The sequence below is a fragment of the Rhipicephalus sanguineus genome, chromosome 9 (assembly GCF_013339695.2).
Source record: "Rhipicephalus sanguineus isolate Rsan-2018 chromosome 9, BIME_Rsan_1.4, whole genome shotgun sequence".
Taxonomy (NCBI): Eukaryota; Metazoa; Arthropoda; class Arachnida; order Ixodida; family Ixodidae; genus Rhipicephalus; species Rhipicephalus sanguineus.
In genome coordinates, this window is record NC_051184.2 from 76,415,876 (window position 1) to 76,487,964 (window position 72,089).

General features: G+C 46.5%; 1 long non-coding RNA gene across 1 annotated transcript; it reads left to right on the top strand.

The window, feature by feature from the left end:
- Positions 1 to 39,270: 39,270 nt before the first annotated feature.
- LOC119405648 (uncharacterized) lies at positions 39,271 to 46,792 on the top strand. The gene is made up of 3 exons (XR_007417548.1): positions 39,271 to 39,392; positions 42,904 to 43,011; positions 46,684 to 46,792. It is a non-coding gene; the product is annotated as an uncharacterized LOC119405648 (long non-coding RNA).
- The last annotated feature ends 25,297 nt before the right edge of the window (positions 46,793 to 72,089 follow it).

Here is a 72,089-nt window from a genome sequence, read left to right on the forward strand (position 1 = left end):
AAGCGAAGTGCCCGAACCACTGCTTATGCGTTTCGTTGACCCGATGAAAACATTTCTTCGTTATTTTCTTGCTACTTCTTTTTCTTTCTCTTCCTATCCTATTCGACCGTGCGAGGGACGCGTAGGTTTCTGGACGTGCAGCCCCATCCCAACACCACTTAGGAGCGGAATACCCAACTCCACTCCATTGCAGGGCAGCTGAGGCAATCATGCGGGCAGGCCAGCATAGGGACGTTGAGCACAGAATGAAGAGCAGGGCTGGAGAGAACAAGAGTGAAGGAAGGAAGCACGCGAGCAAGGAAAAGAAGGCTAGAGACCCGACCTCGGCCATCCTGCCCCTTTCTCACTTGCCCTCTCTCGCCACCGCTGTCTCTATGAAACCATAGCACGCCTAGCTCATTGCTCGCTGGGGCAGCTTCACTTTGCCAAGGGTCATGGGCCACACGCGTAATCTCTCGTATTTAGGCCCGGAAAGCCATTACGCTAATGGCCCGAATGTGATAGGAATGGCGAGAGCGTAGCGCTGAAATGGGAAAGGGCGACGTTGCCTCTGCAACGGTTGGAGTAAAGAGGGAGGAGGAGGAAAAGCGAAGGGCGCGGAAGGATGAAACACAGGGATTAGTTGGCGAACGAGACGAAGGCAGGAGGGAAACGAGGCTGCGCCGCCGCTAGGTGGCTACACTAAGCGAGAGAGAGAAAGCTCTTTAATGAAAAACAGATAATTCTAGGTGCGTTAGATGCACCACAGATGCGGTGATTGTGCAAAAGTTACAGGATCTTCCATGCGTTCCCCTAGAACGACTAGAACAACCCCTTTCCCATATACCGAAGCTTTCTGCACATCACGAGGGGCTGCCCTTCGTCCGTGATCACCACGACAACTTTTATCCAGCGACGATGTCATGTGATGACGTCGTCATGTGCCGCCATGTTATGTGACGTCGCAGTTGCCGCGTGATGACGCAACATTTGCGTCGTTTGTATTGACGCCGACTGTCACTTTTCGCGTTCGATGAGGCATCTAATGCTTCCGCTTTAAAAGGCGGTCGAAAAGCAGAAGCGGCACATAATGTGAGATTCGCTGAAGGTATATTTGTCGTTGTACTAGTGATTGATCCGTTCATCTCAGCCGTCTGACGTAGCCGGCGTCTTCCGCGTTTTATTCCACCCGTATAGGTAGGTACAGGTCCAATGTAAAAATGTTATCACAATTGCAACGAAATCGCCACTAGCATATAAAATTTCATCGTTCGGATAGGCTACCTTCTGCTTTAGTAGGATGTTCTTTCGGGCTATTTGGTTCATACTTTTTGTTAGGCTTAAAGTGCGCAAAAAAATTTCTTCTGTAGGTCTTGGTGTAGCTTTAAATCCTGCGCCTAATGCATCTCCACTACCGTAAATCCTGAGAAAGTGCGTAGCATGAGCAACCCAGCGATTTCCTTGGGGCACCGAGCCGCCAGCCTCGGAGATCGCTCGCTTGCCGAGGCGGTGACGCCCTGTATTACACGACGCGGGCATCAAGCTGATGTTTCAGAAGCGTTTTTCGTAATTTTCTATAAACTTTCGCGATTGGTTCTTGGTTTTTTCTGAAGTTCGTATTATTTTAGACCTTGTTAGTTTATTCTGCGCTTGTTTTGAGCATTGGCAGCTTTGTTTTAGGCCTGCATTGACCACTGCGTGATCATGCGACATGAGACGGTGGACGACGACTTGGGCACCTATAGAGTGCTACCCACTTAGAAAGGAGTACAGGCGCAAGGCGTGGTGTCTTGCTGGTTCTTTCCACCTGCCCTCGTTTCTTTTGCGCAGTTTTAATCTTACGTTCAGCTGAACCCTTGATTCAAAACAAAGTGTGCATGACTCTTTTCATAGGCATGTTAGGTCAAGACAGGGCTGGGTGTCATAATTTCGCTGTTTACTTCATTTGTAACTTGCACTAATATTACTTCGCTGTAGTTTCGCATAATACCAGAAGTGCTAACCAATACGACATGAAGTCAACCGAAGGTTAAGCGAGAAAAATACGAGGAGATGGGACGTTTGGAGTTCAGAAGTAAAATAAGTTGAAATAAATTCCGACCAAGAACACTATGGGATGTGAACCCACACTTTTCTCATTCCGCATGCACTGGCTTTGGTTGTGTCTTCCCGACGGCCATCCTTCTTTTGAAGCTTTTACTGCGCATGCGTGCAAGTTTAGCCATGGAAGTGTTGGGCCGTGGGACTCAGAAGCATGGCAGTGAATTTAGACTTATACCCCTGTCACACAGCACACGTATTGTCATTCGCTGCGAATGACATTCAAAACGAATGTCATTGCGATCTTGCGTTCCGGGTCTACACTGCCATATGAAATGACGTTCGCAATTAATGTGAATGTCTATCGGCAGGCTGCTGTGATAATAAAAAGTTACAAATCGTGCTTTTAATTTACATATTTTCTCTTTGTTGTTAGTAATACTATGGTAAACATTGTCAGACTATTTCAAAATATACTGCGATGCGATACAACAGCATCAGTAGAAAAGAAATCCTCGTACATATCGAAACTAGCGCAAAGCCACTCAGGACTTCTGCAGTCAGCAATATGGAGGACCCTGGCAGCGTTCATGAATTTGTGACCGTGATGAATGAGGACCAATGCAAACGAATGTTAGTTCTTCTCCAGCTGCTAACAATGAAGCGTCAGGCTTCATTCGTAGCAGCTGGAGTCATACAAGGCATCCACGGCTGGCAGATATGTATCTAACACGTGCGTGCAACTATCGCTACGGCTACCGCGGTATCGCTTCACCAAAACAAGAGTGAGCGTTTCTAAACATGGCCGCATGGCTGACAGGAGGTGGCGCTAGCTTCAAGTCGGAGTATGGGAAAGAGAATATAGCTGCACAAATTGCTTCCAACATCGCGTTGTACGTAAAAAAGTTACCGAAAAGTTAACAACAACCTTTAATAAGAACGTTAACATCGTTTACATATTGCTTTAAAGTGCCTGTTGACGAGAGTACGCATGTCGCGCCTGAATGAGTTCGGTGAACACATTCAACGGGCGAATGCCATTAGGTGTGAATGTCATTCGCTATGCCCGTGTAGCAGCAACAAAAATGGCATTAACACCTAATGACATTCGCTGCAAATGACATTAAATGTGCCGTGTGACAAGGCTATTACAAACCGAGCGCGGATGGGCGAATAGTAAATTTGAGGTTCGAAGCGAATTCGAAGCTAACGGTGATTTGGTCGAATACTTTCGAATCGAATAGTTCGAAGAGTATATATAACATGTCATAAAGACAAATTAGCATTTTTGTCATGACCAACATACTTGCATAATATTTTTAAGAATTGGAACTAGGCGTCTGTGAATGTCACCTTTTTGGTTCGAAGTGAAGTGGAAGCAACTTACGATAACACCCAAGTTTGAATAGCAGTAGGATTCAAGTTATAAGTGGTACAATACGTTACGTTTTAAAATTCACTATACTTTGCCTATATAAGCCCGTATAACACACTTTTCAACTTAAAAAAAATTAATTGATGTCAAGGTACATAATATGTACACTTAACCTTCAAGTTTGGCTTCACAGCATTCGTTTTTTTCTATAGTTGGTTTCGCGGTATCACATTCTTGGGTGGCAGTGAGACCACCTTTACAGGGGTTTACATGCGATCAAATATACCTATATTCGTTCATTTCGAATACGTCGAAATTTCGAATAAAATTAAATTCTTGTCGAACCGAATTCAAGTAATATAACATTCGTTCGAATATTCGAAGCGCGCGAAAAATTCGCTCATCTCTAAAACCGAGGCCTCAGGTAGTACGCACACTTCGATAATATGTGACTGCAAGAGGCTCTTCGTTTGCCATTAATCCGTAACCGTTGTTTTGTATTCCTCGCTCAGGAATGCTCAAGCTCAGAAGTGGCTAAACGCAAGAGTACCGTTCCCGGCGTATTTTACACTGAAAGTCCAGCTGTCCGCATCGGATAACAATCTTACGTAAAAATGACGAAAACAAATAGGCAAACATCGGCGAAGATGCGGAGTCTATATCAACGTTTCAATTTAATTATACCACGCAGTATATTCGAAGAAGTTATTTAAATCATATGCCTTCACCTAACATGGCCTGGACTCGAAGAAGAGTAAAAGAGCGGTGATGGGCAAGAGAATTAGACATTTTATTTTACCAAAAGACTTCCATGCGTACATGAAATTTAAACAGATTTTGCTCATATTTGCAACAGTCTAGCGGATACAGCATGCTTACATTTTCTAGAAGTCTTGCGAATCACTTGAAGCAGTGCGAAATAAACGAGTACAAAAATGGGGACAGAACATAGGAGGACGAGCGCTCGTCCAGTTGTGCTCGCTCCTCATCTTTTACTGGGTTTTACTGTTTTTGTTTTTTTTTTCGCGCTGCTTCAAGGTATTCGCAAGCGGGACTGATTCACCCACACCAACAAGTTGGCGCTAGTCCAGTAGTCAGCACGCCGTTTCTCTCGGTCACTGTTTTTGAGTATTGGCAGCAATCAAATTGCCATCAAGCAGGCTTAAATCATGTTGAAATGGACTACAGGCGCGTTAATTTGATACAAAAAGTAATTGTTTTACACGAGAGCATCTATAGCAATGTTGGCATTTCCGCAAGTCAGTGCCAAGTCTTGTGCACAGTGCTTACGTGCTTCGTAGCTGCGAAGTCTAGTCCTGTTACCATTGTCACCGTGAGGAATAAAATTGAACAATTCGCAGCATTGCGAGTGCTCGTATTATGTTTACCTGCTCTCTGCTTCAGTGTTATGCGATTTTGATATGGACAATGTCTATGTTTCAGAGTCGCCAAAAAATACCACAAAAGTTTGCAGTAAAGGCGTTTTTTTTTTGTAAAAAGCAATAAACGCCGACCACAAAGAAAAGCCCTTTGAAACAAACAAGACGTTTCGGCTTCCGCACGGTAGCCTTGTTCAATGAAGACATTTCATTGCGAAGAAGGCTCCCGTGCGGTTGCCGAAACGTCTTGTTTGTTTTAAAGTGGTTTTATTGTGGTCGGCGTTTATTCCTTTTTACATTGCCTCCTTCCCACCAGACGGGATTCCGTCAAACCCTTGATTTCAAGGCCTTTTTTTTAAATATAATCAGACGAAAAATGCACACAACTTGTACTTTTAGAAAAAAAGAAAGAAACGTCTTATTTTTCGGTATACTCTTTAATAGCGATGCAGCCATATTTGCTATATCTTCATCACTATCCCTACCAGCCTGACAACGCCCACTACAGAGCAAACGCCTCTCGCATGTTTCGCAAACCAACCCGGTCCGGTGCTTGCTGTGGCCACGTCATCCGCACAAACTTAACCTCGTCCGGCCACCTAACTCGTAGCCCCGCCCTCGCGCGTTTGTCATCTCTTAGATCCTATTCTGTTAAGATAACCAGCGATCTCTCGCCGCTACGGTTCTGGTACAAGTTAACAGTTATATTAGATACATATCATATCGGGACATCAGTACACTTGAAGTACTGGCTACTTTACTGTCACTACAATTAATTAAGGTTATCAATGAGTTCACCCCGAAAGTGAAATTAGGAAAGAATTTGACGCATGCGATGGTAGCATTGAAATCAGACACATGCTGGCGGGCTGTCCCGCGACTCTCGCCAACCACGAAGAAAAATGGCTTCACTGGCAGAACATGATCTCCAGCTGTTCGTATCAGGATCAACTACGGGCTGTCCAGAGGGTTCACGATGGCGCCCTAGGGCTCGGCCTAACGGTGCCGACGTGGACGCGGCCCGCCTCGGTTTGAAAAGGCCGGGCTTCAGTTTTGTGAATGAATGAATGAATGAATGAATGAGTTGAGTGAAAGAGCGGGCGCTTTTTCTTGTGTGCAGCTGGGATCGTTGCGTCACCTCGCCGAGCGTACCTGAACAACGTGCTTCTTTCTACCTGGCCTCCAAACCCGCTTTAGCATCGCGATGAAAGGCAAGATTCACTCAAGGAATGCGCCAGGGCACACGAAAGTTGAGGTGCGAGTCCAACTACCAGACACTTAATGCAAACATTAGGCTCGCCTCCAGATTTTTTCTTTCGACTGTTTTTGTTTCTTTGTATGAACTTCTTTTCTTTTCGGGAAGATTTTGTCGCTTTTCAGTTGTTTTCATTTCTTGTGGCACTGTTTCCGTTGAATTAGTTTCCTTTATATTATATGTGCTACTTCTCTTTATTTCACACTCTATACCTTGCTTCTACGGTATAATGTTATGTTCAGGGTTAATCTTAACTTTGGCCGAACAGCGCAGAAAACGGTACGAAGACCACGCAGTGCACAGCTGTGCACACAGGACAGCACTGTGTCGTGTGTGCTCTTCGTCCTGTTTTCAGCGCTGGTCTGCCACAGTGATCGTGATCCAACTAGCACACCTAAGAATACTTCTTCATTCGCAGCATCTGCACTAATCGATGTTTTATTTTGTTAAGGTATTGTATATATAACTTTATGTATGTACTTACTGTACTGGACCCCTCCGCCGCTGAACAATGCCCCACGAAGGTTGTGTGAAGTAGTGATCTAAATATAAAATAAAATGACTGATTATCTCAAGGCATATTCATAATGCCAGAAGTTAAGCGGAACATGTAAGCCACTAAGATCTTATACTTGAATGTGTTTTCTAAGGCTCTGCATCACCAGGTATCGCTGCCAGACTTACCCATCGCGCATACTTTTTCGGTGACCCGAATACCCTGAAGTTAAAAAGTCGACGGACAAACTAATGTCGTCTGTTTTCCAGAGAATGCAGCTGAAACGATTGCACAGTAAGCCTCCGGTCGCATTCTATTTGAGAGACAGAAAAAGAGACTTTCCTTCTAAACAGAGACAATGAGAAATTACACAAGATGCGCTATAAGAGTTCTCTTTGTCCGCCTCAGGAGGATTGTTGACCGCCGAGGCAAGGCCTCCGGGGTCCTTACAAAAGACTCGGCAAAGAAAGCGAGTAATCGGATTCGATGGCACAATAGATCTCGTTTCCAGTATCCTTACGCTCGCCTGCAATGAACTCTCGGCTTGTTTAAATGTTCGTCCATTGTACTGGGTATTGTCATTGCGTGTCTTGCATCAAACAATAGCTTCCGGGAAGTCAACAGCTATACGGTAACGATGTGAAGTCTTCTCCAACTTATTCTCGTTGGAGAAGCATAATGTTCCCTTAGGCTTTCGTTTCGTCTAACGCGAGTTTTCTTAGCTGCCTGACGAGCAATTCTTGTTCATTGTATGAAGTGCGGCGAGAATCAGTAGCTCAATGTGAAAAGTAAGCAATGTTTTTCCGGATGGCTGCCGAGAAGGTAGTACATGGCACAAAATATTTGAGCCATGCTCTGTACGGTTCAATATGACGCTACTGCACATGCAGATGTGGCTTCGTATGTGAACGAATAAAGGGTGCGCATTCATAATTCAATTGGCAGTTTAGATATGGGTAGCAATATTACAGGAAAAGAAAAACGCGGAAGTTTCCGATGTTTAGAAGAGGAGTTGAATGCAATGCCATTGTGTTTGCTACCGTGAAATATAGTTTAAAAGTGCCAGGGCAATAATGCCTGGAGTAATATTTGATCGCATCGGAAGATCCCATCAAACTCTGAAGAAGTGCAAAGAATTCGTTCGCTTGTCTGCGAGAAGTGCCGCAGTGGCAGCCGCCTAGTTTTAGGCAGGACAGTGAAAGAAAAGGTGGAAATTATGGTTTTGTTGGGTACGGTACGAAAGGAACAGGGAAGCACCACACACCAAATGCAAGGAATAAGCGGCCAATTTGGGTATTTGGGACGACTTCCCGTTTTTCCTCCCAAATAAGGTTCTGCTCCGCCGTGTCGTTTTTCACAGTTTGTCATGTGAGCTTCTGGTCGGACGTAACACAGTTGCTGCATTTCTAGTGCTCCCGGCACACTGCATTTTGGATAGGGGCCTTGAATTGCGATTATTACCTTGTTAAATTACGTGCGCTTTTCGGGATTTTAAAAGAATTTGGGTGTGCCATAAGTTTCCGCGTCATAAAACTTTTCCTTATGAACACGTGCCTTCAGGTTAATAATTGAAAGTTAACCAATCAGTTTTTGTTAATTACTCATTTGAACGTAACTTTAGGTGCGACAATGTTTTTACTGTAATTTTGGACGCGCTTCAAAAGCAAGGACACGGTGAGGCACGCATAAACCACGAACGAACGCGCTCCAGCAACTGAAGTTTTCTAGGGCATCGTGCCTACATTATAGATGCGTACTTGAACCATGTGACGTATGATATCGCAGCATCGAATAAGGAACCAGAAAAGCTACGAAAGTTGCGCAAGCTCACAGAACCGTTGGGAGTGAAGCCCCAGAGGATGCCACATAAAGCACCAAAACCCATTTGTAGCCTGCGCAGAAAGGGTTGACTACACGTTACCATTCACATGCGGTGCAAAATATATCGGCCAAACTGGAAGATGTATAAGCAATCGCCTACGAGAACGTAGACAAAACGTTGCACGGTACAGGGACGGGTACCTATCGATTCACTGCAATGACTGTGGTTGCTCATCCGTATCTTCAAGAGAGAAGGAACAGCTGGGAAGAAAAGGCTGGGAGGTTAACCAGTTTAGGGCAACCGCTTCGCTACGTGTTTGCTGCGTTACGTGTTTTCAAATTGTCGCATAATCAGCCGCCATAAATACCGGACCATTAGAGAGATAATAGATGGAGAAACTATAATCAACGGGGCCACATGTGTCAGCTCCCCGTCGGCTGCTTTGCCGCGAAAAGAAATGTGGTTCCTTAACTCCATGGTGTGATACCATACGTCACATGGTTCAAATAGGCGTGCACAAATGTAGGCACGATGCAACAACGAACGTTAGTTGCTGGAGCGCTTTTGTTTCTGGTTTACTGTGTGCTTCACTGTGTCTTTGATTTTCAAGCTCGTCCGAAAATAGAGTATTGCTATTCCAACTAGCCCAAGAAACAGCACTCCTGAATGTTTTTATGGCTCGGCGTAGAGTTCGTTTGCGAAGACGACAGGGGCCTCACTGCCGCAGGACTGTTATTTTAAAAATCTCCATCGTCTAAAGCAAACACATTGTTTATCACTTTAGCGAAATTGCCACGAGCTCACGAAATCCTTCGAAGGCAGGCAGGGAGGTAGGCTGATTAGATGGATAGCATTGGCGCAGCTGGGGGGATGGCTAGTCTTTTAGTCTTTACCCCCCCCCCCCCCAAGTTTTTCAATCATGCATGCGTAGATATACATGCACACATACAAACGCACGCACGAACATACATAAAGAATGGTAGACCTTGCACCCCCACGAAGAAACTTTCTGGCTACGCCCCTGATAGATAGATAGATAGATAGATAGATAGATAGATAGATAGATAGATAGATAGATAGATAGATAGATAGATAGATAGATAGATAGATAGATAGATAGATAGATAGATAGATAGATAGATAGATAGATAGATAGATAGATAGATAGATAGATAGATAGATAGATAGATAGATAGATAGATAGATAGATAGATAGATAGATAGATAGATAGATAGATAGATAGATAGATAGATAGATAGATAGATAGATAGATAGATACTCTCAAAGTGTCCTTGGTTCGATTGAAACGCATCGCACTTAAAAGAAACCACGTGCCTTGCCAGCCTACGTCTCTGAACTTTAACTAAGCAGTGAATCACGTATTAATGAAAACAGATTCATAAGATAGCGTCATAAAGGAGGAGGTGCTGCATGGCGCGCGATCAAACCCGCAGTACGGATATATACAAGAACACTCTTTGCAACCTTGGCGAACTTGCGGGAACAGGCTCGTAGTTAGCTGCCGTGATGTATTCGTTGTCTCCGAAGCGCTAGGCTCCCCATTTGCGGCGAATATATTGCTGAACACGGGTATTAGAGCGTAATTACGCGTTACGCTATGTTGAGGTTCCCCAGAAACCACCCGGAGCTAACGCGATTAGGCGGTGACCGCTTGGTTCACCGCGCATATACCCTGCCGCTACGAGCTGTACGAAACAAGCGAATTCAAGCGCTGGCCGCTACGTGACGCTTCCCAGATGACAGTGTGCGAACAATCAGGGTTTTAACGATCGGAGCAGCGATGCAGCAACCTCCAGCTCACGCTCCCCGCTCGACCATCCGAAGGAAAGAGGATAATTGTAAACTGCCACCCTAGGTTAAGGCGAAAGACCTAGGTGCATAATCAAACGATAAAGTTGACCGTCGGAGTCGGCGGCGTCAACACCAGTAATGCAGAAATGATCACGCGATGGCGTCATAGATCGCCAACATTTGTGACGTCATCAGGGAGTCACTTTGACGTCAATGACGTGGCTTGACATGATGACGTCATCACACGAAATCAGCGCATGGTGAAAGGCGTGCCGATCCCGAAGGCACTGCAATACGAGGTGAGATCTTGTAATGTTTGTGATCCCGGAGGCAAAACAAAACTGCCTTAGGTGCAGAAAGCGTTCGGAGGGAGAGGCGGCAGGATCAATACATCGACTAGGAAAAAATACAGAAGATGACTGTCGCCTTCGAGCCGTCTGCGGCGATTTCATAAGGGGCCCTGTGAGTTGTTTGCTTTCGTCTCAGAAGTTTCTGCACTGCCCTCTAGAATAAAGCAGCAATGGCATCTGTGCCATACAAGATTGCGCACTTGCCAGAAATATTGATGAGAGATTGTAGAACAGGGAGCATCGCCGGAGCCAATGCTTCGACAAGTTGACCTGTCTGGGCAGCAGCTGTCTTCCGAAGTAGTCTGCTCACGTCATCATCATCAGCCTGACTACGCCCGCTGCGTGGCAAATGCCTCTCCCTTGTTTCGCCAATCAACCCGGGCCTGTACTTGCTGTGGCCGCGTTATCCGCACCGACTACTTGATCTCATCTGTCCCCCCGAACTTGCTGCCTCCCTCTCGCGCGTTTGCCATCTCTCGGAATTAAATCTATCACTCTTAAATGACCAGCGGTTATCTTGCCTACGATCTACATGACCTGCCCATTGCCATTTCTTCTTCTTGATTTCGACTAAGATGTCATTAACATCCGTGTGTTCTCCTCTTGTCCCTTAAAGGGATCGTCTACCGTCCTTCATCGCTTTTCTGTTTTGTACCGCAATGGAAGGCGTACCGTCTGAAGTGTCCAACCTTGCAGCGGTTTCTCTGGAAAGTGAGTAGACATTTTTAAAACAAAATTTTTCGATCTGCGTTCGGTCATCTTTCATTGGCGTGAAACATGCCCGCAACACTGGCTGGTGGACGCGATGACGATCGTAGTGCCGGCAAAAGTTAAAACCGAAAGCACATGTGATTTCTGTAGGATTACATTATTTTCGCTGAACACTATTGCAATGAATGTAACAGTCATTTTCAGCGCGCTAGCGGTTAAATGAAGCCTTACTATACGATTACAGAACACTTGTTTTGCTGTAATCCCTGTCTATGCGTTTATTTTAGCACTGCTGCCGCAATCGAAGCCAAGTCGATCCATCAAAAAGAGACAATATATGCGCGCCTTCACAGCGCAGTACCAGTGAGACATCCTAACAATTATACAGCGGCACAGTACGACCAGAGCGGGGAGCCGCATGGCATAGCGCATAGGTTGAAGCAGAAGAAATTGAAGACGGCGCCGCAAGCAGCGAAACCGGGCGCCTTTTACAGCGAAAGCTGTTATGAGATCATTTCACCGGCCGTTTTACAGCGAAAGCTGTTATGAGATCATTTCACCGGCCGTTTTTGGCGCCGTAGTTGTCCGCCGCCGCCGCCGCCGCCGCTGCCGCCGCCGCCGCCGGTGTCCGTAACCAGTATCGCTCGAAATAAGAAAAAAAACGACATAAGAAAAAAAATTGCAAGATAGAACGAGGTTCGAACCTGGGCCCTCAGCGTGGGAGCCCAGTATTCAACCTCTGAGCCATGCCGGTGCTTGAAACTGCTTTGCAAAGAGGTCCTTTACAGGCTTCATGTCGGTAAGGAACCACATTAGCATATGCAATATAGCGTGGTAGAAGAGTAAAATAAGCACCAAGCGTCGCACAACGCGAATTCTGTAACCAGGCGTCACACAATGCGAATTGCGCAACGAGCAGGTTGTTGAATGCTTCCAACCCATTACAAAGGGCTCTGCCATTATTCTTCATCGTCATCAGGCACAGCATCATCAAAGTGCGCATAATGCCCACATGCGTTTAGCAGGTACCAACGCTCTCCGTAGAATGACGAAAAAGGCACAGTGCCTGCTACCCTACCTCTAAAAAATTACAATGATAGCGTGATAGATAGGAGATAGCGTAGCGTAGTTTATAGCGTAGTGGGTTCCTCGCAAGTGCACTTGTATTGGTTGCCAAGGAAGCCCATAAGCGCATGATCCACTTCCTCGGGGTCTCAGTAAAATTACAATGATTTATAGCGTAGTGGGTTCCTCGCAAGTGGACTTGTATTGGTTGCCAAGGAAGCCCGTAAGCGCATGATCCATTTCCTCGGGGTCTCAGTAAAATTACAATGATTTATAGCGTAGTGGGTTCCTCGCAAGTGCACTTGTATTGGTTGCCAAGGAAGCCCATAAGCGCATGATCTATTTCCTTGGGGTCTCAGTAAAGTTCTTCGCCCCCCCCCCCCCCGTCTCTCTCCCACGTCAACGTATGCTATACAGCATGACGGGAGAGCGAAATAGCGACCGGGCGTCACCCAATGCAAATTACATAACTGGTGGGCCGTTCAAAGATTCCAACCAATTACAAAGGGCTGAGCCATAATTCTTCATCGTCATCAGTCGTCGCGTCAACAAATTGCACATAATGCCTTAGAGACGTGTAGCTGGTGCCTCGCTTCTCCGCAGAATGACGAATAATGGCTTAGTAGGTGCTTCCCAACTTCACAAAAATTGTGATTAATGGCGTAGTGGGTACCTTTCTAATGTACTTGTATTCTAGCCCCAGGAGAGCTTAACGGGCTCTAGAAACGCCGCTCTTCCAGCTTTCGCTGTGACTGTGCTGCGGTTTCAGCGCAGGCCTGCCGTTTTTTTGGTGCCGTAGTTGTCCGCCGCCGCCGGTGTCCATAACCAGTATCGCTCGAAATAAGAAAAAAAAACTAAATAAGAAAAAGTTCCAGGATGGAACGAGGTTCGAACCTGGGCCCTCTGCGCGTGAGCCCAGTATTCAACCTCTGAGCCATGCCGGTGCTTGAAACTGCTTTGCAAAAAGGTCCTATACAGGCTTCATGTCGGCAGGAACCACATTAGCATGTGCAATATAGCGTGGTAGGAGAGTAAAATAAGCACCAAGCGTTGCACAACGCCATTTCTGTAACCAGGCGTCACACAATGCGAAATGCGCAACGAGTAGGTTGTTGAATGCTTCCAACCTATTACAAAGGGCTCTGCCATAATTCTTCGTCGTCATCAGGCACAGCATCAACAAAGTGCGCATAATGCCTTACATGCGTTTAGCAGGTACCACGGCTCTCCGTAGAATGACGAAAAATGGCACAGTGCCTGCTGCCCTACTTCTCAAAAATTACAATGATTTATAGCGTAGTGGGTTTTTCGCAAGTGCACTTGTATTGGTTGCCAAGGAAGCCCATAAGCGCATGATTTATGGCGTAGTGGGTGCTTTTCTAGTGTACTTGTATTGTGGCCCCAGGAGAGCTTACAACGGGCTCTAGAAACGCCGCTCTTCCAGCTTTCGCTGTGACTGTGCTGCGGTTTCAGCTCAGGCCTGGCGTTATTCTTGGATGCGTGGGGAAAAAAGGCAAAAAATTACTTTCTGACGCAACCGAAAGGTGCCTCAAGTGCGTAAAATACAATTTGAAGTTATGCCTGTTTGTTTTTAAGCAAAATGAGTCTACCAACGAGGATTTTTTGTCTTACCAATGGATTGAACCACATCGCCGTCGGGTGACGCTAGCGGTCATTCTTTCACGATTTGCAACGTCAAATTAAAAATATAATTCCTTTTTTATGGGGCAAAAGCATGCTCGTTGCCGCCGATGTGACGAACGATCTTCTCATTTTCACCACAATCAGGATAATTTTTCCGAGCGGTAGATAGTCCCTTTAGGGTTACATCTATAATTTTGTTTTTCATTGCTCGCTGCGTCGTCCACAACTTAAGTACCCATTGCCTATTCTTCCCCAACCTCAAAGGGGGAGGTGCCTAAGACAAAACAAGGGAGGCGAAGTAAAGAAAGGGAGGAGGTGGTGAGAACGGAAAGGTTGGTGTGACAAAAGTCAAAGATGCAATTGCAATGGCATCCCACGAAATTATCGCATGGTCATGACCATGCGATAATTTCGTGGGATAATATCATGACGTGACCTCACGGTGACGTCATAATCACGTCACAGACTTCTGCACTCCGTGATATGACGATGACGTCACCTGATGACGTCGTCAAGCCTTAATCTATGATCACGTGACTTTTTCATCGTTTGTGTCAACGCTGACGTCACCTTTTTCGTTTGGTGCGGCACGCAAGGTTTTCGCATTAAGATATAACTCTTCAGTTGAACCACAACAATCAGTTTCCGACCAGTTTGCCGAAGCACCTTTACTAATTGCTGTCTATGATAATTTATGCTACTTATACGACTACAATTTGAATTTCTGTCATACCTTGATGTCCACCCTATTAAATAGCCCTATGCTTACCTATTCGATCCCCTATACGTTTTTTTTAGTCGTGTTTTTTGGACAACCCTTACCGACGCTTGACAGGGCGGACTAAAAGATTGCAAAGAGTGGCACTTGGTCCTCGTACCACTAAAAAAAACGCCAGGCCTGCGCTGAAACCGCAGCACAGTCACAGAGAAAGCTGGAAGAGCGGCGTTTCTAGAGCCCGTTGTAAGCACTCTTGGGGCTACTAACACAAGTACACTAGCAAGGTACCCACTACGCCATAAATCACAATTTTTGTGAAGTTGGGAAGCACCTACTAAGCCATTATTCTTCATCCTGCGGAGAAGCGAGGCACCAGCTACACGTCTGTAAGGCATTATGTGCACTTTGTTTACGCGACGACTCATGATGATGAAGAATTATGGCTGAACCCATTGTAATGGGTTGGAAGCTTTAAACGGCCCACCAGTTATGCAATTTGCATTGGGTGACGCCCGGTCGCTATTCTCCTCTCCCGCCATGCTGTATAACATACGTTGATGTTAGAGAGAGAAAGGGGGGCGAAGAACTTTACTGAGACCCCGAGGAAATTGATCATGCGCTTATGGGCTTCCTTGGCAACCAATACAAGTGCACTTGCGAGGAATCCACTACGCTATAAATCATTGTCATTTTTGAGAAGTAGGGCAGCAGGCACTATGCCATTTTTGGTCATTCTAGGGAGAGCCGTGGTACCTGCTAAACGCATGTAAGGCATTATGCGCACTTTGTTGATGCTGTACCTGATGGCGATGAAGAATTATGGCGGAGTCCTTTGTAATGGGTTGGAAGCATTCAACAATCTACTCGTTGCACAATTTGCATTGTGTGACGCCTGGTTACAGAATTCGCGTTGTGCGACGCTTGGTGCTTATTTTACTCTTCTACCACGGTATACTGCATATGTTAATGGGGTTCCTTGCCAACATGAAGCCTGTATAGGACCTTTTTGCGTAGCAGCTTGAGGCAGCGGCATGGCTCAGAGGTTGAATACTGGACTCCCACTGAGAGGCCTCAGGTTCGAACCTCGTTCCATTCCGGAATTTCTTTCTTATCTTGTTTTTTTTTTCTTATTTCGATCGATAGTGGTTACGGACACCGGCGGCGGCGGCGGCGGCGGACAACTACGGCGCCAAAAACGGCCGCTGAAATGATCTCATAACAGCTTTAGCTGTAAAAGGACCCACATTTGTAAATAAAAGCTGGAGGTTCCTTGCGCCAGACGAAGGCGACTCTAAGCATCAGCGAAATGCAGCCGCTCCTAAGTGTCGCAATGGCGGCGTGTTTGGCCAGGCGAGAGTAAATGCGTCTCGAAAGAGGCTTCGTGCAATATCTGCTTTTTTTTCTTTCTCAAAGTTTAGCGTTACGGCTGTCAGCGATCGCCCGGAAAAAGTTTATAAAACTGGAATTAGACGAACGAGGCATGCTGGAAAACTTGATACTTTTCACCAAGTTTCGCGCTCCGTGAGCGTAAACATTGCGTGTCATAGAGGAGGCTATCTAGAGTTCGCTAAGTGAGTGGGGTTGACGCGACTGCATATTTTCTCGCGCCTCACCGCAACGGAAGCCGTCAGAGCACTCTGTGGGCGCTGCTTCGTATAGTTGTTCAGTGCTGCGGGCCGCGCAGCTGCTTTTGTTGCAAGTTTCAGTGAAATATATATATACCGGCTTTGTTATAGCCGTGAGGAAGCGAGAAATGATAGTGACACTATGTCATATATATTCATCCTTCGAGCAGGGAACTTGGAGGCACGGAGAGTAGTTCATGGAACTAAGTATACTTTGAACGAAACAAATGTCATGCGTAACTTGATACTCTTGCAGTTTTTTCCGTGTCATTCATAAGCTTCCTAAGCAACGAAAACATATCTTACTAGCCTGCCTAGTCTGGCTTTCACTACCACATCTTCAATGTTATGCATGACATAGGCGTGTGCATGGTTCTCTATCAAGGCAAAAGCAAAAGGGGGGGGGGGGGGGTCGGAGGGGGACAAGTTTTACCCCATCTCCGGCCCCGTTGGTCGAGTCCGAACGAAAACGAGCTCTGTAATGGATGCAAAGGTGAAAATGAAGCGACGACGTGTTTCTCACGAAGACCAGCCATTGGTCCACGGCTTTCCGGGGTAACTGTGGGAAATAAACAGATACTTGAATGCAACATCGGGGATCCTTCATCGCCATTATTGTCAAAAAACATGCGTAGCCATAAACAGGCGCATTAAAAAAAATGAGGTGAAACGTCCGACTGAGATAAGGTATGGGGCAGAATTGGCGCCCAACTTTAGATGATTGCGCGGGTGGCCGCCACCCTCCCTCCCTCTCCCGTGATCGCAGAGGGGTTGAATCTCTGCATAAAGGGATCAATACTTTTCATCCGGTAATCTCGTCTACTTTAACGTTTTACGCGGCATGAACGAAGCTTACGGCATTCTGAAGAATTTGTGCGCGCCACCTCTTGCTCGCTTTGGCTTAATGACAGAAAGAACGTCTACATATTTCCCGCAAGGTATCATCCAAGTGACACTCAACAATCTGTTCAGAAAAAAAAAGAAAAAACATCGGGAATAACGATGTGTTGTGAATCAAACTGAAACGACGGTCCAGCGTAAAAAAAAAAGCACTTCCACGAACATGTCACGAGCGCCTGCTCTTCCAAGATTTCAAGCGACTTCTAGTGCACATTCGATTACTTCTGCTGTCGTCTTACCTTCCTCTTCAAATTTTTGCCGCTTGTTCCCACTATTTGCGCTAGGCTGTTGATTGCTTTGACATCAGAACCGCGATGGCAACGAAGTGCCTCGACGAAATATACAAAACGTAATATAGGGTGATTCCACGTAAGATCGAGCAACCGATGGCTGGTCGACCTCTCAAATTTATTTCAAAATTTTATATATCATTGCCTGATGAGTGGAAAGAAGAGATTCGCAATTTGTTTTGCCGCCAAATATTTTTGTCGAAGCACAGGAAATCAATAATGACGAAGAGGTGGAGTGGAGCGCTCATCCGCTCTGCTGTTTTGGCCAACTTTCGTTATGAATTGCACACAATATATTAAAGTTAGGTAGCTGAAATTTGTTTAACTAAATATATGCATGTTGTTACTTCTGCACAGGTATTTTTAGTTTTTATGTGTGGTGTAGATGTTTTTATACAAAACCTCAAAATTGGCCAAGGAAACGTTATTGTCTTTACTTTGAAGGTCTTTATCTCAAAAAAGCCTTGTATCAGAGCGATAAAAATTCCGCATTACGTTCTTCGCATGCTTATCTACCAAACTGCCGAATCTTATATTTATATAACTTTTCAGTAAAGAGATATCATTGGGCTAAGTTCAAGAAAACACCGAACAATGAAAATTTCTGACGACAATTAAAAAAAAACATTTTTTTATATTTCTTAAACTTTGTCCACTTATTCTCCTCCACATCAACTTTCACAGTCATTGAAAACATGTTGCATAATGTCGTCGCACTAATAGTTACGGCCCCTCCAATGAGACCCTTAGGCAAGGATTGGCAATTCCGACTTCTTGCCCAGCAAGTGTACAAAATGCAGGCAGGATTGAATTTCTTTTTGTTAAAAGGCCAGCAGGTACCGAAAAAGGTGTCGCCGGCACTGAAGACGTTAATATTGAAATTATTTCGTCACTGCAGCAGGCACGAGCGCGGGGCTACCGAGCAGCCGTTTCGCCGTTCGCGACGACCTGCTCCACCGACGCAATTACAACGGCGACGGCCGCCAGTGGCTACTAGTAATACCCCGCAGTCTGCGTTATGACATATGCGAGTCGTTCCACTCTGATCCGCAGTGTGCACACCCTGGGGTATCGAAAACCTACCACCGCATTCGCCAACGTTACTTTTGGCGAGGGATGTACCGCTACGTGGAGAAGTTCGTTCGCTCCTGCATCGATTGTCAGCGCCGCAAAACTTCAACGCACCTGTCGCCAGCAGGTCTGCAACCTCTACCTTGCCCTGACCGACCGTTTGGGCGCGTTGGCATCGATTTATATGGGCCACTTCCCCTGACGTCCGCTGGTAACCGCTGGGCCATCGTCGCTGTAGACCACCTCACGCGATACGCTGAAACTGCTGCCCTCCCTGCGGCTACAGCGAGCGATGTGGCCTCCTTCCTGCTCCACCGATTCATGCTGCGTCACGGTCCACCCCAGGAGCTGCTCAGTGATCGAGGCCGTGTCTTCTTGTCGGAAGTCGTCGAAGCCATTCTCAAAGAGTGCAACGTTGTTCACCGCAAAACTACTGCTTACCACCCGCAGACGAATGGCCTCACCGAACGCTTCAACCGTACGCTAGGCGACATGCTCTCGATGTACGTCGCCGCCGACCACACGAATTGGGATGTCATTCTGCCCTTCGTCACGTACGCCTACAATACCGCTCCTCAGAGCACTACTGGTTTCTCACCATTTTTCTTATTGTATGGCAGGCACCCGTCGCACACCATTGACACAATCCTTCCCTACAAGCCGGATCGATCTGAATGTGCGCCTATTTCTGCCACAGCCAGACTTGCTGAGGAGTGTCGCGAGCTCTCCAAGACCTTTACTACGAATAGCCAAGAGCGGCAGAAAAGTATTCGCGGTGACACCACCAGTTCTGCGTCCACGTTCCTTCCTGGAGCGCTCGTATGGCTCTCGGTCCCTACCACTGCACCTGGCCTCTCTTCCAAACTACTGCCCAAATACGAAGGCCCCTACCGTGTCGTCGAACGCACATCCCCGGTGAACTACCTCATCGAACCCACCGACCCATCTTTGGACATGCGCCGTCGAGGGCGCGACATTGTCAACGTGGCGCGCCTGAAGCCCTACCATGACCCGCTCATAGTGACATATATATATATATATATATATATATATATATGGTGGGGTAAAGTTCACTGGATGCGGTGGAAAATCCGATAGAAAAAGAGGTGGACAAACGTGCGAAACACAAGTCGTCCTAACGTTTCGGCAGGAGGGCCTGCCTTCGTCAGAATCACTGAATCACTGGCAGGAGGGCAAACGAAGGTTTCTGAAGACGTTCGAGAGCGTCTTCAGAAACTCCCATTGCAATATTTGCGATAAATAAAGCCTCACGTATACAATTTTTTCCAAGCTGCAAAGAAAGGCCGCGAAATACAAAAAGAACCACGTTACTAGCGCATTCGCGCGCAGCGAACATGCTGCTCTGAGCAGTGGTTTGAGCGAACGAAATCAGCTGCGGCCGCGACTCGCCGGCTCCGTTGCAGCGGTAGGCCGATAAGTTTAACGGTGGTTTCTTGGCCCGCTCGCTACAACTTGCACCGTCACGCGCGCTCACTGGCTGACGCAATAATGCAGTGAGGGTTCCTGAAGACGCTATCGAACTTTGCAAGCCGCATCTCTTGCCTAAAGTCAATATTTAGCAATTTAGTTAAATAAGCCAAAATAAAAATTAATTAATTACACAACAAAAAAGTCACAGTTTCGCAGCAAGGGCGAAGCAATGAATGCGATAGCAAGGAAATCGGCCCGCGATGGACGCGCTGCTACGCTGCATAAACGTCTGCCCCCCGGCAGCAACTACACTCGGGGACAACTTTCAGTGGCAATGAAGGGAAAGCTACAGAGCCACAATGCACGTATACTACCGCTAATGAGTGTAGTCCCACTATTGCGTCCGTATTTTCTTCGTGAGATATATAATACACTCCTACGTTTTCTACATGTAGCTGTTTGAGACGGAACGCAGCGCTCACAAGCTAGATATATGCATTTCTTTTACTTGATACGTTGTCACTTGCGTTTTCGCGTGCGTGAAAAAGTCGCGCCTTTTACCCGTACCATAGACGCTAAGCTGCGTTTGTGTCGAAATGCAACGCTATAGCCATCACTGAAGATTTACAATCTGGGCCGACATCGATGCTTCATTAAATGAAATCAAGCAGTTGAACACTTTCGTATCACGAGAAATCTTTCAATGAATTATTAACAAGGCTTGCAAAAATCGAATTGGAGTGCTTATTGTTCAACACTATAAAACGCGAGATACAAAAGCTTCAGATGTCCTCTGATGAATGTACAAGCCATCTCGCCACGGTGGTCTAGTGGTTATGGCGCTTGACTGCTGACCCGAAGGTCGCGTGATCGAATCCCGGCCGCGGCTGCTGCGTTTTCGATGGGGGCGAAAATATTTGGGGCCCGTGTACTTAGAATTAGGTGCACGTTAAAGAGCCCTAGGTGGTCGACATTTCCGGAGCCCTCCACTACGGCATCTCTCATAATCATATCGTGGTTTTGGGACGCTATACCGCAGATATTAGTATTATTAGTGTAAAAGCCACGTGATGAATGTAGAAGTAGCTTCGAGGGCCGCTTTTCTGTGATTTCACCGTTGCCGGGTTCTTTTCGCGTATAACGCCGCCACCGCCATGGCCATCACGGAAATCTGTGACCCATAACAAGATTCGCTTGACAAGAAAAAGACAGGTAATCACTTGATCATATCGCCACGTGTGTGTTACCAGGCGCTTGTTACGAGCAGCCGTCAAGAAAGCGTATTTCCTTGGCAGATAGTAAGAGAGGCTGAAGAATATGGGACATCAGCTGGTCCGAACTAACGCTCTGCTCAGAGGTGAACGGATTAATTCTCCGGTGTGCTGATGACGCCCATTGTAACCGGCGGGATCGAGCACGGCAGCGCTATAAGAATTTTCGACAGCCCCGAATATGGTGGTTCGTGCATTGCAGGGGCGTATCCAGAAATATTTTAGCAGCGAATCTGTGTAGCAAATAGTTCATTGTCCAATGAACCAAAAAATTATCATCATGACAAACGGGTATGTGCCACAGACATTTGGCAAATCCCACTAGTATCAGCCACCACTGCTCCACTAAAAATTATGAAGGCAACAGTTAGGCCAACAACAAATGGCTGCGAAGCGATGGCGGTGAGCCGAAGACCCCGATTAGGTACAATGCGAGGTTACTAGTGAACGGGAAAGGCAACGGCGGCTGCGAGAAGATCCCGAAGCAATGGAAGGCTTACGCTAGCGGCTACGTGCCGGTAGATCTATGAGAGGTGGGAATGCTTGGCTTTAGCGCGAGTTTCTGTCTCTGAATAATAAAAAAGACGAGGACCGAGGGAGGTACGACGACTGAATGTTTAGGGCCCGTGTCGTCGTACCTCTCTCGGTCCTCGTCTTCTTTGTGCGGTCAAAATGTCACAGTAAGCACCAACTAGACCAAACGCAAGTTCTCCTGAAGCATATTTCTGTCTCTGCAGTTTGCACATCCGTGTCGAGTCTGTGGCTGTCTGTGGTTTAACTCGAGCCTCTCTGCGCTGAGAATCAATGCAGAAACAACCTAGCATCACCTAGCTAAAGCCTATAGATACCACCTGGAAGCAACCGAGAAACAACGTGCATCACCTAGCTAAGGCATAGAAACAACTTAGAAGCAACCACATTAGACTTCAGAATCGCCCAGTTTAGCTATTTTAAGTCGCGCGCCGTTTGGTGCCTTTTTTTCCGGGTGGGGGATTCAATCACCCTTTATATATGTTCGTGCGTTTGTTTGTATGTGTGCGTGTGTATATAACCATGCAAAACGGAAAAATGAAAAAAAAAACATGGTTGATTCTTCCGTCATAGGAATCGGAATAACACGAAAGTAAAACGTGCCCTTATAGAAGTAAGTGAATGTTTACTGCAGATCGCACAACGTATATTGATGTCTGGCAGCTATAGCACCGTTTAACGTGGATGCACCCACTTTGATGCTTGGGGGTACATCTCCATGCCGACGACTAACGTCCATGTTCAATGATCAAACAAACCCTTGTGCTAGCTGTAGTAGTTAATGGTGAAAGCATAATCAGAGAACGAGGTGTGATAGCTAGAAGAGCGTCGCATATTGGACGCAAAACTTGGTCGCCATCCCGCGGCACGTTAAAAGGTGATTGAACACCACGGCCGGAGTAGAGGGAAACGCAAAGCGCGTCGTGCCGCCTCGGTAGCCCAGCCGCGATTTTTCTCGGGGCAAGCGCGTATGCGGGGAACGGGTGTTACAGCCAGGTGAGGCAGGCGCGCGTCGCACAGCTATTTTTGGTTTGATTAGCGTGATGCTATGAGTGAGGTCGACGCTTTTACGGCGCTTGGGTTAAGGTCGCCACCTCGCGGTGTGTTAAGGCATTGACAAAATTGCACTTCTATTGAAAACGCGCCGAATGGGACGAACTTGTAATGCGTTCCAGGTGCTAATCGCGGAGGCCACAGTAATGATGAATGACTTTAATTTGCTACTCCCAGAGGGCAACACCACCCCGCGGACCGGGCTAGAGTGGGAGATATAGAAAGGGCGTTTGTACAGCTTCTAGAGTCTGTGACCGTGGCGCAGTTAATAAAGAAATAAAAAGACCGTGGCGCAGTGGATAGCGTGCCCGGTATCTGTTGTTGCGGACCGGGCGGTCGTGGGTTCAATGCCCGTTGACGGAACTTTTTTTCTTTGCCTGATCGTGTACCTTTTTCCGACGTCATTTCCGTGACGAAAAGACGTCACTGATGTCTTGTGGACCCCGGCATAAAACACTTTCGTGTTGAAAAACCCTGGAGGCAGAGCAAAATCACGTTAGGTGCAGAAAGCTTTCAGAGAGGAGCGGGGGAGTATCGTACATTGACTGAGAAGAAAAAAAGGAAGACGGCTTTCGCCTTCGAGTGGATTTAGGCGAGTGCATAAAGGATTCTGTGAGTTTCTAATAGAGAAACAGTGGTGTGGAAAGCGCACGAGCGCCTGACTGCGCTTTTGTTGTACGCCGGACATGCTTCATTTACACTCTATGAATGCTCGCATCTTGCATTGGAAATATAGATAGATAGATAGATAGATAGATAGATAGATAGATAGATAGATAGATAGATAGATAGATAGATAGATAGATAGATAGATAGATAGATAGATAGATAGATAGATAGATAGATAGATAGATAGATAGATATGGTCGAAGTGCCTTGGTTCTCATTGAGTGCCTCGCAGTTCAGAAAAAAAAATTCCCTTCTTTAGACCACATAGGTGGTATGCATGCAACTTTCTTAATGAATCTATACATCGTCACTGTGCATTGAAAATTAATTGCTGAAAGAAGACACGCTACATAATAGGAGAGACAGTTACTTTCGTGCAGTTAAGACAACAACGTGGTTTCTCAGTTTTTCCTGAACACAACAAAGGGAGTCAACTGACTCGAAATAAGCCGTTCCCAAAGGACTTCCCGTCCAGTCGTTTGATGTTTCTGTGCGGTATACGCCACCGGCCGGCAGCTGCTACTGGCATTGCAAGGAGCTCCAGCAAATTTCCCTCGGGAATTTCTGGCTTGACAAATGCCATCGTGTCACAATGGCGTTCACGGAATTCTTCTTGCTGTTCCATATCGTGAGGGTACGTCGTGGTTTTCGCTTTTTGTTTTTTGCCTGAATTCTCACAGAGGTCTTTTCATGCCTCGGTGGTTCGTAAAGAGTAATGCATTCTTTTCTCTTAGGCTGCGTAGAGAAACAGCAGACGCAGCGTATAAGTTGTGCGCATTCGAGAATGGCTCAAATGCGGCCCATTTTGTGCTCGCATAGGTACGCTACCCCCATAAAATAAACCTACGGCTTAGGTATGCTGCTTTTTCTGCAAGTCTACGTCTTCGGAGCGCTGACGGCGCGGTCTTAGTCTGTATTTCCTCGGGGACTCCGTGTGCTCATTTTCTGCCGCAAGTTCACAACAGCTGAAATGCATGTTTCCTCTTTTCTTGTATTTTGCATCTTTGATGTGCATTAAGGTGAACAAGAAGTTAGCAAGCTGCGGCGAACGGGCAAATAGCTCGGTACTATTAGAACGGAAGCCTGAGCGAGTTTGTAGGGATTCGTACTTGTGTATGTGTGCGCTTCACGATGTTTGGACGACAAACGAAAGGAGTAGACGAGACCAGCGCTCAGTACCATGCATAGACGTTTGATGCTGCTTCTCTCTGGTGCTGCCATGAAGGGTGCAGAGTGCCGTGATAGGCCATACTTCATGAGTTTCATGCGTGAGCAAGGAACATACTTTCGTACTTTGCTGGTTCACCTTACTTATCATTTTTTAATGCAGAAATCGGATAATACTACATATATGCCAGATAAGAAGAAGAAGGCTGAAAGTTCTAGCAGCCAATATCGACTGGTTTACTGAAGCCTTGGATATACGTTTTGTAGTGTACACAACACTTCAAATGTGCAGGCGAATAAAAATGAGAAGGATATATGTGTTGGTAGCACGCCTCTTTCATTGTTTACTGCGGTTGCGTCTTTTTTATTATACGATGCCTTATGAAGCTATCAGGGTACGTGGAGGATGGGTATCGTTCTTCATTTGTACGCGCCTGGGCATTAGGGATTTGGTGTAGCTGTAGTAGTACCGCCTGTAGTTTTGTAAAAACCAGTTGGTAATGTGAGCTCGACATCTCTCTGGTGCCTTCTTGTGGGTGTCCTATTTTGCACATCGCAAAATAAATGAGGTGTGTAATCAAACAAATTGAGAGACGGTTTGGCTCCACCAAGCAACTTTGTATTGGGCAAAAGCGGAATAAAAATGGCGGCGCTCGTGGTGTTCAGTTTTACTTCGTGCATGTGTTTTTTTTTTGTACGCTGGAAGATGTGTCGCAGCGAAATTCGAAGCCAACTAGCCCACTTGTGACCAATCAGTAAAAAATCGAGTTATCTGTATGCGGCCTACCCGATGCACCTGAAAGCTGGGAACCCACCGAATAAAAAGTCACAGTTTCGCCACAACGGCGAAGCAATTAATGCGATAGCAATAAATTGGAATGTATCGCGAAGAACAGAAAGCAGCTCGAAATTGCCAGCGCGTCTCTCGAGCCCAAAGGACGCACACAGGACGAGCGCGAACTAATGCGTCACAGCTCGACACTTGAAGCGTACTGCTCAAACATAAAGCAGGACGCACGAAACGAACGAACAGGTACACACAAGACGAGCGCGAACTAATTGTCACAGTTGTTACTGATTTCTGTTTGAACAGCGCGCTCCTTTCGCAAACGCGGCCGCTGCAGCGAGCGAAGCGAAGCACCCCACCGGCCGCCCCTTCTTTCCTCGGGATAAGCGCACGAAAGCGACCACGCCCTGTAGGGCGAAGAGCAACGGCGTTCGCAGGAGCGGGGCGACGATCTTTAAAGCGCGCCACGCGCGCGCACTTCGCGTCATCTATGTGGTCACTAAGAAAGTATGCTGAAGTACATGGTGTACATAAATAGCTCGCCGTTAGCACGCTGAAATGCGCTGCTGTCGTGGCCTAACGTCTAACGCGGCAGGCTGCAAAGCGAGAGGTCGCCCGTTCGATTCCGCGCGTCGGAAACTATTTGTGAATAATTTTTCTTTGAGGCTTTTCTATATATATATTCATACTTATACATATACGGTGAATGACGGTGGCGGCGGCGACGGGGACGGACATTTTCCAGCCGAGACTGTCCATATACGCGATGCGCAGCGCCTATAGGGGCGCCACTGAAAGCCGCGTAGCGGCGGCCGTTGGAACCGCTGGTGGGTCGCGTAACAGACGCCTCCTTTCACTGCAAGCATGACGGAAGTGCGCGCGTGCGATTTGCCCCTTGTGCGCGTCCCAAATAATTACTTTTGCGGCGATAGTGTGCGCAAAGGAGCCGCACTTTATAATATTGGACATGTGTCCGATGTCACAGCTGTGTTGGACGACAATGTCACCATACGCGCCAAGTGTTTGCCACAGACAAGCGTCAACAAGCTTCCCCACGAAGTGGAGCTCATCGTAAGTGCACCGCTTTCTTTATAACGTACCGATCACTAACGCCTGCATGCGTTGACGCATGAACCAACGTCTTTTTCTCGACACAGTAGCTTCGTTTACGTGCCATGTGTTTATATGGTAGCTATTGAGGGAGCGCTGTCGCACCGGCGCATGGATTTCACGGGTGCGGCCACGCGAAGGGTCAGCGTTGGTAAAACTTTGAAACCAGCACGATAAACTTGTGAAAAAATATCTCGGTGGCCCACAGCTTTGTATAGAAATTGGGCCGATGCCTTGTGCGTGCGCAGTCTTCGCTTGAAAAAAAAATTACACCATCTCCCGCTAAACGGGACCATGAGGCGATGCGAGCCGGAGCACTTGCACGATCGTGTTCCATTGGCGTTCTTTGGGCATGCTACCGACCTCGCGTCGTGGAACGCGAAGAGGAACGCTACGCGCGTCTTGTCTTCCCTCTAGCCTGGCCGTTAATTCTCACAGGGTGAGCGGGGAACGCAGTCGGCAGGCATGCGAGAGGGGGGCAGCGTAGGAGAGGAGAGAGAGGGGGAGGGGACGCACATGCGCTGGTGCTCATCGCGGCGTTGCGCAGGACAGAATTTCGGCATGTCTAGCCAACGCCGGTCTAGCCCACGTTTCATAGGAAGAGTGGAAAGGGGAAGTGGAGAGGAGGAGGAGAGAGGGAAGTGGAGAGGGGAAAGGGGAGAGGGAAAGTAGTGAGGGTATGCGCATGCGCAGTAAGGGTGGCCACGCCGCACACCACCACCGGATTGAACTCCGCCATAAGATACTTCGCATCTAAAAAGAAGGCAGCATAGACTGCTACTCGCTGACTGCTTCGCGTGAAACCGATTCCCACAATGCGTGGGATCTGCCGATTTTTTTGCTCTATAACGCTTGTTCGTGTCAATCTATAGTAATCATGAGTAATTTGGGACCCAGTTCAATTAGCCTAATGAATTCGCTCGAGCTAATACAAAACTACTCAGCCCGTTTCATCCTCCTGTACTACAATTGTATAGTAAGCGTCGCCACCATGAAAGACACGCTTAACTTACCATTTTTAGTTTCTCGCCGAAAAGTTTCTCCGTAAGGTCGGTTTCATAGATATAGAACGGCCCAACAAGGCCAGTCGAAAAGACAAATGATCCCACGAACCCAAGCGCCGACTTACGACTAAATTTTATTCAATAGCTCAGAGCAGATATATACACACACGTGGCTACACAAAGCGCGAAAAGAACAAACAAAAGCCAAAGCACATTATCCATTCAGGTACAAGATTTTTTATCCTGTAGCACAATTGAGGAACAGCTGATATAAGATTGTTTTTTATTATTTTGAATGTTCCATGCTTCGATTATTTCCCGAGTCGCCTTATCATGATGCCTTGAAATAATGCTTGTAAGGTTAAACAGAGGCCGTCTGCCTTGTTGGACCGTTCTAAGTCCGTGCATCCGTACCAACTTAGCCAACTGTCAGTGCTACTCAAGGTCTGTTTCATAAAGTCTCTCGCCATCACCCCAATTTTGCGTGATGAACTCATGTCTCTTCCATCTTTTGTATCACCGAGGCCATAGGCTATTCTCACGGGCACAGCTTAATTTCAGACAAAATTTTACGGGCAATCTTTCATTACCCGTGCATCAGTATAATGGAACCACCTTCTCAGATCGACAGCAAGACATTTGTTTTCGTAACAACTCAGCTACGATTATATGCTAAGGCTAGTAAAAATGTGGTCACTTGTTATGTACTGCCGTTCTTTAGATGTGAAGCATCTTATAGCGGAGTTCAATCCGGTGGTGGTGGGGTGCTGCGTGACCACCCTTACTGCGCATGCTCAGACCCTCTCCACTTCCCCTCCCCTCTCTCCTCCCCTCCCCATTTCCCCCTCTATCCTTCCTCTCTCCAAGTCACCTCGCCCCTACACTTTCCCCTCCCCTTTCCCTTTCCCCTCCCCCTCTCCTACCCCTCTCCACATCTCATCTCCACTCCCCTCCCCTTCCTCCTCTCCACATCGCCTCTCCCCTTCCCTTTCCCATTTCCCTCTCCCCTCCCCCTCTACTTTCCCCCTCTCCACATCCCCCTCCCCTTTCCCCCTCACCACTCCACCTCTGAAACGCGTGCTCTACATGCCGAAACACTGCTTCACATCGCCTCATGGTCCCCTTTAGCGGGAGATGGCGTGATTTTCTCATTTCCCCTTACCACATGATGTATAACTGCATACCCCGGGAACATAGCGCTTCGATTTTGTATTTCATATCTTCATACTTCACCGTTTTAAACACTCCCCCCCCCCTGTAATATATTGCGCGTCGAGGCTAATAATCAATAAAAAAATTATAAGCGACTTGTTCATTCCTTGTTTTCAGCAAAGTTGTCGCGCTGGTGCAGTAGGCATCTATTATGTGCAACAAATTATTTTATAGGCCCTTTTTCTGCTTACATAAAGCATTTACGTCAACATATATGTATATGATAGTTTGGTATTATGTTATGGTACTGTGGTATTGTGTGTTGCTAAGGCACATTAGGAAGAACTCAAGCGCTAAAAATGGCACCACAGAGAAGAAAACAAAGGACCTTGACTTTCTGCTTCATTATGATGGGATGACCTTTCTTTCTTTCTTTCTTTCTTTCTTTCTTTCTTTCTTTCTTTCTTTCTTTCTTTCTTTCTTTCTTTCTTTCTTTCTTTCTTTCTTTCTTTCTTTCTTTCTTTCTTTCTTTCTTTCTTTCTTTCTTTCTTTCTTTGCTGCTGTGAGGCATTTAAACGGAAGCTCTCTTGATATAAACTCGTCAGCAGTGTTTTCAGACCTAACTCGCTGCATCTGAATCTTGTTCTTGTTCACCTTCAAATGTGGCTCTCACCCGTTGTGAAGGATTGGCCAAGAATTGAGTGGTTTTATAAAATGTTATAGTACTTTAGAAGGGAGGTTACAGAATACAAACATTACAGATGTGATATAAAATTAAGGCGCTCGATCAAGTATGTAAAAATGGTAATATTAAAATAAAATTAATCAATGCCCTAATTTTTAAAATATATACATGTGTCGACACAGAAGGGTAATAATATAGATAAGCTAGCTAACCGATTGGTTTCACTGAGGTAATCCCTCACAGCCACGCAAACATTCGCATTGGAGAACCCATATATAATAGAGGCTCCAAAAGACAAGATCACAGGCACCGGTAAATTCATTCCAATAGCACGAAAAGGAATTTCGCAAAAGGGTTTTTCGTGCTGTATTAAATCGCCTGGAGGTCAGAAAGAAATGATCAATAGTTTTCAGCTCACCACAGAAGGGGCACAGTGGAGAAGGTGCCTGAGCAGACCTGTGTTGACATAAATTTAGCTTCGGTACACGAAGCCTCGTACGGACATTTCCAGTTTACGTGTTTGAAAAATGACGTCCGCCAGGGATATCAATATTCTGTGAAACTTGTCAGTGCTGTGTCTGAAAAGACTTCCATAATGCTACGCCTGCGAAATCGCGCAGCCGTCACATAAGCGGATGTTGGAAAATAAGGTAAAATCGGTCCACTGATCGACGACATCGCTAAAGAATCGGCAATTTCATTTAGGAGTAACCATTTATGTCCAGGAACCCAAACTAATCGAACTTTTTTAAATGCACGGGTACCAGTGCACCAAACGCCCTTCTCAGTCAGCCCCAGCAGAAAGTGCAGCACAGAGAGACAGAGAATCTGTGATTATAAAAACGGATATAATTACGGAGATTAACTTGCGCTATGCGTGCACTTATGCCTGAAATTCAGCCACAAAAACGGGCATGAAATTGGGTAGTCCAAGGGAATAAGACCAATCGAAATTCGGGCTAAGTATACCAACACCTGACTTTACGTCACACTGTGATGCATCCGTAGCAATTATGACGTTAATTCTAATGATCTGCAGCCGTTCTTGTAATAGACCATCTAAGGAATGATGGGGGAGTAATTTTGCATTAGGAAAAGATATCGTAAAATTGAATATGCCCAGGCTACGAATTATCGCGAGTCGGGGTTATATCGCAGATACGTTGTACAAATGTAATTTGGGGTGTGTGAAATCGCGGTCATTTAGTCCCAAATAATAATGCCGGATTGGAAATAAAGGCTGTTTATGATTGTCGTAGTGGTGACTCGTAAATTCTTAAGAATTTCTGAACAGTCAGAAGGGGAAACCGGCACGAAAGAGAAGGAACCCTCGATTCTAGATAAAAAAATGTTGTTATAAACCGTTTTGGAGAGGCTGAGGCATAAGTGCAGCGCTTCTCTTTCCAAAAAAATTAGAGGTCCTATCTTGTAGGCTGGAGCACCAGAGAAAAGTACGCAACTGAATTCCAAAATAGGTCGAACGTACACGCGATAGATCATTAATGGCGTGTCTCTTCTCATACCTGTGCGGTAGTTGCTTAGACTACGCAACATGCCAACAGCACGCGCACCTTTTCCAGCTATATAGTCGATGTGGGGTTGCCAGTTAAGGAATGGATCATAAATTACCCCAAGGTATTTAATAGACTCCACCTGGGGTGTGTCCCCATAATGATAACTCAGTGAGATGTACACAGGGCATTGCAGGGGGAAAACAAGGACCCATTTACTCGGATGAAGCAAAAAGTGATTCTGATCGAGCCAGTTCTCCAGTGTAGTAGGGTAAATCTGCGTCTATTCATATAATCTCTGGATATTATCTGCCGTTGCAAAGAAGGCAATATCGTCAGCGTACACATGTGTTGTTGTTTCCTCGTGTTGTGGAACTGTGCTCATTAGTATGTTAAATATCACAGGGAAAAGCACTGAGAATCGCAGTACTCCTCTCGTTTGTCCTGATGCAAACGAGGAAGAGGAAACGCAGTAAAAAGGCGGTGGTGCCACGCTGCCGCAAAGCATTGTACTACAACCTACTTAGTATAGCCCCCGACATGGTTAGGGCGACAAAATGAATCCACCTCCGAATCTCAAGACGCAAAGTAACACAGTAACGATGCAGTGGTGCCACCCTGTCGAAAAGCATGGTACCCCAACCTAAATACTATTGCCCCCGAGATGGTTGGGGCGATAAAGGGGATTCCGTTCCCGAATCTCACGATGCAAAGTAGCGCTGTAAAGAGGCGGTGGCGCCACCCTGCCGAAAAGCATAGTACCTCATCCTTGTTACTGTAGCCGCCGAGATGGTTAGAACGAGAAAATGGATTAACTCTCCAAATCGATGCAAAGTAACGCAGTAACGAGGCGGTGGCGCCATCGTGCCGAAAAGCGTGGTACCTCAAACTCGTTGCTATAGCCCCCGAAATGGTTGGCGCGAGAAAATAGATTCCGTCTCAAACTGACGGCTGCAGTAAAACAGCACGAAAAGCAGGCAGACGAAGGACTCCGCCATGACAAATCCATCATTCGCGCAGAGAAAGAAGAACAGGGGGAGGAAGGAAATGCAGGGAAGTCAGTCAGGTTGCGCGTCCGATTTCAAATCAAACCAAATGAAATTTTTTTTTTATTTTCCAGAGAAAGACAGGTTCTGGAGAGGTAATTCACCGGATAAAGGCTGTTCATATACAGCTTGACGAGGCCAGTGAACCTTTTTGCAAGGCGATTCGGACAATAACATTGTCTACAAGGCGTTTGATACACGATAAAGTAAACATAACATATATAAATTAACCTAATTGTAATGCCAAATTGCGATGTTAGCAAAACTGCATGCATAAAAACTACTACACGACATCCTGATACCTAAAAAAATACCACAAGAGATAGCTACATGGGCAGAAGCGAAACAAAGAAAAAAAAACTACAACAGCGATAGAACCGTAACTTAAATGAAAACGGAATATCAGGGAAGGCATATACATATTTTTATATTATTATCTGTCATTAATATGTGGGAAAAAGCTGTGTTCCTTGTTTGTACATTTCATCGAGCGACAATATTTGCTACAAAATTTTGCGACATATCTATTATATGAGCTATGCTATTCTTAAGTTTCATAACGATTTATAAAAACAACTCAATTCTTGTTCAAGTGGGGGTGATCCACACTTAATAGGCGAACAACCTCTACGGAATGGGCGTACATGTGCACCTGTCCATCACACGCCTACAAGCTAGCGCTTAACACTGCCGATTTAAGAACAGCATCGAAGCCTGCGTCGCTTGGCTGGCCTGCGAGGCGAAGGGCGTAGGGCGCACAGTATTCAGTACTATAGGAAATAAATAGGCTGAGTTCTGTTTTCTCAAGGGTGCGTCGTTTATATTGAGACACAATTTCCGTCGTGAAATTTGGTTTTGTTGTATGGGCTAGCGTAATACTCAACAAAAGCCATGATTTTAAAGACCCTTTGCAAAGAGACCGTTTACCCTAAAAGAGTTCACGCGGTGTGGCACACAACAAACGAACAATTCCTTCTAGAAAAAAAACTAAAAACTCCTTGCAGAGATAGATATATTGCTACTATTTAAGAAACCCGAAGAGATTATCTCCTTCGAGGACCGAAACAAAATAGTGCCTCTAGATAAGTTGAGTGTGTACAAAACCGGATGTACGCAAAAACCGGATGTGTGTACTAAGGGACAAGGAAGGCAAAGTCACTAGCAATGTGGATAAAGGGACAAGGAAGGCAAAGTCACTAGCAATATGGATAGGATAATTAAAGTAGCTGAAGAGTTTTACAGAGATCTGTACAGCAGGCGGCACAACCAGGGTGATAATGGAAGTAGCAGTAGTGGCCCAGAAGAAGTGGACATGCCACCAATAACTACATGGGAAGTAAAGAAAGCTTTAAAGGAAATACAAAGAGGCAAAGCCGCTGATCAGGATCAGGTAATATTAGATTTTTTGAAATAATATAATAATATATGGGATTTAATGTCCCAAAATATTTTGAAATACCGTGGACAGATTGTCAGAAAAACTGGCCACCCTGTATACAAGTTGTTTCTTAACGGTGAGGGTACCAGAATCTTAGAAGAATGCCAATATCATCTTAATCCATAAGAAAGGGGACGTCAACGATTTGAAGAATTACGGGCGCATCAGCTTACTGTGCGTTGTCTACATGCTGTTTACAAAAGTAGTAGCTAATATAAATAGGACAACATTAAAATTCAATCAACCATACGACCAAGCATGATTTTGTACAGGCTACTCGACAACAGACCACATTCAGACTATCAATCAGTTGATAGAGAAATGCACGAAATATAACCAACCTCTAAACATAGCCTTCATAGATTACGAGAAGACATTTGGTTAGGTCGAGATATCAGCACTATAATGGAGGGACTGGCGAATAAGGGCGTCAACGAACCATATATAAACATACTGGAATAAATCTACAGCGGCTCCGCAGCCACCATAGTCATCTATAAAGGAAGTATTAAAATCCCAATAAAGAAGGATGTAAGGCAGGGAGACACGATCTCCCCAGTGGTGTTGACCGCGTGTTTACAGCAGCTTTTCAGGGCTCTACATTGGGAAGAGTTAGGAATGCAAGTTAATAGAGAGGGCCTTAACAACATGGAGTTCGCTGATGACATTCCATTGATGAGTAACTCAACGGACGAATTGGAGATCATGATTACTGAATTTGGTGAGGAAAGCAGGACGGTTGGACTGAAAAATTAATGTGCGGAAAAGTTTGAGCAAAACGACGTCTAACGTTTGCATTTGAAAGAATGCCTTTCACATCCCATATATCATATATCGGTCATTTCTCAGGGGGATTTGGCGTCAGGATTCGAGGCGCACATCTATAGTGATCTCAGGAATGAATGAAATCTCGAAATATGGACGCCGATTCTGAAATATAGGTTTTCTTCCCCGGTTACGTTTGAACACATAGTGACTGCATGGGGTGCCTCAAGAAAAAAAACTCTCGAGGCCATCACGTCTGTGCAGCTCATGAGCATGCTTATAAAGACAAAAATATAAGATGAATACAGTCATGCGAGGGCCGGCCTGCAAGCGAAGGGTCCGCGGACCGCGTGTTTGAGACTTCTGCTATATTACATATATTAACGCGATTCTGTGCCCAACCTGACGCCTGCATAGCGTCTGTTAGCAAAAACTGTGGCTGTTTGGTGCAATACTCGACTACCACGCAGAGTGCCCCTGTTCCATTCCATATGATCCTGGATATTTTTTTTTTTTCGCGCGATAGCGGCTACGGACACCGTCGGCGGCGGCGGACAATTACAGCACTATTGGTGTGATATCATAACAGCTTTCCCTATAAAAAGAAATCATTTTCTCGCTCCATCTTAACTAAAATTACTTCTGTACACCACATACGTTCTTCCTCAGCTAGAGTATGCATCATCGGTTTGTGATCCACATCATTCCGTGCTTGTTGACGCATTTGAAGCCACAAAATTGTTCTACCCGTTTTATACTAGCAAACTGTCGTCGTATGGCAGGCGTAACAGAAATTAAAGCAATTAATAAAATCCAATTACTAGGTCTTCACCGGAAGCAAGGTCGCATTTCAGTTTTACATAATTTACATACATTTTTACATACATTTTTTTTTTGCTATCACAATGCCAGTCTCCGATTGCTCTCAATGCACCAACTACCATTCACATATGCTCGTAGAGATCATTGCGATAAAGTCAATCTCTCCTTTTGTAACACTCTCACGTACTCACAGTCATTTCTTCGCAAAACCTCTGTCGAGTGGAATAACCTACCGCCACCAATAGTAAACATCTGTCATCCACTCCTTTCCAAAAATGCTTTAGTGAACGTCATCTATTGTTGTAAGGTTCTTCCATTTTTTGTTGCTTTTTTCCACGTAAGACATGCACCAACTCACCCAGCAAGAAGTTCTTTCTGGAGTCTTCTTAACGCCCTGCAAATCATTATCTGGTGCGATCCCTTGAATACTAATGAGATGTTCTGCCTAAGTCTATTAGACACTGCACATGCACATGCTGATTTTAACATCATAATAAAATTTTTCGTCGGCGCAATCCCATTCCTCCACACTCCATCTTAGTGGGTATTCGCCATGTTGTGAGGTTATCATCATCAGCAGGAATTGCAGCAGGCTCCCAGGGAGTGCCAGGACGAAGAGGCTCCTCGCTGCGCCGACACAGGGCTTCGCCATCCGCTGTCGTAAGTCTTGTTTTTAGGACGTTGCTCGACTGCGACTGAGCGGGCATCATGAGTAGCGACCAACATATCGTAGTCTATTGCCAAGGTGCTACCGTGTCAGGTTTAGTGTTAGCGTTCAAACGCAGCAGTCAGCCTCCATCCAATCACTCTTCCAGGTGTTTGCTCCCGCCACGGTGGTCTAGTGGTTCTGGTGCTCGAGTGCTGACCCGAAGGTCGCGGGATCGAATCTTGGCCGCGGCGCCCCCGTTTTCGGTGGAGGCGAAAAATGCTTGACGCCCGTGTACTTAGATTCAGGTGCGCGTTAAAGAACGCCAGGTGGCCAAAATTTGCGGAGTCCTCCACTAGGGCTTGCCTCATAATCGTATCGTGGTTTCGGGACGTTAAAATAACCTCAACAGTGATTATTATCCAAATGCTTGCGCATTCCCTTTGCTTTGAGACACTCACCTGGATGAATCGAATGGATCGCTTATATCCTGTCACAATTTCTCTCTTGGGTACATTAGGCGCAGCTTATAGGTCAGTTAGAAATTTCGGCGGCGGTGGCGACCCATTTCGGGAAAAGCCCGGCGCCGGCAAGTGTGCAGAAATGCGGGTGCACCCAAATAGGCCCTCTATGGTGCGCCTGTCATATGCGTTTTTGTATGCGCCGTTTTCGAATAACTCATTCTCTCTCGATCGTGGACGTGTCGGCGATCAGCCGTATCTGATATAGAAATCTGATCTTTCATCGAGGTCACTTGTCATTTCATGTTGCCGCATTTGATTGCTGCATTTCATTGTTTCACGCATGACCGTCACTGTTGCCTGTAGCAACAGAAGTGTTGCGCTGCTAAACATGCGCGTGAAGGTCTCATTCTCGGCATGGGAGATGGAGAAAGTTAGGAGAAATCATTGCGCAATGCGAGAGAAAGAAAGAAGGAGAGAGAGAGAAAGAAAGAAAGAAAAGTAGTGGACCAGGCACGCACACGGGAAGCTTCGCTGGCCTCCATATGCCCGGTTGCGGAGGGGCCCCCAATTTTTTCTTGCTGTAGGTGAAATATTTCCATGTCCTCGCGTCCCCGTTATCAGCAGGATCGCCTAACTATAGATCTACTAGCGACACACAAGAAGGCGGAATCCGATAGCGCTCTAGCAAAATAAATTCACGCGCTCTTGTCGAACTAACGCCGCTGCGGCTGCGATTGCGCCCTCGACCTTGATCTCATAACCACCAGAGTAGACCAGTGGGCCATGTACATATATCGAGATAGCGAAACAAAACCGTGAACCATGATGGTGGTTACACGTACGTCGCACGCATTGCAGTCCACCTGCGTCTGATCGGAATGGTCTTATAACTGAGGCACGTTTGGAGAGATAAACATAGGGTAAACGCCACAATAAGTGTCAGTAGCTGTAGTGTTGTTTTGCTCCGTACAAGCTGCCTGGCCCGCGTAATTTTATTTTTATTTTCTTGTTTACGGCACTTTCTGACTTGTGCCCGCTTCTTACACGCAGCCCCTGATTCCGGATAAGAGAGAAGAGGCAGCGGTTGGGTCACCATGTTCCGTCTGGCGTCTACCTTGACGCTCGTCCTCCTGTGCATCGCGCTGACCCACGGCGCACCACATTACCCGTAAGCACAGGGGATCTCGCGCTTCAACTTTTTTTTCTTTTTGTTATATCGACTTCCATGGTTACCTTTTTCCACCCGCAGTCGGTAACGGGGAATGATGTCCTGTGTCAACTTTCTCCCTGAAAAAAATAGAAAGAAAATAAAAAAAATTAAATGCAAAAGAAGTGAAGGTCACGCGGTTTCGATATAACGTTCATTTCTCATCTTAATTTGCAGACACTCGTTTTTTCCTTGTCAAAGTCAATTAACCTACCAGTTTCTGTACTTTAAAACGTTATTTTCCTTGTTACACTCGGTATGGCATCGCGTTTCGTGAGTGAAACTTTAGGCTCTCGTCTTCTATTGTAACAAAATATTTAGTGGCATATGTCTCTGTAGTCCCTCTAGGCGCCGAGTCCGCAAACGGGGACCGAGTTCCTCGAGCGAATAACACATGTTGTTATGACTATACGGACCTTTAGGGGCTAAGTCCCCATAGGAAACTTCTTACTCTTGCCGTGATGTTCTGAAGAAAGAAATCTTGAGATAATGTAATACAGCGTCTCGTCGCCGTACACTGTGTATGCGAGAGAAGCCGCATGATGTTTATTCTGCAACAGCCTGCAAAACCGGACTAGTTGGTTTAACTTCATTGTCAAAGAGCGCAGAAAGACGAATCCACGAGATGGAGGACCACAAAGGATCCAGCGCCTGTCTTGTGTGGTCCTCCTTCTCGTGTCTTCTTTTTTTTTGTTTGCGCTGTTTTACAATCATGTTTATTCATGTAGGTTGAATGAATAGTTTTTGCTACCAGTTTGTAACAAGAGCTAGGGTGGCAAGGTAACATTTCGCACGGTAACGATCTCATGTAGCCGCCCTTTTTATTCGTGCAGTGCCTTCCTCTGCGGTAAGATGGAAAGGTTGGCGAGTAGGAAACGATGCATGCTTAAAATACCCCCCCCACCCCGAAAACGACAGAAACACATAAAAAAGGGCACGGGACGAGAGCCATGCTGTGTCCCTCGTGTGGGATTGTTTGCTGGCCTTCGTCCGCAATGGCTTCACAAGTGTAGGTGTTGAAGGTCACCTTATCAAGAGTTTCGTAGATAGCTGCAGCATGGGGGGACACTCATGCTACCTCTGCTCCAAGCCGTGACCTCCATTCCTTCAGCATCACCGATAGGGGCCTGATGGTCGTCAGCGTTAGTCAACTGAATCAGAGTGTTTGAAAGAATATGAAGCTGGTTATGTCAGTATTTATTCGTGGCGAAGGTAGCAGCGCATGTTTGAGCCAGGAGGATTAGTACATCGACTGAGAAGGAAACTGGCCGCATATCTGCGTGCTACGCTGCAAATGTCGTCGAAAGACGATAGTCTTCTTCCCACCGATTCTGCGCTGTTTCAGCGCAGCCTAAGAAGCCCTAGAGTCTTTAGAATTACGTATCTATGTATTTTCTAGTAAAGGAACACGCCACCTAATACTTACGTATTGATTTTGCGCCTCAGGTATGCGTAATATTTGCTTTTTGATCGACACTGTTCACAAGTATGAACGCAGCTACCAGATCAAGATGGCTGGGCGTTCAGCAACTGCTTAAACTTTAGCCGGGTGGCTGAATCGTGTGAAAGACAGACAGACAGACAGACAGACAGACAGACAGACAGACGGACAGACAGACCAAAATTTCTGCGTTTAAGTACCCAAGAAACACTTTAATAGGGGGAAAAAGAGTACAGTCGCCTTCGAGTCGTCTTAGGCAAATGCATAAATGACCCTGTGAGTGTTTATTTTCTTGTTTCCTCAATTGTGCGTTGCATTCTTGAATATGAGAGAGTTGTAACAAGGTGAGCCAGCTTGTGAGCGTCTACGTCAACGGCAGGCAGACAGGCCTAACAGCGATACACGTCGTGCAGATTGCCATGATTAACGTCGAGCATAGCCTCAGTTACCTCTACGAAGACACGCTCAAGTGCCGTGTCATGAGCGATTCCTACGAAAAGAATCAAGCATGACTTTATTTCCTGCTTCTAGGGACACCGAGTACTGTGATGGCAGAGCGTGCAATGCCACTTGCAAAAAAGAGGCCGAACATTCGCACGACCGGGGCGTCTACGGGAAGTGCGATTCGAAGGGCGCCTGCCGCTGCTACCATAAGGAGAGTACGTATCAGCAATAGGATAGCGGCTGAGGTGCGCTGCTCTGACGTCATGTCCGGTGTTTCAGCTAGCAAAATTTGTAGGGACAATGCTCGAAACTAGATGTACTTTTATTATAATAATATTATCTGGGGTTTAACGTCTCAAAACCAAGATATGATTACGAGAGACGCCGTAGTGAAGGGCTCCGGAAATTTAGACCACCTGGGGTTCTTTAACGTGCACCTAAATCTAAGTACACGCGCCTCAAACATTTTCGCCTCCATCGAAAATGCAGCCGCCACGGCCAGGATTCGATCCCGGGACCTTCGGGTCAGCAGTAGAGCGCCATAACCACTAGACCACCGTGGCGGGGAGATGTACTAGTATTCAATGGGCGATGCGAAGAAACTTGAAAATTAGTGCCACAACGGAATACTCTTTGCGGTTGTGTACGTAATGTGCGGAGACAGACAGACAGACAGATAGATAGATAGATAGATAGATAGATAGTGGAACTGCGTTACACTGTGCTTATTTAGAGGTGGATGTATAATCGCGAACACAGGCAAAATAAGTTTTTCTCTTTTTGGACTACATTTATGGCAGGTAAAGATGATCATGTCTTAGAGAGAGCATGAATACCCGCCGCGATAGCTCATAAGCAATTGAGTTGCGCAGCTCTGATTAACGTCCAGGGTTCGAGGCTGGCCGCGCCCGTTAGCATCGCTTCGATATGTTCTAGGTGCAAGATTTATTGCCTATTTAACGCCCATGTGCTAGGTGCGTGTTGTATAAGTTCATATGTTCGAAACTGAGACGGCATTCCCCTACTCAGATGGTTGTTGCGGCACATGCAGCTGTGAGCAGGCTTAGCGCGAAAACGAGAGCGCGTGCTCCACGGTGCTATTAGTGACGCCTATCTACACCAACGCGAAGCTCCGCACATGTGCAGCTCATTTGTGGCCTGTTTATTTTTCTATCGTGCACATCGGGCCATCGGTGAGCGCCTTCGACGAAGGTGCCTTCTGGTAACGGTAACGCGGTACGCGTGACGTTTACATGCTCGCCGCTAAACCGCTGCGCATGTTCCGAGCCTCGCGTTGGTTGAGGTAAGAGTCACTGATAGCACCGTGCGACACACGATACATCTAACTAGGCCATTCGTATGTACGCGAACAGTACCATCTCATTAGAAAAGCCTAGCCGGTACGTGCCAAAGATATTGGACAAACCTTACTACACACCACTGGTCCACTAAAGTGTAATAGTTGCCCGCGTGTAATGAATTGATTATAATTATTATTATTATTATTATTATTATTATTATTATTATTATTATTATTATTATTATTATTATTATTATTATTATTATTATTATTATTATTATTTAATTTTCAATAAAGAAAAGAAGTCAATAAATAAGCTTATACAAGTGAGCAACTAAATTAATAACGAATAATATAAATCACACTGTTCTTTAGGCCAACTCCACCTAAGGTGGAAGCGCTCGAAGGGAGCATAAGCTAAATTCAAAAGGAGGCTTCCTTAGATTTCTGCACATTTCATCAAAATTCTGTGTCACTGCTTTGACGCGTGCTAGCAACACAGCTTCGCTGAGTATCCGCCTTTACAGAGTTTGTTGGCTCATGATTTTTTGTTCTTTTAAAGCTTCGCACTTAGGTCACGTGATATTTCTTCGGTGGCTTTCTACCAAAAAAAAAAAAACTTACGTATCGTGGGAATCGATGTTATGCGAAGCATGCGCAGGAAGGTGACTGTGACGCAATTTTTCACATTGAGCGAAACGTTACGGAACGACGCTAGAGAAATGTGCAAATGGTATACGCACACACATATTTTGAATAGTCGCACATGCATTATATTAGCAGTTGTTTACAGTTGCTGAACGATTCCAACAGCAACATAGGTATTACCAACACCAAACACACTAAGCTGATATATAGTGCTTATAATCTGCAATACTGGATAGCGCGTATTCGAATAGGACAATCAAGGAACACAGATGCACAGGACAGGCGCTACTCGCAACTAAGCTTTATTCAGAAAAGTTTCTCTAGGTATATACACAGCCGAGTGGCACGCGGTGGCGCACTGCACGTACTTTACAGTCACAGTTGCAGTTTTTAGAGTTGCGTTACAGTTGTTATACTTATTCTTATTCGTTATGACGGAGAACGCACGCACTTTTCACGAACCCGTGTGCATATGTGGAAGGGGTTGTTGGCAGTTCTTGAATAAGGTCATTGTCACCGTGATAAATGAGCAGCAGCTGGACAGGACATGTTATCGGATCCGTTCGTGATCGCGGCTACGAATGGTCTAAGTTTAGTGAAGTGCGAGGTATAGTAGAGCTGGGGGGAACTGCGGATGAATTTTACGAAGAAATGATCTATGTTGCCTTCTGTCCTGGAATTGGTACCGAGGTCTTGTTGGTACCGAGGTCCACATCCAAGCCGCCTTTCATGCCGTCTTAGAATCAGGCGTTGTTGGGTTTTGGTAAATCAATGCTGAAGTCACCGGTAATCATGAGGGACATCGTCCTCTCGGCGGCGTTATTGTAGGAAGCATTTACTACGGTTTTTGAGTAATCCACGTGATCAACGTTCTGGACCACATGGACGAGTGGATGGTAGTCCAGCGTCTTCCAGGGGTGCTCTGCCTTCAGCTCCCTAACTTTCCTTGCGTCGGCCGAAATGCTGTAGTGGCTACGGTGCTCGGCTGCTGACCCGAAGGTCGCTGGTCCGAATCCGGCCGCGGTGGTCACATTTCGATGGAGGCGAAATGCTAAAGGCCCGTGTACTGTGCAATGTCAGTGCAGGTTAAAGAATGCCAGATTTTTTAAAATTTCCGGAGCTCTTCACTATCGCGTCTCTCATAATGATATCGCGGTTTTGGGACGTAAAACCCCAACAATTACTATTATTATCCCTTTCCTTCCGTGTCAATGTGTATGTTCGCGGTTACTGCGTTGACTGAGACTCTGTAACCACCTGTGGCACATACCCGCATAACATGAATTCTGGTATGTGGGTATGTGCCACATGTGACTGAGGGAAAGGGTTTCATGACGTACGCGGCAGGTGTTTTGCGTTATTCATGTCATCACCAGTGAATCGTGTTCGTCATACACTCATCCTATGGCATGCAAATTTTGGTATATTACAGCCTATGGAGACGACCGGTAGAGCGCCCAGACGTAGGCGGCTAGATAGATAGATAGATAGATAGATAGATAGATAGATAGATAGATAGATAGATAGATAGATAGATAGATAGATAGATAGATAGATAGATAGATAGATAGATAGATAGATAGATAGATAGATAGATAGATAGATAGATAGATAGATAGATAGATAGATAGATAGATAGATAGATAGATAGATAGATAGATAGATAGATAGATAGATAGATAGAAACGCCCAAAGTGCCTGAGGTTCGCTAAGAAATGGGTCGCATTTAATACAATTGCACCGTGATGAATTAATAGCGCTGATATTTTTCTGCGCAGTTTGCGCTGCGGACACATGCAAAACCATGTGTGAAGTGAGGCACGGATCCGAGGAAAACCTGAGACACGAATGTGCCAATGACGTCTGCACTTGCACTTGGACCAAAGGTAAGCGTCATTTCTTTATTTAGTTCAACAAAGTCGTAGCACGGTGGATTTTCAATAAAACAATGTAAATCACTGTCAGCGTTTGACTTCTGATAGGGCGTGGTGCGGTCATAGTACTAAAAAGAAATTGAACCAGCTACGCTTCGCGGACGTTGATAAAGCAGCTAAGCTGGTTTCCTTCCCTTCGTCAGGCTAACGCCTTTCTATGTTTTGCAAGCCTTTCAAATATGTTGTATCACTGCTCTTTATTAAACATTCTTTGTTAAGCTTTGAGGTGGTATAATTTTATTGCATCTTGACTATATCACTCTTACACACAAAATAATTTGGACTAACGGACAAGAAAGCCAAATAAAGTATTGGGGATGTTATTTTGTAGTATTTATGATGTAAATGTGGAGAAAGTAAAGTGGACGGAAAGATAATTTGCCGCCGGCAGGGACCGAACCTGCGACCTTCGAATAACGTGTCCGATGCGGTGCCACTTAGCTGTGGCGATGGTCATCTTCCCGTCCACTTTATGGTGTATATATGTGCATTTAAACCTAGGAGTGTTAGTCAGCGCCACTGGTAGCCATGACGGCGTGTATGGAAACTCTTTTTCTGCTTGCTGGCGTCACGAAGCACGTGACCTTTTTCGAGCTGGCAGCTGATCAATGATCCCACGCATGCTGCCTGAAGGCGTCCATACTACCTGAAGGCGCTGACTACCACTCCTAGATTTAAATGCACATATATACGCCATAAATTGGACGAAGAGAACGCCAAGTTTTCCAAATAAGCCGCAAAGTGCTTCCAAAGATGCTTCCAAAGCAGCGTACAGTCTTTAACTCGCTTGGCGGGACGCTTGCGTTTTCACGTAAGCTATTTCTACGCCATTCAGCGCATTGACTTACGCTACTAACTCGGGGACGTGATCCTGACTGCGATGGCGGTGGGTATAGAGAAGATACGTTAAATGTAAACGTCTCTTAGCCCCCTGTAATGCTGGCAGCCATCTATAGAACTACCACGAGAAGAAAATACAGCTAGTAGTCGAGGAGCCCCTTGCGACGCGAGCGAACTATAACGAAAATGCTGCTGTTCAAGCCAGAGCATAGCAGAGGCATAGGCGTGCGCAGGGTTCCCCATTAGGTGGGGGCAAAGGTTCATCGCAGCGCCCCCCACCCTACTAAGTCAATGTATGGGGAAGATTTTGCAACCCCCTCTTAAATGATTAGGGGGGGCGGCCCTGCCCCCCCTGTGCGCACGCCTATCAGCAGAGGACAAGAGTCGAACCCCTTCATTTGCGTCACAGAAGCACTGTTGTCGGTGCTGCAAGCCTGCACTGCCTGGTTCCTTGCCGCATGAAGAATTCGTCGCAGAGCTTTAAACAGTAGCATTGTACGCATTTCCTTTATGTTGTAGTCGTTGACTTAAAAGATAAAATCTTCAGGTCATTACTTTGTTCCGGTGCTTATTATTGCGCATCTTAAAAGTAGAGCTACTTGGATATGCAGCTGAACTCTGCATTATAACCAGATTAGCAGCGGAGGATTTTCATAATGATTTGAGCGACGTGTGCCATTATCAATCTGGCTCCATCGAGGTTAAGGTACAGTGTTCTACAGCTCCTCGTTCTCCCAATGCGCGACTACGGTCGGACGGGACAAGCGTGCGGGCGTTCCTTTACAGACTGCCATGGATAGCTTACTGTTCTGCCATGGTCATCTACATAATGCTCATTAACGAATATTGTAATGCACGAACCTTATTAAACATTGTGTGACGTCGCTGTTGCCGGAAATTCGTCCACGACAACGCCTAATACATAGCGAGCGGCCGCGGAGCTAAGCCACCAATATGCAACAAAGCTATAGTACAGCTCCTCGTCAGGGGATGCCCAATAAACTTTTTAAAGCATGTAATGCCTCATCAAAGGCGAAAAGTGACCATCGGCGTCAGCACGAGTGATGCAAAACATCATCATCACGTGATGACGTCACCATTGGCGTCACATAGCGTAAAAGTATGCCAAGATGACGTCCTTATACGGCATGGACACTTGGTCAAAGGTGGGCCGATCACGGAGGCAGTGTAAAACCAGGTGCGCTGAAGAAATCTAGAGTGGTTCGAGTCGTCTGAGGTCAATGTATCGGGACCCTTTGGGTTCTTTGGTTGAATGCGCAGATCTGTGAGGGTGCTGCGTGTTCCTCACAAGTCTGGCCTTTTGGTTTCTCAAATAAATCTATTTCGTAGGCAAGAAAAAAAAATCCCAGGGTCCCTTTACGCATTCACCTGAGGCGAGCCGAAGGCGAAAGCCATCTTCTTCGTCCTCTTGTTGTTCTCAGTCAATGTACTGATTCTCTTACCCTTCCGAAAGCTTCAATAAAACTTCCTGTGGCCCTAGTTGGTACATACTCCTGAGTTTAAAGTTAGAGCGTAAACACACAAGGCGTGACACAAGCGCTATATCTAACCGAAAACTTCCTGCACCTAACGTGATTTTGCACTGCTTCCAAGATCGGAGGTTCACGTGGCTGGGCACTGCCTGCGTGATCGGCCCATCTTTGACCAAGCGGGGATGTAATGTGTTGATGTCATCATGTGACATCACGTTATGCCTAGTCACAGTGACGTCACGATGACGTCAAAACGTTTGTGGATCTGTGACGTCATGGCGACGTCATCACGTGATTATGCTTGTTGCATTGCCTGTGCTGACGGCGACGCCGAGCGTCAATTTTCGCGTTTGATAAGGTATCTATGGTTTTCGCTTTTATTGCGATAGCAATTATATGTACAGTCTCGGCTGAATTTTGCCGTCGCCCGTCATGCACCGTATATGTATAAGAATGTATATATATATATATATATATATATATATATATATATATATATATATATATATATATATATATATATATATATATATATAAAAGCCACAAAGAAAAGTAATTCAGAAAAATGCTTCCGAAGCGCGGAATCAAACCGGGGACCTCTTGCTCCGCAGCGAGTGGCGCTATCCACTACGCCACGAAACGCAGATCCTCCACGCAGCTAACGGCGAGCGTTATATACACACCATTTACCGCTGGACGGACTCAAAGACGCTAGGCGCTTATAAGCGTTTCTTCATTACCAGCGAGATGGCGTTAGGAGCGCGACGGGTGGATTTAAAAGTCGTCGGCGAGCGCGCTCGCTTCTTCTTATACTTGCGCAGGGAGAACCTTGCCCTTCCGCTGTCTGCTCGCGCGGTTTTCTATTGCTGAGGGGAAGAGGGATGTTTCACGCTTTCACCGTGGTGTCCGCGCTCATGTTACGGAGCGTACGAAAGTCACTCGAGCTGAAGGGACGCCGCTAAACGAACAAACAGAAGATGAGCGCGAACTATCAAGTGTCACAGCTCGACACTTGAAGCACGCTAGTTTCCTTCGCTGCTTCGGCCGCCTTTGCAACAGGAGCGCTGTTCAAACTGAGAGTATCCATTGGCGAGCCTCACTTCGTATAGCATTAGTTGCTTGCTATCGCATTCATTGCTTCGCCCTTGCGGCGAAGCTGTGACTTTTTATAAACAGGAGCGCAATCCCTACGATGCGTCTTGACAGATAATTGTGGGAATTACACGTGTCAGTTGTTTCGTATTCCTGACGGATTTATTGTACCGCTTTTTTTTTTTTTTTGCTTCTACAGGATGCAACCCTGCTGCATGTGAAGCCGCGTGCCAGAAAGTCTACGCCGGAAAGCCAAACATAGAATCCCGGTGCGAGAGCACCCTGTGCCACTGCAGTTGGCATGAAGGTAACTTGGAATAATGTCGCCTTATACGAAGGGTCGGTTAATACGATAAATTACACGAACGTAGCCCCTCTCAAACGACGCCACCCACCATGGTGGCTTCTCTGCTAAATGGTTGTGCTAGTAAGATCCAAGAGGCGGGTTCCATTTGAGGACATGGTGGCCGCATTTCGATGCGAGAGAAATGCTATAATAATAATAACAATAATAATAATAATAATAATAATAATAATAATAATAATAATAATAATAATAATAATAATAATAATAATAATAATAATAATAATAATAATCAATCAATCAATCAATCAATCATTTATTTAACGTGCCCAGGAACAACCGTGAGGTCTTTGTGCAGGCGCACGCAAAAATAAAATCAATAAAAATAAACAATACAATACAGACAGTCTTCAGAAATAAAAAGAGCAAAAACACGTAGACAAAGAGAAATGAACACTAAAGGGGAGGAGTAAAATAAGACAATATGAGAAATATTGAAGGGGAATAAAAAATTAGATTGCACATATACAACTATGCGGAAAGACGGAGAAGGGAAGACTTTGTACACTGTGCCATACTATGTCAAAACAGTGCAAAGCTCGGATAAAAACAGTGATTGTGGACTATGAAAAACGTCAAGATCAAGAAAACTAATATTATAAAGACTTTGTATTCTGTGAACGGTAGAGTGTTGGAAGAAGCAGGCGGGTACATGAAACGGTCTGTTCTCTCTGGTTAACTTACGCGGAATTCGAAAATTAACACAATTGAGAAGTACAGGGCAGGATATGAAACCGTGGACTAGCTTGTAGAGAAATAAGAGATCAGAACGATTTCGTCGGCAGTGAAGTGATGGCAGTGATAATGACTCAGCAGTATTTGAACGAGATCCAGAGTCATTTTTAGCAAAGCGATGGTTATATATGCTGAGGAATTTTTTCTGGACTCGTTCAATGGTGTTACCGCTGGATTGAGCAATGCCATTCCATATCACGGACGCATACTCAAGTTGCGGAAGACATATTGCCGTGTACAATTTGTGTAGGGCCATGGGAGACCTGAATTCTCGAGATATTCTACAAACACATCCGAGAGAACGAAGGCCCCGCATAGCAGCACGCTTAACGTGAGAAGAAAAGTTTAACGCGCTGTCAACAACAACACCAAGATCACTGATTTCATAAACCTTGCATAACGGCACAGAATTGACAAAGTATTGAAATGACACGCTAGATGTTTTGCGAGTGATAGACATGAATTTTGTCTTTGCGGTATTTAGAGAAAGGTTATTGCCGTTGCACCATTCGGAAAAAGAACACAAATCTGACTGCAACAAGCGACAGTCGTTAACTGAATAAATTTCCTTAAATATCTTGATGTCATCGGCATACAAGAGGAAAGAAGAATTACGAATGGCAAAAGAAACATCATTAACGTAAATTAAAAATAGGAGTGGGCCTAATACCGACCCTTGAGGGACCCCACTAGTCACTTTATACAAAGAAGAGGTTTGGCCATTTACGGCAACATAACAAGATCTATTGAGCAGATAGCTGTGCAAGAGATTCACAATCGACAAGTCAACGTCAAAGTTCGCAAGCTTAACCATACTCGGTGTGTGGCTGACTACGTCAAAAGCCTTGCTCAGGTCAAAGTAGATAACGTCAACCTGTCCTCTCTGAGAAATAGGTGTGGAGATCTGCGTCATGAAACTATCAAGATTTGTGGTAGTTTAGCGGCCAGCAAGAAAACCATGTTGATTTGGAATCAATGAGTTTTTCGCACTAAAAAACAATATTTTATGAAGAGCCAGTTCGAAGATCTCTGATGTGGCACATAGTAGAGAAATCGGGCGATAATTAGAAACATCTGTTTTAGAGCCCGACTTAAATACTGGGAAAACACGAGCAGTTTTCCCACATGCTAGGAAATGTGGAAGTGTCCAGGCAGTTATTAAATATCGTAGTCAGTACTGGGACAAATATAGTACCATATGCTTTTAGTATGGCGGAGGGGATGCCATCTGGGCCACATGATAAGGATGGTTTTAAGCGCTTAATGCATTCGCTGATAAGATTTTCATCCAGCGACAAAGCACTGGATGAGCTAACTGCCTTGGGCTGTTGTCTGATATCAGTGCTGGAGTCTGAGGCCTTATAAACGGATGAGAAATGTGTGGCAAAACAGTCAGCGACGGCATGCACTTCTACCCCATTTGAGTCTAGTAGTCTGAAGGACTCTCCGCTTTTGCTAGACCGTTTACGCACATACTTCCAAAACTCAGCCGGCCTGTCAGAGGCGCTTTTTTCTAAGAATTGAATGTACGAACTATGATCCCGTTTATATAGGCGTTTAGAGAGAGTTCGAAAAAAGCTGAACTCTTCCTTCCACTCGCTGGATGGAGAACATTTAGATTTCCTGTGTGCGTGATCTTTATGCTTCAGTGCACTGATAAGTTCAGATGAGAACCAGTGGGGATATTTACGTTGTTTAGGTGTATACTGGGGAATAAAATTAAGCATGCTGCTCAGTACAAGCTCCGTAAACCGATCAACCTGGTCATCAACATTAGGTTTGTCAGTAACCTGTGACCACTCAACGGTGGACAAGTGATGATAGAGGCCCGTGTAATCACCTCGCTTGAACGCAAATCTTGGAGATTTGTTTACGTAACTGCTGTAGCTCGTTGTTTCGGCTGATGCAGATAATCTTACGTTAAGTGGTGGGTGGAATTTGTCCGGACGTACAAGAGAGATGTTGGAGCGGGAAACTTCAAGGGGTTGATCGTTTGACACACACAGGTCTAAGACGTTGCCACTGGAATTGACGACTGAATTATGTTGCACTAGGGAATTAAACGCCAGAAAGTCCAAGAGCAGGCTGCACTTTTTCTCTGTGAAATGATTGTAATGAGAAAAGGTAAGCGTGCTCCAGTCAATTCCAGGTGCATTGAAATCCCCAAGAACAATAATTCTGTGCCCACTATGAGAAGATATCACAAGTTCAATAGAAGACATGACATCGTGAAACGAGGCAGGGGAAATGCTGGGCGGTAAATAGAAGCATCCAATCAACAATTTTTCACGGCGCTCAAGGTTGATTTCTAGCCAGATCGATTCTTCGATAGTTTCTAGGTCTTTCCGTCTAACGGATTTCAGTGAATTGTCAATGGCAATCAGCACGCCACCGCCTTTCTGTTTGGTTTCACTGAAATCTCGGTCACGGCGGAAGGTGGTGTAAGTCGGGGGAAAAAAGTCCGATGAGAGAATTTCAGTGCCGAGCCAGGTTTCAGAAATAGCGATAATAGGAAAACAAGACGAAAGAACATTAGAGAAAAACTCCAGTGTCTTGGTACGCAGACCCCGAGCATTTTGGTAGAATATGTCTACGTTACACGGCACTTTCGTTTCCAGTCACTTGCTCAGAGGGATGAAGCATGTCATCGCGCAGCTCCCCACGAAATGGCTTGAAGAGGCATCCGAGGGGCCACATCGAAGGGTCATTCAGGCGTTGTAGCGTTTCCTCGTCAACTTCGATATAGAATGAAGAATATGACTGGAATCTTGTTTGAAGTCGCCGGCAGGAAATGGGAGACATATCGAATGAAGCAATATGTTTTTTGATGTCAGCAGCAGTGGTGTCCGGGCTCAGCTTCGTAACAAAAATGGCCTTTGGCCGTTGTGGCCGTTGTGGCCGCTGAGCTACGGATATAGTGGATGTCTTCAATGCTCCAAACGAGGCGGGTTTCTTCTTTCTTACACCCTCAGTTACCGCTGCAGAAGAGGCTGTCGCAGGCATCACACTGACACGCTCGGACGTGTCTACGTCACATGGCGGCGAATTCGAAGATGAAAGAATTTTGGACAGAGGCTGTTCAGAGTACGCAGGTTGCTTGGAGGTCACAGATCGGCCAACGGTCACCTGCTCTGGAGGGATCACAGGCGCCTTCACTGACACGGCGGCCGTGCGGCGCGTCAGCTCCTCACGCAGGAAGCGGACCTCTGCACGAAGGGAGGCGACCACACGGGCTTGTTGTTCAACACCGCGGGAATGATCCTTGCGGAGGCGCTCGTTTTCTTCGCGTAGTTGGGATACCTCGTCGCTGAGGAACGAGATTCCCTCCAACGCGTCGAGGAGGAGGCGGCGCAGCCCGGCGAGCTCACCACCCGTAGGGGCACACGTGGAGAGGGAACCGGTTTGAGAGCAGCTGCAGGGCTCATCGCTGCACGCCGCCGAGTTGTCTTCGTTAGGCTTACCAGAAGAACTGCTCAGATCACATAAATTGCAGCAAAATGAGCGCGACCCAGACTTCAGAAGTTGCAGCTCTTCATCAGGCCAGGTTACACACTTCGCATGAACACGTTTAGAACAACTTTCACAGCGGAAAAACTGCTGCTTACCGAAAAACGGGCAGGAGCATAGCAAGCATGCATCCCGACTATAATAATAATAATAATAATATAGTAATAATAATGACAATAACAATAATAATAATAAGAAGAAGAAGAAGCAGAAGAAGAAGAAGAAGAAGAAATCTGGCGCTCGTGCGCTATCGGAAAAAATGGGAGCAAGCGAAGCTTGGCGTGTGCGTGCCTGGCATTCTTCGTTTCTTTTTTCTTTGTTTCTTCATTTTTTTTCTTTAAAGACTTTCTTCCTTTCTTTCTCTATTTCTTTCTTCCATTCTCCTTCTTTCTTTCTTTTCTTTTTCTCCACTCCATTTCTTTCTCGCTATCGCATTGTGCAATGCTCCGTACCTAATTGTACCTCTATGCGGGCAATTGGACCGTCATGCACGTACACTAAAAAAAAGTACAGCGCAAAAAAGCGACGAACAAAGAAAATGGGAAGCAGACAACGACGGACTAGCGCTTCTGTGTTAGTCGTTACTCGCGCTATACCTTTTGAATGTTCGTGGATAGCATACTGGCCCAACAGGCTGCTCATCTAGCGTCATCCACCTGCTTAGGAGCGCAGCAGTTCAGTTGCTACGGGCAACAACGACGGCCACGCGTTCGTATTCAGGCAACAACGTAATATGGCAATGTGCAGTTCCAAGCGAGCTCTATAATAGATAGGATTTTCATATCAGAAACAGCTGATCTCCCACAAGGCCACGCTCGAGAGAGCATCACTTGTGGATGATGATGATGATGATGATAACAACTTTATTGTTCCGCCAGAAAAGGAGGCCCCCTACTCCCCGTCCTCGGCACACAGGCCTAGGCAACGGGGGCCGGCACCTCCGCGATTAGAAGCAGGCGAAGAGGTCTTGACTCCTCGCGGCTTCTTCCGCCAGGCGGATGGCTTGTTGCTGTGAAGCGGGTTCCTCGCTCCGCAGCAGGGCTTCCCAGGCCTCTCTACAATTGATATTTGACTTAGCCCCTGGGGAGCTACCACACTCCCAGATTATGTGGTCGAAAACGGCGCCAAGAAATACGGATGTGTCAGGCGCGCCTCCGAAGGCCTCATTTGCGTGCACCCGTGTTTCTGTACACTCGCCGGCGGCGAGTTTTTTCGCGAAAATATCCCTTTGAGACGCCACCATTGAAGAAATTTCTGTAAAATCGTCAAATCAATGCATTATTTCAAAGCAATCGATATTCTGTCGTAACTATCCCGATAGAATCGCAATCGATATTCTATCGGGATATCGCCCAGCTATCATTGTTTGATAAATACATCGATAAGAAAACGTCGTCATTTTTTGCAGCTTAAAACTTCGCGCTACAGGACAGAACGTTTATACAATCAGTTTAACCTCATCCTCATTTACGGGAAGGCCAATTCATTTAACTATTCCGCTCTTCCAAGAGCCATTCGCCTTTGGAACGACCATCTTAACACCCTCGCTTCCGTAAGTACCCAAGGTAACTTTAGCCATCCGCTAAACACACATTTGTTAAAATAATGCTTGAGACCATGCCTATCACAATGTTTTTTCATAGCCTTTATTGTTATTTATGTGCAATTTTGCGTAAAATGTTTTTGTAATAGCCAAGTTATGTTGCGTTCGTTCTTTAAATATACTGCTTGTATTTTAACGTGCCAAATTTTATTCTGTAAATGTGCTGTCGTGATTTAAAGTCTATCTTTTCCTTGCCTCTCTTTAGGGTATATATTCTCACGTAATGTTCACTACGGTCCCGCATATCTTACAGTAACATTTTTTGTTGTTCTCATTTCTTTTATGTATTTATACCCGTTCCTTTCGTGCACTGTTCACGTTGTAACATTTTCATGCGTAACCTCCCTTACGCATTGCCTACAGGGGCCTCTAGGGTACTTTTAAATAAATAAATAAAATAGTTTTACAATACGTTAATTTATGTGTGTTATAGTTATCAATCTGAATTAAGTTGTAAATAAATATCTCTCTATTCTGAAGCCATTTGAGCTCGGTTTTTGCAAAAGCAGAACGAAATCTGAGGCTAGAAATACAGTGCAAATTCGTCTGCGGATATGTGGATTTTGAGCAACTAAAAATCATACTTTTGACGTGGCTCGCGGTGGCGCCACGTCCAACGACTCGTCGAATATGGTGATGCCTTCAACAAAGCGATCGTATGGAACAGTACGCTGCAAAGTGGAATTAAATGCAAACAAATTCATTATGTAGAAGCTTCAATTCATCCAAAGCTCAATGTATATTGCCCTTAGCCCCTACAGGAGGCCGTCATCTGCGGACTACAGATCGGTGGTACGCCAGTAGACGCGATCAGACGGTCCGCACCGTGGACAGCGACTCGTTCAGCTTCGAGAAAGAGCACCAGGCGCCGGCAGCTAGTGAGACCATGCAGAAACCGGCTAACGTCTAGGCTTCCTTCGTTCGGCTACGCACTTGCAAAAGGATGAAATAAATCCGCTTCGAGGACCAAATAAAGACTTCGTTTTTACAGCGAGGTTCAATTCGTCTACCCTGTGCTGTCGTCCTAGTAGTAGTAGTAGAAGTAGTAGCAGCAGTAATTCAATAATTAAATTAGTTAGAGGCTTAAATTAGTTGTATTAAACCAAGGCAAGGCAGAGCAATTTGCACTTTCTTTAATTACATTATTTAGAGACTTAAATCGTTTGTAATAAACTAAATGAGGTACCTGGGCGCGTAACAGGGTCATATATATGTAACAGGGAGCGCACACTGGCAGGATTTTGGCTGCGCCGGCGTATTACCAGCTGAGCCGAGGCGTTCGTTGACACACCATTTCATCAGCTGGCAGATCACGTGATCTCGCTAGAAATCACGTGACACAAAATTGCCTGATCCCGCAGGTGACGTGATCTCGCTTAGCCCAATGAAGTGTAGTCGCACGTATTTCTAATCAAGTGGTGTCGTTACTACACCACGTGATTTAGGTAGCCAATCACATAGACTCGCGCACTTACAGTTTCGCTGTCCAATGGCTTTCAATGCGTGGAACTGGCTTAATTCTTTACCAGCGGTGTTTAAGCTTGGTTAAAGGGTCACTAAACCATCAACAGACGCTCGCCTGCTCCTCTCCGCGCCTTTGCTCTGTCGACAACAGCCGTCATGACGTCACCTGTATGATTAGGTGACGTCGCGAGCAGGAGACTCTGTCAGTGGGCAAACAAGACCCTGTTTTATGCTAGCAGATGCGTGCGCTTCTTGCGTTTCCATCACTGACGCTGACGAAAGGCACTCGGAGAGGTGGATCGACGAGCCGACGAACGCAGCCTAGCGAAGGAAAGAGCGAAACAAGAACACGCGTGCAACTCCGCCAGCGTTCTCTGTAGTCTCGTGCACAACTGCAACGCCACAACGAACTTTCGACCTCTGGGTGGCTTAGGGGCCCTTTAAACTCCGGGGTCGTCTCCACAAAACTAGGCGAGTGTGCGCCAGGGCAACGCATCTTCAATTTCTTTTTCTCAATGCTACTGCAAACACTCGCTCCTCAATGGGAACCTTTGGCGCTGGTCCGCCTTAGTTCAGGCTCTTGTCGTGGTGCGACGCCATCTAAAGGGTACGGCTGCATGCGTCAAACATGCGACCTAAGCGCGTTTCCGTAGAGGTGCAGTAGACGGGGCGTCCCTCTCCTATATCATGCTTCTGTCAAACTTGTTCCTTCATACTCCTTCCTTTTTGGCTCGAAGGAATGCCGCAGCAGCCTCACAGCCCTCGTGTGGCACATTTAAAGGCAATGTATGCAGCAGCGCGGCAGTGACGTGTCCCCGTTGGTAGCCCGCGTAGCGCCACGAACGGAGACTCGCCATTTGAAAACACTGCGTCTATTAATGGAATCTCCGACAAATCGCTCCGGTGCACCCTGGTACGCCGTTTCGTCCAGTCATTGTAGCGCCTGGGCGCACCGGCGAACACAGGTGCTATTTGTCGAAAATGGCATTAGAGAGCCAGTGTGACAGCCAAGATAGTGATGATGAGGGATGCAAGACGCCGCCCTACGGATATGAACAAGACTGAACGAAAAATTATCTCATCTGACATTCGCCGTGAGGCACCACATACCCATGAGCGCAAAGCAGGCACGAACGCTTGCCGATGGAGGGGTGTAAGAAAGGACTAGAGGAGAGGGTGGTGAACGGTCCGATTGGGCCACGGATCGACTGCATCTGGCTGTCATCGAAAAAAAAATACACCATCTCCCGCTAAAGGGGACCATGAGGCGATGCAAAGCCGGAGCCCTTGCACGATCGCGTTCCGTTGGTGTTCGTTGGGCATGCTACCGACCTCGGATCGTTATTAAAGGTGTTACTAACGTTGTATTAACAGTGTTATAGCACGCACTGCACTGAGCGCGCGCTGCGCTCTACCCGCTTAGAGGAGGAGAGTAGTGCTTGCGCCGAGAGAGCAGAAGTGAGAACGCAGGAGAAGCGCAAGCAGGGGCTGGTAGAGAAGTGGAGAGAGTAACGCGCAGCTGTTGGAAAGAGGGAAGGATTATAGTTGCGCATGCGTACCGCACACGCACCCGAAAGGCCGCCAGGGCTCTGACCGCCCCGAAGAACGCACCACAGCCAGGCAAAGCCAGGAAGGGTCAGGCGAGCGCCATGACAGCACTCTCCACTACCCCTCCTTCATTGCTGTCAGGAGAGTCGGCTCAGTAGACAACCGCGGCCATCTCGCCGCCAGCCTCGTCGCAAAGGCACACAGAGACCCAGAAACCCGCTCCTCAAAACCCGCTTTTTGAGCCGGCAAGCAGCAGCAACCGGGAGGAATGCAGTACACAGCAGGACAGAAACCCGTTCGCATCCTCACAGCAGGTGAGTGAGACAAGCAGCCGCGGGTTACCCCCGCCTCTGACGTCCCCCCCCCCCCCCACCCCGGAAGCGCACCACGCCGCCCTCCTGCTTCCCCGCCGACTCTCTTGCGGACAGCAGCACAGAGGGAACCCGCTTGACCGGTTCGCCTCCTCCCTCCTTTTCCGTGGAGAGAGTAACGCACAGCTGCATGCTTAGTGTGAGTGCGGACTAGCCCACCGCGAGACCTACCCTCGAGCAAGAGATGCTTTGCATGTAAAAATTTGCGAAGCTTTCACTAAGACGCGCAAGGTTTGAAACAGCGCGACTGGACGATTCGAAATACAAATCTGGTTGCTTCCAAGTTGTTTCTAGGCTTTAGCTATGTGACGCAGGTTCATTCTAGGTTACCTATAGGTCGTTGCTAGGCTTTTGGTAGGTGATTCTAGATTATTCCTACATTGATTATAAGCGCAGAGTGATTCGAATTAAACCACAGTCACAGACACGACACGGTTGTCCGACCTCCAGAGACAGAAACTCGCGCTGAAACGAAGCGTTCGCAACTCTCATAGATCTACGGGCACACCGTCGTTGGCATAGGCTTCCATCGCTTCGGGGTCTTCTCGCAGCCGCCGTTGCCTTTTCCGTTCCTTAGTATTCTCTCATTGTGCGTACGCAGGGTCCTCGGCTCGCCGCCGTCGCTTCGCAGCCATTTGTTGCTGGGCTAACTGTTGCCTTCTTCATTTTTAGATGACCAGTGGTGAGTAGTGGGATTTACTCAGCTTTTGTGGCACATTTGTTGGGCTAACCGTTGCCGTGCACGCTGCACTTTACGCATGATAACTGTTGCATTCTTCATAATTATTGGACCAGTGGTGAGTAGTGGGATTTCCCCAATTTCTGTGGCACATACCCGTTTATGATGATGACAGTTTTTTGGTTCGTCGCACAAGGAACGATTTGCTAAACAGCTTCGCTGTTAAGATAGAGGAGGCGTGGCCACAGAAAGCGGGTATGAGCCAAGTAGCTTTCAGCATAGCATAGCCATGCACATTATATATACAAAGTGTTGGGAAGGGCAAGTGAGGGTGAGGAGGAAGGAAAGGAGAAGGGAGAGAGAAAAACATTGCATAGATTTGTATACTGTAGAACCCGGTGTTACGTTCCTCACTGATGCGTTTTTCTGGATGTTACGTCGTTTTCCGCCGGTTCCAGCATTGCTCCCTAGGATCTAACGTATTGCGAACCCCGCTCTTACGTCGCAACTGCGGGACTGTTCCCGTATGTCATGTCGCGAAGTGCGCTCCGAGCTGGCCGAGCACCCACAGAGGAGAGCGGCCATGCTGACTTTCCGGGCAGCGTCGCCTGGCTTGACGGTAAAATTGGCCAAATGAGTGGCGCAAGCAACACGCTTTAGGAACTTTCGGTTGCCGCGAACAAAAGCATAGCCTTCGAGATTCGTATTGCAATGATGGCGTCTATGACGTATTTGGTTTTAGATTTGCTGGTAGCGCTCGCGAAAGCAAGGCCTTCGAAATTGGCGTTTGTTCCGCCATCGCGTTTGCGTGGACTCACCATCATAGTTATTTGTCGGAGGAGGTCGCGCAGTTCGCGGTCGGACTAGACTTACTGTATATGCTACCTTTAGGTAGCAAAGTTGCGCATAGGTCCAGCTAGTAACCACAGCTCTGCGGTGAAGTCCATTTCTGCAGGCGACATGCCTACCGTGTCGCCTATTAACATGTCTGGCGTGTCGAAGATCGGCGATAAACATTGATTATGGATGACTAGTGTTAATTCAGCTGCCGCGGCGGTGTCGAGAAATACAAAAATAGGCCCAAGCGTCAGCTTCTCCGCAATGCACGGTTGCTAGCGGCGTTTGGAAGACAGATGCGCAACTCTGCTACCTAAACGTAGCATGTACAGTAACTCTAGGTCGGACTAGAGTGCCTTGATGACCGCGCGCTGCGCTTCGCACGCATCGAGGCACTCTAGGTCGGTCGGTCTCTTCGCTCTGGTCGTGTTGCGTGTGCTTAGTTCTTTCACGCCTACAACTGGTGGTGTGAAAAGAATCGCATACGTTGATTAAGATTCTGTGGACAATGCCGTGCTCAGCTCCGCGGTTCTATCCGTCAACTAGATCGTGGCTGAGTGCGCCAATGCGTGCGCCGGTGATGAAGTTAGGGGTTGGTGGAGCAGGGGTAATTTTCTTCGACGATCGCTTTCGGGAGTACGTTCACTTTCGCGAGCCGTTCGACCATATACTACGAGCCACAGTGGGCCGACTCTATTCCAACAGTGCTACATTATCGCTGAGAGACGCCGACGTAACTGGTGACAGTCTTGCGAAGGTATCGTCAAGAGTGATCGCTTGCCAGGTGTCGGCCGTTTTTTCAAGCACAAGCACTGAGGTAAAATTCTATACCACTAAATATTGTTTCGTTTTTCCTGTTTTAAGGCTGGTTCGTTTCCCTGGTCTTACGTTTATTTCTTACAGTCTCTTCAAGAGCGTATCGTCGGGGTATGCTGTGGTGTAGTTTATTACTAGGATGGGAAAATGAAGTGAGGGTGAAGAGGACTGATGATAGGGTGCGGAGCTGAAAAAGAAGGATAAAAAGGAGGAGGAGGGTAGAGCATAGCATACCCACTTATAGTAGAGAATGGCAAAGAGTGGGAAAGAGAAGGATGTGCCAAGCAGCTCCTAGCATATTGCAGCCACGCATAGTATCGTGTACCACGTGGTTGGGAAAGGGAAGTACGGGGAAATAGGGGTGACATTAGGGTAAGAAGGACAGAAAGTAGGAGGGGAGAGTGTTGAGCCATATATAATATAATATAGCAAGAGAGTGAGGAGGGTGAGGAGGAGAGAAAGAAGGAGGGCAAGGCCAGCAGCTGCGCCGCTTCCGCAGTCTTCGCACCCCTACGGGGAAAACTGAGCAAACAATGATCGTGTAAGATAGTTAAACTTCGAAAGGAACGAGATCAAGCATGTGAAAAAGGAATATATTCTAGATGTATGACGTCACAATCCCAGGGTTAGCAAGATGAGCACTAGTTTGAAGCTCGCAAACTATGGAATAGTAAGAATACACGGAGCGGATAAAACAAGCTACAACATTTCGAATTCGTTCAAGAATGTTAGGTTAGATTGATGAGGGTCCCAAGCAGAAAATGCATATTCCAACTTAGGGCGAAGGAACGTAAGATAAACTATTCATTTCATTGACGTTGGAGCAAGTGTAGGTCTTCTGACGAGAAACCAAAGCGCGATTAGCGAAATTAGCCGTGTTAGTCACGTAGGATGACCAGGAGAGATTGCATGAAATTGTAACGCCAAGAAGTTAGATTCAGCGGATAAAATTGCTGAGCCGGAAATGCTATATATTGTGCTGTCTGACAATGTAGCCTGCGATGAAAAGGTGCTAATGAATTTTAAATGCATTAACCATTTGTTACACTAGGTTTCAATAAGGTTAAGGTAATTTTTAAAAACGTGACTGTCGGCACTGCCTCTTATGTGACTATGTATGGCCGAGTTATCTGCAAACAGAAGAACGTTAGACAACACATGAGTTTGGAGGTCATTAATATAAATGGGAAAATGTAAAGGTCCAGCTTCTGTACGTTGCGGCACACCAGTGACTACGGGGTATCGGTTAGATGAGTAGGAGTTACCATACCCAAAATGCACTCGATTAGCGAAAACAGCGAATTCAAGTTAACTCTTGTTGTTAATTTTAGACGAGAAAGTTTTCGGAGAAGCCGTTGATGCGGAATATAGTCGAATGCTTGTTTCATAGTTTAAGAAGAGAGCATCAACATGTGGGTTAAAGTTAAGGCTGGAACTGATATCGTGATAAGATAAAGCTATTTGGGTGTCGCATGAGACTCCCGCGGGAGAGTGATCCTAAATAGAATGAAAGTTTAGGATAACAGAAAGTTGGTGAGCTTGTACTGATCCATGAAGGTACTTTGAAGCTCAACGCACACGAAAAAACCTGAAGGATGCTTGAGCTTCGACCTCATGAGTAGAACGCCATAGCGAAATCGGGACCCTTGCGCATCGCCTTCACAAAATTGCTAGCCTAGCTTAGGTTCTCGGCGCATCCCTGAACTGTGCCGCAAGGAAGCGAATGTCTGTGGACGTAATATTGGCAGTTTCAAGTTATCCTAGAATGACTGCTGCAAGTGCAATTTTTAAGTGCCCACTACAACATAATGCTTCCTTTGGTAAATCAGCGAATTAAGGGCCCACTGCGCGTCCGCAAGGCAACACGCGAACCTACGCAGCTGCTCACTTTGTTGATGCTTTTGCAGCTGATGATGATTAAATATGTGTGAGCGCTTCGTAGTGAGTGGGTCTTTAAGAGAGAACTTCTCGCCAGCGTGAACCTTCTTGTTGTGAGTGCACTCTCTGCATGACGACCCGGTGGCTCGACGCATCGGTTTTTGATGCACACTAGCGACGGTACGAAAAAAGTATACATTACTCACTGCGCGTTACTGCCGACGTCGCTCGTTACGTGAAGGCATGTCGAGAGCGCCAGCGACCGAGACATTGCCGACAAACCTAGCCGGGTACTTGTGGTCAATTGAGTGACATCAATCGCCGTCGCAGAAGCTAGAGATGGACTTGCTGTGGCCATTTGCAGAGTGGACATCAGGGAATAAATTAGACATCATGGCCGCCGTCTACAGGGCTCGTTAGGCCGAAGAGAAAGGCCTGTCCAAAAGTAGTGCGGCCGAAGTGGCGAGACTATTCATCGAGAACATCCTACTACGACATGGCGTCTCACAGGTCCTCACCACTGACAGAGGAACATCATTCAGTGAGGATCTCATTCAAACGATTCTGCAGTCCAGCCAGACAGACAGGTGAACGCCGAGCAACTTCCTGCCATCCCCAGAGAAGCTGTCTTACCGGGCGTTCAGCTTAAACACTCGCCGGAATGCTAGCGGTGCACGTAGACGTTGAGCGCAAAACATGGAATGCCTTCCATACATAACCATAATTTACAACACGACCGTGCAAAAAACAATGTAGGTGACGCCGCTCAAGCTGGTTTACGGAAGGGGACCGGCAACGGCGCTTGAAGCTATGCTGCCGACTATCACCGGGGAAGACAACGTGAACGTCGCAGGCTACCATCAGAGAGCAAAATCAGTCAGGCAACTCACCCATTTGCGCATCAAGAACCAGCTGGCCGCCGACAGACAACCTTCGACGAAGTTACGTCGAACACCAACCCGGCGACCGTGTTTATGTCTCGACGCTGATATCCCTATGTGGGCTCACTGAAAAACTTCGACATTACGGGCCATATAAGAGACTTTTATGTCTTGGCGCGCATGTCTATGATGTCATCACTGACGCCATTACGGTCTCTCAGCGGCGCCGCGCACGACCTGAGGTCGACCACGTATTGCGCCTTCAGCCATTCTAGGCTCACTAGCGAACTTTTGGAACCCTATTTTCTCAAATGGATTTTTTTTTCTGTTTTTCCTGCGTGCATTCATTTTTCTTCCTTCTCTTTCGTTTTCTCTTTGCGGATGCTTTTCTGGAGAGGAACAATTGCACGCGTGGTTGTTTTCATTGTGACTGCGCCTCGCTGGATAAAAATAAAGGTGATTTCACGCGGCGCTGGATACGGCATAATGCTAGCACACTTTCACGACTGATGTAGCATGTTCTGGTAAGATCTCGTGCGCGATACGAGTACTTATTCTCGAACTTAGGCGAGCGCCGCCCATAACGCTTTAATGAACGACGCCGCATAGTATCTTAATGCGGGCGCGTTTTACCCGCTGATCGGATTATTCACGACCAGGCTGGCCGCTGTAGTTGCACTGCGAGTGTTGCTTTTGCTGTAAAGAAGTCTGCCGAGCAAATAGCATTTAACAGTTCGACCGCTTGGTTCGTCACCAAGCGGTTCATGTCGTCGTGTTCGTGTCTTTCTTGTGTGTTTTGTCTTTGATAGCGGCAATTTGTCATACAGTAAGCAATACCAACTAATCTAAGAAGTGGTTCTTCACCGTCACAAGATAAGAAAATTCTATGTTTACATCGTGGACTTATAAGCATATTGCCACGTGCGTTTCTTTGTGACTTTTGCTGTATTCGGTTTTCGGCCACAAAGACTGTCAGCAACGCTCAGCGCGAACCGCTCCTCATTATTCGAGAAGCTTCGCGATCATTGTAGATCGTTTTGTTAAGACTGCGCGCAAGACGCGCACATTCGAGCTTATTCTAGAATTCGCGCGACAGCCAGCGATAACGCTGGAATATTCGACGGCACATGTTTAAATGCCGACGCGCTTCACTGCGTCGACGCTCTGTTCGCCGCTATCAGCGTATTGCTGTACTGTGATTTTCAGTTTTCCGGCCACAAGTTCGGCCAAATAAACCGTTTCATCTCGGACGGGCTGACTGCTGTCTTCGTCGACATCACGACCACGTGACAATATATTGAATAAAACACCCTACGTTGGACGCATAGATGAAATGAAATCTCTTTCATAAAAAAAAACGTACAACTGAGTACATCACCCTCTGGTGCACCAGTTTTCGAAAAATGGCTCTGATAAAACATTGCCAACTAACACTGTATGTGCAATTCGACAGCTAACTGTCCTTTACAGTTCCCATGCTACTACGTATACACAATTCTGAGATATCAACGAATATTCCTAATCGCCATGTAGTATCATACGCATTTCTATGTCAAAGAATAGAGAGGGAAGATACTGCTTGTGGATGACGGCTTTATGCGTGTGCCTCAATACGTCTGCGATTGTCAGAAGTGGAACCTACACTAATATGGGTCAAGCAGTTTCATTCGAGTAACTTTAGTAGCAGGTGGTTTTACGATATTTTCGAATAGCTCGCAGTGGCATAGTGTCAGCGCTGTTTGCCTCTAACTAGAAACAGATGATCGAATTGTAATAACGTCTTTCCAAGCTGAGTAGAAGCCGCCGAAAATCCGTATAATAGCGTTGTACAGGGAAAGCAGGTTGCATTGTGTTTTGAAAGCACTGGTGTTTTCAAGATTTGTTATCATACACGATGAGAACACGGGGCACAAATCTGAGGCGGTATGCCTTCTTCGTTTGCATGTTTTTGTTTTATTCGACTTTCGTACATGTGGAACGTCTCAGGAAAGCGCGACGAACTGGATGTTTTCCCGAGCGGTCCGCTTGTTCTTGCAAGCTTTCTCTCACACTATTTTCCGCAAATATGTATGATTGTGTGCGTGTATCCCGTGTAAAATGCATTGTAGTTTTGCGTTATAAGCTCCGTATTTACCACTTTACGAGAATCATATATATTTATCACAATGTATAAGATTATTAAGTTCAACTAATAATATTCTTAGGTGTCATACTTTGCCTTCCGAATTTTGACAGTGTGTAGCGCATAAGCCTTTAGAACTTTTTAATGGAGAGGAGGAGCGTCTCCTTTCCGGACCGTGGCATGGGACCACGAAAGCTGAAAAACTTTAACGGCATTATCTCGAGAGGGCATTTTCGGAGTGCCACAAATATTTACCACAGCACAGACGGGATCATGGCGGCACACAGCGAACGGTCATTGAAAAGGGGTATACAAGCGGCGCAAAGTCATGCTTGCTTTCACGAAAGCTGCATGAGCACGTTTAAAATAAAACTGTCCCGTTTTGCTTGTATTCTGCATCCGCCATCACCTTTCTATGATGCGTCGAAAAGTGCTGACTCATGTCCACAGCGCATGCATGTCATGCGAAGCAAGGAATAGTGTATAAAAACGCCCCATCGCGTAATGACCGCCCGTGTGCACTAATTCAAATAGTGATAGAAATAAAATATTTCATTTGTTTGATATTTCCCGCCTGTCGCTTTTAATGAGGTTTTCTGTCCACTAATATTGCCTGCCTCTCACGTGACGTTACGAAACCACGAAAATTCACAATTTCAAGGTGTTCGTTGCGCCTTAATGAGTGTCACGTGGTTGTGACGCTGAGGAAGGGCGCAGCAAGACTGGGAAATAGGGAACTCTTTATTGGGAGAACATGTACCCGGAACATGAAACGTGAAATTACAAGAAATACACGCTGTGCACTGACAGAGACTAAAACAGTCGTCGGCCGTCGAGTAATCTGATCAACGGTGCAACTCGCCGTCTTTTATACATCAGTCATCGAACCTTCCAGCTTCATCGCTGGTGCTCGCGTAAGCTCTTGCATAGACTAGACTATTCGCGGCCTGCACGTAATCTTGACAGAATGATCTCAAACAATCGCGAAGCTTGCCAAACTATGTGGCGCGGTCTGCGCCGGGTGTTGCTAACAGTTGTTCTGAGTGACACCCGAATACGTCAAAATAAAGCAATAAACGCGCGTAGCAGTACATACGCTGAACAACACCTACGGTGCTTTTTTTTTCTTTATGTTCGGAATAGCCGAACAGTATCTCGTTCCACAACGGAAACGTAGATGGTTGCCCTCCAATCATTTTGGCAGCTGTACAAGTTCGCAGAGTGAATGTATATGGGTATAATAAGTACCTTCAGTGATAGCGTAACGCTGTCAAGCCGTCTCTTTGTATACTGTACGACATCAGCCATGGTAGCTTGGAATTTAAGGTGTCGGGCACTAAGCTCGAGGGTTCATTTCACGGCCACAGCTGTCGTTTAAATTGGCGCGAAGGGCCAATGAAAGCCGTGTGCTTACATGGACGCGCACGTTAAAGAACCCTAGGCGGTCCAAATTAATCTGGAGTCCCCGACATGACGGTGTACCTCACAGTGATATTGTAGTCTCGGCAAGTAACAGCTCAACTGTCAGAGTCATGTGCCACATCGCTGTGCGAACAATTCTTCACTGAGAATTTTTCCTAACGACTTATCAGTAGGCGCTGCAATTTTTGGAAGCTAGCTTACGATGAGCAAAAAAAAAGACTCATAAGGTGAGCGTGTTAGCTAGATTTGTTGAGCACTTCAATCGAGGCAACAACGCGAAAAGAAAACGAAGACGAAGAAGGGGCACGAACACATTGCACGGAGTGCTCACTATCCAATTAAATTCGAAATTGTATCCCACGACCTTCGGGCCAGCAGTAGGACACTATAAGCACTAGACCACTGTGGCGGGTTGCCTATTTCATGACGCGTACCACTTATCAGGATGGGTCAATGAAGAATCGGACTTGTTAACGCGAGAGCCTTAGATGCCTCATCAAATGCGAAAAGTCACCGTCAGCGGCGGCGTCAACTCGAAGGGATGCAAAAAATCATGGTGTCAATGATGGGCCGATCCTGGACGCACTGCAAAACAGCACGAGCTGTAGAAAGCTTCCCTCGCCTCCGGTACCGGAGGCATTTCAGTACCGCTTTAGGTGCCGAAAGCTTTCGTGGAGCGGGGTAGGGATGGATGCAGTCGACTGTGAAAAAGAAGAAGAACATAGCTTTCACCTTTGAATCGTATTAGGTGAATGCATAAAGGAGCGTGTGCGTGGGAGCCCAGTATTCTGCCACAGATCCATGCCGGTGATTGGGCATGCATGCATGAGTACGTATAAGTGGTGAACTTGGAGAATTCGGCGAAGGAAGGACTATGTAAACACATAGCTTCCCCTTCCTTTGTGATCGAATTATTCGGCCACAGCTGCGAACAGGGGCTGGTACACGACATTTTACACGCGTGCCTGTGGCAATTTCAGCTATTTTTTGAGAGACGCTTCATCTCTAAATCTTCCAAGCAGTCACGCATTTATAAACACAGCGTGCCCATCTATACGCATTGCGCATGCGCAGACATCGCTTTCTTAATCGACGCCCGTTTCCTCTCTTTCTCCCCCTCGCCGTGATACGCGATAGCAAGATTGCACAGATTACCAATCGCCGCAACCTGTGATACCTGCCGCCGTGTGTGCGTGCCCCCGTGACAATTTTTGCACGGACGTACGGAGCCGGCAAGCCGTGGAACTGAGTACCATAGCGAGTGCGACGTTCTGTGCGACAAGGCGGTGTCCGATTGTGTATTCCAACGGAGGACGCCGTGTGTTCTGGTGAAGTGTGCGCCGATCTGCTAGTGCGAGACTTGTTCCGTCGTTTGTAAGGAATTTGTGCGAAGGGATCCATCATCGGCAGAGCTGCTCGACAGCGGGGGTGAGTAAAACACGCGTTAATCGGTCGTTAATTGGGCTGCATGCGTTACATTATGGTTAGATTTATGCCAGATTGATCATGGAAGAGGCGAGGAAAGCTGGAAGAGAGGTCTGCAACAAGCTGAGCTATAGGGGCAAAAACTAAAATCCAGATCTTGGTGGAACCACAGAGAACGTGAAAAGTTTCCCGCCGCGCTAAGATAGTGGTTATGGTCCTCGGCTGCTGACCCGAATGTCCTGGGTTGAGCCACGGCCGCGGCGGAAGCATTTCGATGGTGGCTAAATGCTAGGGGTCCGCGTACTGCGCAATACCACTGCACGATAAAGAACACCAGGTGGTCGAAATTTTCCGGAGCCCTCCACTAAGGCGTGCCTTATGATGATGCAGTGCTTTTGGCACATAAAACGCCAGTAATCTTAATTAACTTGAAAGGTCAAATATACGCTGACAGCTCTAAACAAACCTAGCCCCTGTGTCGTTGATATGGGAATTAAGGAATTCGATAGCGCTTAATTCCTTCGAATATGAGCGGCAATTGAGTGCCGCTAAACGCGTGGGTTACGGCCAAATTCCCGGCATGGAAAAAAAAATGGAGGAAGCGCTGCACCAGGTGATAGATAGATAGATAGATAGATAGATAGATAGATAGATAGATAGATAGATAGATAGATAGATAGATAGATAGATAGATAGATAGATAGATAGATAGATAGATAGATAGATAGATAGATAGATAGATAGATAGATAGATAGATAGATAGATAGATAGATAGATAGATAGATAGATAGATAGATAGATAGATAGATAGATAGATAGATAGATAGATAGATAGATAGATAGATAGATAGATAGATAGATAGATAGATAGATAGATAGATAGATAGATAGATAGATAGATAGATAGATAGATAGATAGATAGATAGATAGATAGATAGATAGATAGATAGATGGATAGATGGATAAGAAAGAAAGAAAGAAAGAAAAGCACAAGGTCAGGCAGGCACACGCCAAATTTCGTTTGCCCCCGTTTTCCTGATAGACCAAGCGCCCGTAATATTTTTCTACACGATTTTGCTTACATGATATCCGAAACAGGAACAGTAATTCAAAATGTTTGAGCATCTTACACTGTCGCTAGGGCTTCGTGTTTTCGGTTTTATCCGAAAAAATCCGATAAACATTCGCCGGTAAATTTTTCGCCAATTCGAATTTATCCGATCAACTCCGATTTCAAGTGTTAATATGACCTGGACCAACACCAACTCGCCCAAATTTTTATTAGACTGGTTCCGTTCTTTATCGAAAGGGCAAGTTCTAAGTGCTCATTGATACATCTTCTGGTATGACCGATTTAAAGCATACCGCGCGTAGCTGTATTAGGCGACGTAGTTGCATTGTGCTCCAACTCAGCTTCCTACATGCAGAAGCTCAAAAACTTGCAACACCGAATTCAACACCGAATTCAAGGCGCTTCACTTCAAAGATGCGTGCCACCTACTAAACAACGCTCTGGAGGATGGAATCGGGTCGAGCTCGTTTGATGTAGTTAAAGATTTTGTTGTGCGCCCCGCCACGGTGGTCTAGTGGTTACGGCGCTCGACTGCTGACCCGAAGGTCGCGGGATCGAATCCCGGCCGCGGCGGCTGCATTTTCGATGGAGGCGAATATGTTTGAGGCCCGTGTACTTAGATTTAGGTGCACGTTAAAGAGCCCCGGGTGGTCGAAATTTCCGGAGCCCTCCACTACGGCGTCTCTCATAATCATAGCGTGGTTTTGGGACGTTAAACCCCATGTATTATTATATTAAGATTTTGTTCGTGCCCTGTTGAAATTGAAGTCGTCGCGGGAGCTGCGCCGTAAGTTTGGTCTTGTTTGCTTGGCCATGGGCATGTCCTTGAAGTCGCTCATACCTTATGTCCGTCGAGGTGGTTCGCTTTTTATAAAGCTCTAGAAGGTATTTTGGACTACTGGCGCGCCATTTTATCTTTCTTGGGCAGTGACAATGACAAGGGAACGAAATATGAGAAGTTCAAGAGTCTTACTTCATCGTCTGAAGCTGTACCGGCTGTACACGACTTGCTCGCTGCGTCTTCTGGCGCATCCTGTTTCTAGCGCTAATGTTGAAAGGGCATTTTTCAAGCTGACAGTCGTCAATCGAAAGGAGCGCGCTGCGATCCCTGACAGCAGCCTCGCAAAGTATGGTTGCGTGTTTTACAATAAGCATTAAGCTAAGGTTGTTATGCGCATAGATACAGGTGTTTTGTGTTCAGGTATTTCGCTTGTGCATATATGTATTTGTGCATTCAAACCTTCTAGAAAAAATAAAATGGGCTTCGTGTATTTTGATGTTTTAGTATTCACATATGAATTGGTCTAAAATTTTGGGGTTTTGAGAATAATGCAAAACTTCGAATTTCGGAGAATTGGGGATTCACGAGAAATAAACTTCGATAAACGCCGAATTTCCGCCAAAAATATCAACTCCGATAAACACCCGCCGATTTTCAAGAAATATAAGCACCGAAAACATGGAGCCCTAACTATCGCTAAGACGACCCAAAGGCGAAAGCCTGTGTGCCGATGCATTAAAGACTGAAACGTCCCATCAGAATCCGACAAGCCTGTCGTGCCTTAGTTTGTGGTTGGCGAGCCTCCTCTGGCGTTGCATACCTTGGAGCGCGATTTCTTGGGCGAGTTGGTTGCTCATGTCGAAATATTTACATAGCAGAAAAACGCAGATTCGTGCCTTCTTTCCTGTCTGCGTTTTTCTGCGCTGTAACTATTTAGTTGCATACCTGTTCGGCCTACCACACAGTCCATTAGGCCCTGGCTCAGCATCTTACACAGCGGTCCAACTATCTTCGTTATTTCATAGCTGTCAGTAAGGAACAATCACGCGAATGCCGCTTTTTTATTCTCTCCAAGCAGCCGGCGCCCCTCGGAGGAAGCATTCGTGACGTTGTTGTTGTTCACCTAAGTGACTGGGGCTCAAACCCACTGGGAGGGGGGGGGGGATTGGCCATAAACTGGTCGATTTTAGAAATTTATATAAAACTGAAGAATATAGCAATTTACAGAATAGAAAATTTAAGGGTGAACGAGCAATTTGGTTAAACCAAAAAATGTGGGCTATACAAAAGCTTTTATTGCAAGTAATAATACTGATAATAATAATCATAATATCATTAACAATGCCACGTGCGTTGCTTATTATCACTTTTAATTCTGCGTTGGTTATCGGCGCCTGAACAAAATTACAAAGAAGGACGTGTCCCCCCTCCCACGGATAGGCGACACCCTGGATCGACTTCACAACGCGACGCACTTTTCGTCGATGGACCTCAAGACCCTCTACTGGCAGATCGAAGTAGACAAAAGAGACCGAGAAAAGACCGCTTTTATAACACTCGACGGCCTCTTTGAGTTCAAGGTCATGCATTTCGGTCATTGTTGGGCACCTGCGACGTTCCAGCGCGTCATGGACACCGTGCTGGCCGGATTGAAGTGGCAGACGTTCCTTGTGTATTTGGACGTCATTGTCGTGTTTTCCTCGACCTTCGACGAGCATCTCCGGTGGCTTGAGGCAGTACTTCAAGCAATCAAGGCCTCTGAAGTCACCCTGAAGCCAGAAAAGTGCCGATTCGCGCACGACGAACTCTTGTTTCTGGGTCATGTGATCAGCAAGTCTGGGGTGCGCCCAGACCCGCGGAAAACAGCTGCCATCGCCGACTTCGCGCCACCCACCGACAAGAAGGCCGTGCGCCGATTTCTCGGCTTATGCGCCTATTACAGACGCTTCGTGAAAGCCTTCTCACGGATCGCCGAACCACTGACGCTTCTTACGAAGACTAACGTTGAATTCAGGTGGGAAACGGAGCAAGTGCAAGCATTTGAGGAACTTAAACGACGCCTGCAGACGCCACCCACACTTGCGCATTTCGACGATTGCGCCGATAAGGAAATACACACCGACGCAAGCAGCGTAGGACTCGGTGCCGTCCTTGTGCAAAAGACTGACGGCCTTGAAAGGGTTATCAGTTATGCTAGCCGGTCACTATCCAAAAGCCAACTATTTCACAACAGAAAAGGAATGCCTTGCCACCATCTGGGCTACGTCAAGGTTTCGCCCCTACCTCTATCGCAGGCCCTTCAAAGTTCTCAGTGACCATCACGACTTATGTTGGCTAGCTAACTTAAAGGACCCTTCAGGTCGTCTCGCACGATGGAGTCTGAGGCTTCAAGAATTCGACATTACCGTCGTGTACAAGTCCGGACGAAAACACTCTGACGCCGACTGCCTGTCTCGTGCGCCCGTCGACGCGTCGCCGCAAGGCGACGACGATGACTGCTTCCTCGGAACTATAAGTACCGACGACTTCGCCGAAAGGCAACGATCCGACGCGGAACTGGGGGGCCTTATAGAGTACCTTGAGTGCAAGACCGCCGTTGTTCCGAAGGTATTCAAGCAAGGACTGCCGTCGTTTTTCTTACGGAACAGCGTTCTCCTGAAGAACAACTTCTCGCCACTTCGAACCGACTGCCTTGTTGTCGTGCCCTCATCATTGAGACCAGAGATCCTACAGGCCCTACCCGACGAGCCGACGGCTAGACACCTCGGTGTTTCCCGCAGGCTCGCCAGAATACAGGAAAAATACTACTGGCCACGCCTTGTTGCCGATGTCGCCCACTACGTTAAGACTTGCCGAGATTGCCAGCGACGGAAGACGCCGCCGACTAGGCCAGCGGGACTTCTGCAGCCAATCGAACCACCTCACCGGCCGTTCCAGCAAGTCGGGATGGACCTACTGGGGCCGTTCCCGACGTAGACTTCCGGCAAGAAATGAATCGTCGTGGCAACTGACTGCATCACGCGCTACGCCGAGACAGAAGCCTTGCCCAAGGGCAGTGCCGCCGAGGTAGCCAAGTTCTTCGTGGAGAACATTGTCTTGCGTCATGGCGCCCCAGAGGTCCTCATCACAGACAGAGGTACAGCCTTTAGTGCGGACCTAACTCAGGGGATCTTCAAGTACAGCGAGACTAGCCACCACCGCACCACCGCCTACCACCCGCAGAACAATGGCCTCACCGAGCGTCTAAATAAGACCATCGCCGACATGCTCGCCGATGTTGAGCATCGCCGACGTTGAGCACAAGACGTGGGACGCCGTCCTTCCGTACGTGGCATTCGCTTACAACACGGCCGTCCAAGAAACGACGCAGAAGACGCCGTACAAGTTGGTCTACGGAAGGAGCCCGGCGATGACGCTCGACGCCATGCTACCCAACGTCACCGACGAAGAAAATCTCGACGACGCTGCTTACTTACAACGTGCCGAAGAAGCTCGACAGCTCGCCCGCCTGCGCATCAAGACCCAGCAGCACACCGGCAGCCGTCGCTACAATCTTCGACGACGCTTCGCGGAGTACGAGCCCGGCGGCCGTGTCTGGGTCTGGACGCCAATACGACGTGGACTGAGCGAGAAGCCTCTTCGACGATACGTTGGACCTTACAGGGTACTTCGACGTCTCGGCGCACTCGACTACGAGGTTGTCTCTGACGGCATCACGAACTCTCAGAGGCGCCGAGCTTGGCCCGAGGTCGTGCATGTGGTGCGTCTTCAACCGTGCTATGCTCGTCAACGCAGCTGAGGATTTATTGTTTGCTTTCTTTATTAGTCTTCTTCAGTATTGCATATATACATGTTATGTTTTTAAGCATCGCGACGATGCTTTTTCAATGTGGGGAATTGCCACGTGAGTTTCTTATTATCACTTTTTCTGTATTCGGTTTCCGCCCACAAAGACTGTCAGTAACGCTCAGCGCAAACCGCGCCTCATTGTTCGAGAAGCTTCGCGATTGTTGTAGATCGTTTTGTTATGATTGCGCGCAGGCCGCGAACAGCCTAAATTATTCCAGAGCTTGCGCGACCACCAGTGATAAGACTGGA